Consider the following 72089-nt stretch of genomic DNA (forward strand, 5'->3'; position numbering starts at 1 on the left):
GCTGTACCGTCTTCCTGAAAAGCCTTTATCAGGTCAGACACTTTGAAATCTCAGTTTCTTTGGGTGAAAATGGGGATAATTCTGCCTATCTTAACCTGCCTCATTAGATTGCCTTTGAAAGCCATAAGAAATGTGTAAGAAATATATGTGTACATACATACATATTCACATGTAATTATTATACAGGATATTAGGACCAGGAAGGAGGCAGAACGGGACCTGTTGTTTACTGAAGTCAGCTCTGTACCCAGTAGCCTGCTTAGGTCCCTATGTGTGTGATATTACCTAAGCTGCACAGCTCTAGGAAACAGCATTATTACCCACAAGTGGGAAAATGAGATTTATCAAGGTTTAAGTTGCTTTCTTCAGTAAGAGCAGTGGGTTATGAACCCTAAGTTCAAACCCTAGTTTATCCAGTTCCGGCTCTCAGGATATCATGTGGTAGACGCTGTGCTGTGTATATTCACTTCAGTAAGAAAAAGTGAAGTTTTTCTTTTAAATATCGCTGTATGGCATTACCAAGTATTTAATAAAAGAAATTGAAGTCAGTTATTTTTAAAATAGCCCCCTTCAATGACTTAAAATATCTAAGAAATAGTCATCTTTTCAGTTTTGTTCTGTTCAATTTGGGAGCAGATTTAATTACTCTAGATGAGCTGTCTTTAGTTTCTCTATCGAGCCATCTCATATGGAATGTGTTTTCTAAATTGTCTTTTATTTTTCTCTCTGTTTTGTTGTAGGTGCTTTTAAGCCCTGTGAATATTTGCTGGGAAGTTGGATGATCCGTCTTACTGTGTGGTTCATTTTCTTGGTTGCACTGTTTTTCAACCTGCTTGTCATTTTAACGACATTTGCATCTTGTCCGTCACTGCCTTCCTCCAAATTGTTCATAGGCCTGATTTCTGTGTCTAACTTACTCATGGGAGCCTATACCGGCATCCTAACTTTTTTGGATGCCGTGTCCTGGGGCAGGTTTGCTGAATTTGGCATTTGGTGGGAGATTGGCAGTGGCTGCAAAATAGCTGGGTTTCTTGCTGTTTTCTCCTCAGAAAGTGCCATATTTTTATTAATGTTAGCAGCTGTCGAAAGAAGCTTATCTGCAAAAGATAGAGTGAAAAATGGGAAAAGCGATCATCTCAGACGGTTCCGGATTGCTGCCCTTTTTGCCTTTCTGGGTGCTGCTGTAGCAGGCTGTTTCCCACTTTTCCATAGAGGGGAATATTCCGCATCACCCCTGTGCCTGCCATTTCCCACAGGAGAAACACCATCATTAGGATTTACTGTAACGTTAGTGCTATTAAACTCACTAGCATTTTTATTAATGGCCATTATCTACACTAAGCTTTACTGCAACTTGGAAAAGGAGGACCTTTCAGAGAACTCACATTCTAGCACGATTAAGCATGTTGCTTGGCTAATCTTCACCAATTGCATCTTTTTCTGCCCTGTTGCATTTTTCTCGTTTGCGCCATTGATCACTGCAGTTTCCATCAGCCCTGAGATAATGAAGTCCGTTACTCTGATATTTTTCCCGTTGCCTGCTTGCCTGAATCCAGTCCTGTATGTTTTCTTCAACCCAAAGTTTAAAGAAGACTGGAAGTTACTGAGGCGACATATCACCAGGAAAGGTGGATCGGTTTCAGTTTCCATCAGCAGCCAGGCTGGGTGTGTGGAACAGGATTTCTACTACGACTGTGGCATGTACTCGCATCTGCACGGGAACCTGACTGTGTGTGACTGCTGCGAGTCGTTTCTCTTGACAAAGCCAGTGTCATGCAAACACTTAATAAAATCTCACAGCTGTCCCGCGTTGGCAGTGGCTTCTTGCCAAAGACCAGACGGCTACTGGTCGGACTGTGGCACACAATCAGCCCACTCCGATTATGCGGATGAAGAAGATTCCTTTGTCTCGGACAGTTCTGACCAGGTGCAGGCCTGTGGACGAGCCTGCTTCTACCAGAGTCGAGGATTCCCCTTGGTGCGCTACGCTTACAATCTACCCCGAGTTAAAGACTGAATTAATGTGTTTGTAACTCTTTTCCCCTTCAACCAAAATCACAGTGTTTGTAGAGTGAACCCTAGTCTGATCTTTCTTTCATCTGGGAAGCACTTCTGTAATCACTGCCTGGTATCACTTAGAAGAAGGAGAAGGTGGCAGTTTATTTCTTAAACCAGACATTTTCAAAGAACAAGTGCCTCAGCTATCAATTGGTGAACAATGCCATGTCCAAGCAGTGTGTGGTCTATTTGAAACAAATTTATAACTTGAAAAAGATTTTGTGTATGTCATAGCAATATACTGTTAGGTTTTTCGATCCATAAGAAGCAAATTTATACCTGTTTCTGAATTAAGCACAAATAAAGAACAGCTGTTAATATTTTTTTAAGGATATTTTAAAATGTGATTTTATATAACTGAAGAAAAAGTCGTGCTAATTTTACCTAATGTTTCATCATTAATCTCAGGACAACTTACTGCAGGGCCAAAAAAGGAATCGTCTCCCAGGTAGGACCGTGAGAGTGTATGTAGGTGTTACGTGACTGCATTTTCTATTTCCATCTTTGACATGATAGAATCATAAATTTTGGTTAAGTGATTTATAAATCTAAAACCTGAAGATGTTTTTAAAACAATATTAACAACTGTTAGATTTTAAAAGCCTAGCTGAACATTTGTCTCCAGTCATCATACGTTGCTTCAGTGCGATCACGGTACTTTTTCCTCAGTGTTTTCTGATCACAGTCCTGGGAAGAAGGAAAGGACTCATTGCTGTGTGCGTTTAGCAGATTTGGCTGAACTGCTAACTAACGTGGGATTTTATTAGTGTCTGAGGGATTCGATGGCTCTGTGAAATGTTCCCATTAATAAACACTTCTTAGTCTCATTGGCTCTACTGATATTTTCCAATTTTGTTAGTATGTTAGCTGTTTATAGCTTGAATTATACAGAAAGTAAACTGTGGCAAATAACTTCATTTAATTGGAAGAAATTGGGAGTAATTATGACACAAAGCACTTACATTTTATTTACTAGCGAGTTGGATTCTCCTGGACCTGTGCTCTTACATGGAAGCTGCCATGCGGTGTCCCCTGCCTATGACTTAAAAAAGAGCCTATGCAGCAGCTTAGATGCTGTGTTCTTGTGAGACAAGACAACTATGTCACGAAGAAAAAAAATTGAATAAAGCTTAGGCCTATGTCTTTAAAAATGAAAAATTTTACTTGATTCTCATCTATGGACTTTTGACATGTCACTATGTGGAGTCTTAAAGTTATAAATGTTCAATATGTGTTTTGAACAATATGCTAAATCAATAGCAGACCCACTGCCGTGTTATTCAGGATATACTAAAAAACATTAAGCTAGATTGCAGTTTAATAATTAAACTGTATATACTGTGCATATAATGAATTTTTATCTTATGTAAATTATTTTTAGAACACAAGTTGGGAAATGTGGCTTCTGTTCATTTCGTTTAATTAAAGCTACCTCCTAAACTGTAGTGGCTGCCAGTAGCAGAATGTTAAATTGTGGTTTATGTACTTTTCTGCATTGTAAATAGTCTTGGTTGTACATTGTCAGTGTAATAAAAACAGAATCTTTGTATATCAAAGTCATGTAGTTTGTATAAAATGTGGGAGGGATTTATTTACAGTGTGTTGTAATTTTGTAAGGCCAACTATTCACAAGTTTTAAAAATTGCTATCATGTTTGTATATTTACACATCTGATAAATATTAAATCATAACTTGGTAAAAATATCCTAGCTAAAAGTATTTTTTTCAAAATTCAAGTTATTGAAAACTTTTCATTGCATTCATTTAAAAAATAGCAGATGTATAAAATAGGTGGTATCCCATGCTATACATGTGGTAGGAAACACAGTATTGTACGCAGTGTTTTGAATTATTAGCTTGTAGAAAGCAATCTATTTTGCCTTAATTTATAACCAAGTATATTAAGGAACTTGCTTAGTGTTAAAGTAAGCAAATGAAAGTAAAATATTTTTTAAGTGAAGAGTGTTAGAAGAAATATGGGAAGAACACTTTGCTGAAATTTAGCAGTAAGCTTTTATTTTATCTTAGGTCTGAATCATACTCATGGAAAATAGTGAAATTTAAGAGAATACCTACTATCAATTAGATCTTTATTTAAAAGCAAATGATTAAAAAACCTGCATGATACCAAATGTAGTCAGTTGCCCAAATTCTTAGAAATAACTCAGTATTCATAATCATCAGGCCCTCATTTTACAGCTGAGAAAATGGAGGACTCAGTAATAAAATTTAAGTGGCCTGAGTCACACAGCAAATTAGGACCCAAACCATCACCCAGTTCCTCTTAATTTGAGACATAGTTTTTTGTTTTTGTTTCATTTCTTTTGAACTTCAGTACATGTTTGGAATTCCCTAACAAAATGTAGAGCGGCATAATTACTGGTACCTGCTCCCATCTCCTCAGCCCCCACTCCGGGTACCCATCACCCAACTTGGGTAGTTAGCAACAGAACATGGTAAGACTTGTTTCATCATCCCATTCACTAACCCCCTCCAAGTCCCCTGTCCCTTAGATTATTTTCAAGTAAATCTAAGACATCATATTGTTTCATCTGTAAATATTTCAGTGTGTCCAGGGATAAATTTTTAAAAAGTTGCGTAATGTATTGCCACAGGACCAACTGGTAATGGCATTATTGTTGTAACAAAATCAGAGATTTTTTAATCAAGAGTCACTCTGCTCTTACACAAGGGTACAAAGCCAGCAAAAAATAAAAATGATCTCAAATATACCATGAAACTGAAAATAAATGAGTAGTAAGAAGTTGCTAAGTCAATATCCTAAAACTTAAGAAGAGAGGCCCTATTTTGAGCTTATTTATACATTGATATATACTTCTACCAAACTTGATTATGGCTTCTCAGTCCCAGTAATGAAAAGGTGCTGTAAGAAAGGAGACCACAGGACCCTTGATGTTCAAGCTCCAGCACCAGCGCCGAGGGCTTCGCCTCATGGCTCGAGCGCTGCTCCAGCATAATGCAAGAGTTGGTCATAATGATGATTCTGAGGCCTCCAGGAAAGGGCATAATTTGTTTAGTAAAACATTTTAAGGAGGCAGAGAAGTGTATGACATTCTAGATTCCCCTGCCAAGATGTTGGTTAGAGTGGAAAAGTCTGGAGTTTAAATGACAGAGTCTACCATTTTCTGTCAGGTCCTGTGCTAGAAGCTTTGAGAATTAATGAGATAATATGACTGGGAGGTAGAGTATTTCCCTATTTTACTGAGGAGTAAGTCAGGATTTGGAAAGGCCAAACAGCTTGTTTAAGGAAACCCAGCGAGCAAGAGGAAAACCACTGACAAAGATCCAGGCCCCTTTCATACTAAAACTTGTGTTTTTTCCTACTATGCTTCAGTTATGCCTGTTGGGAATGGCTTAAGTTTACCTCTTTATAAGCCGTGAAGTGGCCCAGGGCCTTTTGATGCTGTTATTGATTGTAGAGTTGTTCTCATAAAAGGTTTTAACCAGATATGCCAATATTGAATAATACGGGTAGAGAATGAAAACTCCATTAAGCCAGTTTTATTCCTTGATCAATTTTATTACTCTTAAATTGCTCCAATTTTCTCCCATTTTATTTTTTTACCGAAAAATGTTAACAAAATTAACATTCTATTTAAATAGTTGTAACCATGTCATTTCATTAATTATAGCTTCTGCCTTCTGAATTGCTCTTGGCTGCTATTATTTCTACCATATCTAATTCTCCTGTGTCAAATTCTTTGCAGATCTGTTTCATCAAAGATTTGCATCATTCTTTGGTTAATGACAAATTTTGTGTGCTGTTAGCCATTGTTAGCTTTCACTTTGCGATATTTCTGCCAGGGAGATGCATTATGAGCTGGACAAAAGCCCTATTTACAGGTGTGCACACTTTTGTCAGGGTGAATAAAGCATCCAGCTTTATCCGCTCTTTCACCTCTCCCTTGCTCCCTTCATCCCCAGCCCCAATCCCGAAGAGGGGAGTGCTGCTTCGGAGATCCCACAAAATTTTTCTTTTCTCCTAAAATGCCTGTCACAGAGTATTTTAAGGGCATGATTCTTCACCACAGCAGAAGGAGAAGTGTAACGGCGGGGCTTTTATGTCACGCATCTCGAGGGTTTAGCACAGACCCTAGCACACCGGAGGCTCCAGCGAGGCCCCCGAATTCACAGCCATGGAAACTAGTTCCCTCGAGATGCCAGGCACACGAGGTGCTGCCCAAAACAGGGGAGGCCTGTCCTGGCGCGCACTCCTGAACACACGTGCAGACCCGGACAGAGTTCGCCCGGCCCCGCCTCCAATACGGCCGCGTGCCGAAAAATCACGGCTGGGCCTTAGAACCACGGCCTCGGGACGCTGTGGGGCGGCTGTGGCTCCCGCCTCCTCAGCGACAGCACACCGCCAGGACGCAGCAAACAGGGGGCGGGCCCTACAGGCCGTCCGCAGAGCAGGCCGAAGCGGAGGCGGGCCCGGCAGCGCCGGCCGGGGGGCGGGGGCACGCGCTCCGCAGGCCCCGAAACGCCCCGCGGCCTCCACGCGTCGCCACGGCAACGCGGTCTGCGCCTGCGCGGATTGGCCGGCCCGGCGCGCGCGCGGGGCCCGCTGGGAGGTCGCCGGCCGCCCCGCCGTTTGAACTAGGCGGCTCATGTGGGCGGTGGGCCGGCGGCGGGCGGGTTCGTGGGCACCCGGCGCCCGGGCCCCGGCCGACCTCAGGTCCTGGTCCCGGCCCTCTTCAGGCGCCTCCTCTGTGCTCGCGGGGCCGGACACGGTGACGCTGGGCCCGCCGTCGCCGAGCTGCAGCGAGTCCACCCTGTCGCTGTTGTCCCCCCTCGGCCACCAGAGCTTCCCGTCGGACGACGACGGGGACGGGGAGGAGGAGGACGACGTGGACGCAGATGTCCGCGGCTCGGGGGCCGCGGTGGCGAGCCCGGGAGGAGCGGAGGCGCGGGGGCGCGGCAGGTAAAGCCGAGGCCGGCGCCGCCGCCCCGGCCTGTCCGCGCGGGGCCGCCGGGGTCCTGTGGTCCCCGAGGCTGTGATGGTGGCCGCAGTCGCCGCCCCGGGAGGGCGCGCGTCGTCTCGAGCACGCGGAGTAGTGTCACCATGCCGGGAGTTTGCTGAGTACTCAGCGGTCAGCTCGTGGGCCCCGGGGCTCGTCCCGGCCCCTGCCCCCGAGCGCGGGCTGCTGCCCCTTCGCGGCTCCCGCAGCCGGCGTGGGGAAGCCTGAGGCCCCGTGGAGCGGGCGGTGGCAGGCGGCGTGCTGTCCGTGCCGTGAATGGGGCGCTGGGCACCGCGGCTGCACTGCCGACCTCAGCGTCCGCACACACACGCCGGGTCCCGTCCAAGCACGCGCTTGCCGTGCGATCCAAGTCACTGCATCAGAGAGTGGTGGAACCAAAGAGATGGCTGGAACCACCTTCATTCGCTTGTTTCTGCACTTAGTCATTCAGCAAACGTTTAGTGTGTGCCACCTACCAGTGTAGATCCTGGGCACCATAAGCAAGATAGACGTGGTCTACTCTCATGGAGTTGAAGCCTAGATAAGCCTCTCATTTTACAGATATCAAAATTGAGGCTCAGAATACAAATAAATAGTGATTCAAAGCATACACCTAGTTATTAGCAGAGCTGGGCCTGTACCAAGGTGTACTGGTGAGTTCTCTTCCGTATGCTGCATGCCTATTATGGGGTGTATAGAAATAGGAGCAAAGGACCTATTCCTGCAGAAATGTCTTTTTCTGAGACAGGCCTAGTAATGCAGGTCCATTCTGGGGTAGACTCATTTCGTCATCTTCAGAAAGCATTCAGAAGTTTCTAATTGTCGAGCTATATAAGGTGCAATACAGGAGATCTAAACACACATCAGCAGCAGGCCCGCCTCCTGCCTTGTAGGGTGTTCATAGCTGGACTGAGTGAGTGAGTGGAATATGGCGCCATAGGAAGTGACTCCTACACGGTTACAACAGCCAGTTTCTCAAGAATGAGAAGTAAAAGTAGGTACGTTGTTGGGAATGGAGATGAGTGAGAGTAACCAAGCAAGCCACTTGTCCAGACAGTTGTAGCAACAAGAAGCAAGCCTTCTCTGACGGAACTGATAGGAGAACTAGGATTTCAGGAGTCTGTTTTCATGTGGGCCTTTGTAGGGATTCTTCAGGACTGAGTTGGTCCCAAAGGTTTTTAAAATAAACATTAAGGCTTTGGGAAGCCTTAACAGAAGGTTTACCTTCTGACCTAATCCACAGGACTAAGCAATATAGACACAGTTTAGCCACCCAAGGAATGATGGCCATCAAAACTACAGCTCAGCTCCTGAGACCTTGCACTGGCTTCCCAGAGCCAAGGCCATGTGGAGCCCCCAGGGGAGGAGCCCCCAGGAGAGGAGCCCGATGTATTTGTGTCTCACCTTAGCCAGAGCCCGAATGAGCGGGGAGCATCCCAGCTCTCAGGCTGCTGTTCTTATCACAGCTCCTTTCCTGTGACTCAGAGGAAGCGATAGGATGTGGGACAGAAGGAACGCAGTTGTCAGACCTTGTGTGTGGCAAGTGTCAGAAGCTCATTAGGTGTTGAGTGAATGTGTGCTGAATGATGCCCATTTCCCGCTTCTGGAGGACTGATAGATGTGGCAATTGTTGTCAAATGCTTCAGAACACCTAGCAGTGCCTTTCAGGACAAGAAGTGGTGAGAAAGTTTCCTTGTTCCTCCTTCCTGCTTCTCACCTTTAGTTGGTGTCCCGGACAGTTTGAGGGTGATTGGTGAAGAGAGCAGGCAGCCTGAGTCGGAGTCCAGCCACAGTTCTGGGCGTTGAGTATTCTCTCTGGACCAGGGAGTAGACTAGAACCACCTGGGATTTCCTGCCTTTTTTCCATCCTTCACCTGGCACAGTGACCTGACTGTGGCAGAACTAAGAGGGTGTGGTTGTTTTGAGATAGACTCAGGTATTAGCTGCACAGGAGGGATTTGAGCGTGGGTATTTTAGGTGTAAACAGAGCCATGCTTAGCGAATGCATTGACCTTCAGATTTTTAGATCACTCTATCCACTAGGAACCCATCCCTTAATAAATGTCTTGGTCATAAACAGGTGCTTATCAAGCCTTTCCTCCTTATGGGTAGAGCTGTAGTGTATATACCACACGTTTTGAACACATTTGTTAAAAATGTTAAGGCAAGAAATTTAATATTTAAAGTGTCATTTTTTAAAAAACACTGATATGGGATAAAAGCGTTTGTTAAAAAACAACAAATATTTCTTCTTCTTTTTTTTTTTTTTTGGTGAGGAAGGTTGGTCCTGAGCTAACATCCATTGCCAATCTTCCTCTTTTTGCTTGAGGAAGATTGCCCCTAAGCTGACATCTGTGCCAGTCTTCTATTTTGTATGTGGGGCACCACCACAGCGTGGCTTGGTGAGCAGCTTGTAGGTCCGTGCCTGGGATGTGGACCCACGAACCTGAGCCGCCAAAGCGGAGCGTGCAAACTTAACCCCTACACCACCAGGCCGGCTCTTCAACGAGCATTTCTTAGGAGACTACTATATTCTAGGCCCTAAGCTAGACTCTTGAAATAAAAAATGACTTAGGACATGTCTTGTATCTGTAAGGAATTCATGGCCTATGGCAGAGAGGGACAAGAGACTGAAAGCCCAAGGCAGTTATTCGAATTGTTTGCAGAGTTTCACTGTGAGGCCGTAAAGATTCGTGCCTGAGCTGACTCTTGAAGGGAGAGTGGGAGGTAGCCATCCTCCTCCTCCTCCTCTGAAATGACAGGTAACAAATGCTTCCCAAGTGCCCGGAACTGGCCCAGGTGCTTTAGCGTGGATTCTCTCATGCCTGTGAGGTGCTGTGAGCTAGCCACTGCTGTTGTCTCCATGTTACAGATGAACAGTGGAGGCCCGAAGAGGATAAAAAGTGCCCGTAGCTAGGGAGACACAGACATTCACCCTGAATGTTCTGCCTCCAAGTCTAAGCTCTCACTTTGGCTGTGTGTAGAGGTGGAGGAAAGGAATTTCAGAGTTTTAGGCAAAGCTGCAGAGCACAAGGGTCTGGCACATTCATCAGTCTGCCCAATTAAACAAGACTGAAATGTCGAGTCTGGATCAGCCACTGGTCAAAGAAGGGGCTGAAAGATAGGCAGGGGCCAGCTCCTGGGTGCCAGGCCGCGGAGTTTGGATCTTAGCTTGTCGGCAAAAGAGGCACTGAAGAACTTTGGGATGGGGGGGTGACATGATAGATGGATGCATTTGAGGGGTGAATCTGGCAGCATTGTGAAGAATGGTTTGAAATGGACGGAGAAAGGCCGATTATGACCAGACAATGGTTGTAAGATTGGAGAAGAGGAGAATGGCTTGAGAAAATTGAAAGAAGTAGAATAGACCTGACTAGGTGATTATATGAGTGTGGGAGGTGGGGGACCAAGTGTGGACAGGGAACAGGAGGAGTCACAGTGTCTGCCCTGGCTAACGGGAGGGGAGGGGCTTTGGGACTCTTCACTGAGATAGGATTATCAGAGGAGAGTAGAAGTTTTCTTGGTGGGAAGGGCCATGGGTGGCTGGTAGAAGATGATTAGACGTGTGCTGGACTGAGTGTGATATTTCAGTAGAGCCATCAGGTGGTTGGGAATAGAAGTGTGAAGCTCAGGAGAAAGATCTGGCTTGGAATGACTGATCTGGGCGTCATTAGCACCTAGTGACAGTTGAAACTGTGGGAGCAGACGAGGTCGTTCTGCAACACGGAGAAGGAGAGATGCATCAGAAGTAAGCACAGCAACGTGTCTCCCACTAAAATACAGATTCCATGAGGTCGTGGATAAATGAAGAAATAGCAGAAAAAAACGAGTCAGCTAAAGCTGTGAGGTAGCAGAAGTTGTGCATAGCAGTGGGTGAGGCACTTGGCTGCCTCAGGCAGGAGTGTGTGTCAGAGACCAGAGAGGAGCCGAGTCTGTAATAAGCTCGTCTAGAGCTGCCTTGGGTCCTGAACCAACCCTTCTCTCCAGGGCTGCTGATGGTTCAGCTTTTCCTAAGTTTTATGAGGCTCGTGTATCTGGCCAAGGCCCTGTGTTCTTTGTGTATGGATGGACTTACAGTATTTCCCCTCCCTTCTCTCTGTAGCTTGAGTGAGTAGTTCCTTTTCCATGTACCCAGAAGAGACAGACTGACAGGTGCACAGTGGAGGTGGAGACCCTGCTAGGAGCTACCCAAACTGTGGAGAGTCGTGGACACCCTGAGAATTGGCAAAAGGGAGTCAACCAAAACATTAGAGTACAAGGGCCATATTTTTTTATAACTTTTTATTTCAAAACCATTTCAAACTTAGAAAAGTTGAGAGGATAAGAATTTCTGTTCACCCTTTACCCAGAATTAACACATTTGCTTTATTTTTCTGTGTATATGCATATTCTTTTTGTCCCTGAACTACTTAAGGGAGGAAAAGGGAAAAGTCTGCTTCAGGATCTGATTAGGGTCACGTGTTGTAATTAGTTGTCCAGATATAAGATTTTTAAGAATAAAAAATTGTTGTCACTAAGGCAAGTGGACTAGGTGTGGCTTATCCCATTGGGTTTTTAAATAATATGATTTTATTTTTTTATTTTTGTTTTTATTTTTTTTCAAAGATTGGCACCTGGGCTAACAACTGTTGCCAATCTTTTTTTCTGCTTTATCTCGCCAAACCCCGCCTGTACACAGTTGTATATCTTAGTTGCACGTCGTTCTAGTTGTGGGATGTGGGACGCCGCCTCAACATGGCCTGACGAGCGGTGCCATGTCCGCGCCAGGATCCGAACCCTGGGCCGCTGCAGCGGAGCGCGCGAACTTAACCACTCGGCCACGGAGGCGGCCCCAATATGATTTTAGAAGATGAAGGAATTCAAAGGCAGTTTAATGGATAAACATTCAAATATTGGACTTCCTGTTCATGATTTTTCAAGTATATATTTACGTATAATTAATTCATATATATTTATTTATAAAAATCACAGTATTGTAAATACATTATTAAATTCTGCTTTTACTGTTCAGTTAAGTAATTTGACACTTAAGCCTAAGAGTTTCAAATTCAAGTGCGGTTGTGTCCTCTCTTTTGTTATAGCACGGTTGAATCGGAAGATAACGAAGAACAGCAGAACCAGGTGTGCTCACCGGAATGCAGCCTGACACCATGGGAAGTGTGGTTTGTTGGCAAAGAAAAAGAAGAACGTGGCCGTCTGCAGCAGAAAGCTCTAGAGGTGATGCCAGCCGGTACCTTCTTCCTTTAATCCAGAGCTCACAGAGCAGAGCTACTGTCAAAATTAACAAGTTAATGTTATTATTCCCCCAAACAGTCTGCATTTGTTTGTGTCAGTTTGCTATATCAATTTTAGTAACTCTTATTGTAGAAATGATGTGTTTATTATAAGAACATTTGGAAGCTATAGCTAAGCATAATTAAGAAAATTAAAATCTCCTCTAGTCTCACCACCTGAAGGTAACCATCATTAATATTATGGTATATAGCCTTCCAGATTTTCTTCTATGTAAATTTTTAAAAAAATATGTGTATGTGTATAATACAGATACGTACAATAAAACTTCACCATATGTACATTTAATTAAATTCAACTGTGTATACTTGGTAGCATTTTTAAGAAAGGAGAGAAACAAAAATTGAAATAGAGACAGGCATCCATCCCCATATCACGTGGAGCACGTGCCCTGGGGTGACTCTCTGCTGGCAGATGGGCAGCTGCGGGGCTGCCAGGGGCTGCCAGTCTCTCCGTGCCTCCCCGCCTTGCTGTGGACTCTTCTGCGTTCATGCTTCTCTCTGAGCTCTTACTCTCCAAACTCACAGAGTAGTTTGAGATACATTCTCAAGTGAACCCCTCATTCTCTGAACTCTTAGTGTTGGCTACTTAGAACCTAACAGCCAAACAGACATGGATAATTTGATGTCCCCCAGGATCCAGACTCACTGTCTGAATTCTCTCTGTCCAGACACAGAAGCCAAGTAGATGTGAGTGGGGAGGGATGTGTCTTGTTTTTAATGAAACAGGATCAAACTCTTTTGTAACCTGCTTTTTTCTGCCTGTTACATTATTAACACATTTCTGTATCATTAAATATTTTTACATCATGTAAAAATCGCTAGCTAAGATTATTAAAATATATTTCAAATGTATTAAATATGTATTAGGATATAGTTAACTGATTTACTATTGTTGGATATTTAAGTTTATTCTAATCTGTTAGTAACTGTGTTGCTGTAAAAATCCTTGGAACTAAAGCTCTGCCCTCTGATCTTCCTTGGAATAAATTTTCCGTATCAGTTTTGAAACTAGCTGCTATTTCTGTGATGGGTTTCTAAAGGTAGGCAGTCACGTACTCAGGAGGCTTGGCAAGATTCAGATGATTGTAGAAACCAGTACCCTCTGCTGTTTCCCTGCTGCAGGATACTTTGTGTTCTAAGATGCAAATTTATTCCTGGAAAAGTGCACACTAGTACTTGTTTCCTCTTAGAAGGTCACAGGGCTTGAAAAAGACCTTATGGTTTGGTCTTTTATGCTTTATTTTAAGCTTTTCTGCTTTAATTTCCTCATGTACAGTAAGGAGAAATAATGCTTGTGTCACAGAATCTTTGTGAGGATCACGAACAAAGTGTAAAGATGGCTGGCAGTGTTTCACGGTGTTGTTGGTGTCACTGCCGCTCATAGCCTTCTTAAAGCATTTTGCTTATTTTCAGAGTTAGTGTGATTATTGAGACCCTAGACTCTTCTCTGACCTCAGCCTCAAGTTTTAACATTCCTAATTCCATTATTTCATGCAGTAGCTTTCAAAATATTTGTTCACTGTGAGAAATCTACTTTGCTTCATGTCACACACAAATGCATACTTATTTGTGTGTGTATACATGTGTACATGCATGTCTGAAACAATATCTTAATTTTGTGGAAAACCTGGTGTTCTTTTCTTTTTTTTAGCGCTTGTTCATAACTCATTCAGTTGGTCTTAGACTACAGTTTGGGAAACACTGACCTAGTGGGTCAGTGGTGTAGTGGAGGTCACTGTATGGTAGTCAGCTTGATCTCCAGCCTCACTAAAGGTCACTTGTTAATTAAGGAAAGGAGAGTCACACCGCATCACTTTTAGCGTCAGCATCCAATAAAAGAAGTTAATTAAACTACAGAAATTCATAAGGGAGCCTGGGCTTTGGAGTCGCCCAGAACAAGCCTGAAATTTTAGCCTTGCCGTTCTGTGACCTTGGAAAAGTGACATAACTTCTCTGAGCCTCAGTCTCTTCATCTATAAGCCAGATGTTACAGAGGCAATAGTAGGGTGGGTAAAAGCCAAGGTTCTGGAGCCATACTTCCTGGATTCAAAACTTAGATCTTGGGCAAATCCTTGGCCTCTCTGCCTCGATTTGTTTATCATAAGGGAGAGAAGAGTATTCACCTCCTAGTGTTGTTATGAGGACTGAGTGAACATCAGGATATGGCCTCGTCTAGGGGAAGCCTCAAAAATCCGGTGTTGTTATGAAAGCAGATGATGGTAACTACTGGAGATTTGTTTTGAGAAGAGACTAAAATAATGAGTATAAAGTCACTACCACAGTGATTGAGCAGGTATCAGGGTATGATGGGTTGAAAGATTAAACCTTTTCATGTGTTTAGTAGCTTGACATCTCTTACAGCTGTGTCTTTACTTAACTCTGAAGCAGTGGGAATACTTGCATGAATCTTACTGCATCCGTCCTACCAGGGACATTATAACCTGTAGGCCAGCTGCGCACTTTATTATAAGCTTGTTTTGAGCTATGTAGGTGTTCACATTCTTTTCATGCCTTCCCCTGTGTTTTGTTTTCTAAGTCATGCTTTCCTTATTTTTCTCCTTGTTTACTGTATCTTTAATCTGTTTACAAATCATATCATTAAAGCCTTGATTTTTAATCGTAAGGAACAATTCATCTGAGGTCCCTGTTAAAGCCTGAGGGCCAGAAAGTGACTTGTGAGGTTTCAGTCAGTGCAAAGGTGGCCTGGATCCTCATTCTTTTGACTTCGAATTTAGTAATTGTTTTCTCTCCAAGACCAAGATGTATTTTAGAAGTAGATGGGTCAGACTTAGTATTTAATTTTTTTCTCTTTTCCTTTTTTTTTGGTGAGGAGGACTGGCCCTGAGCTAACATCTGTTGCTGGTCTTCCTCTTTTTGCTGAGGAAGATTGTCCCTAAGCTAACATCTGTGCCAATCTTCCTCTATTTTGTATGTGGGACACTTCCACAGCGTGACTTGACAATGTGTGTGTAGGTGTGAACCTGTGAAACCCCTGCCGCCGAAGTGGAGCATGCGAACTTAACCACTATGCCACTGGGCCGGCCCCAATTAGTATTTAATTTTGAACTTACCCTGGCTTTATTTTCTTCCGTGAAAACTTAAAGGATAATTGGTCGTTAAAAAGATTGTTCCCTCTCATAAATTTGATTTCAGCGACAGATAGGTAGATTTGTTTTAGACATCTCTGTAAGATTGAGTTAAAAAATTATTTTAATCTGTCAAAGTTACCCACTTACAAAATTTTTTGCATTTGTAACTATGTTGAGATGATAAATATGGTAAATGTTTAACATTAGTATTATGAGAAACTGGCATATTGGTTTTGTAGGTCATATACATTTTATTTAAATTTTTATTATTTAAAAACTTCTTTAGCAGATTGCCCTAAATTCTCTGTAGGCTTTGACTAATTCTAATTTTTAATGTTTGCTTTAACATTTTAGTACAATCTGTTCTAAATTATAAAAATTATCTAGTTTGTGAATAATCCAGGTGCTTTTTTCCTTTTTTTTCGTCATCTTGCCTCTGGCCATTTCATTCATCAGCCCTTAATGAAGAAATAGGGCAGGATATAGAGTTGGTGAAACTCAAAACTGTCAGTTTTTCTCATTGTTACATTCACTGGTAAAAAGTTATTTGAAAGTTGGCAAAAGCTCTTAAAATAAAAATGCATGTTTAGGATCCTTTTTGGATTTTGGTTTTCCATGATCAAACATTGTCTCGGAGGGAAAAGAGCTATAGTCCTGTGAAGTTCAGTGGTGGCCAGAAGACGACCATGGGCCTGTGAGAGGAGAGCTCAGCTGGGTCTGGAGGAGCTTGCCGCGGTGGGTCACAGACAGAGGTGTTCAGGCTGGAGATGCTGAGAGGAGCCGGCCTCGGAGGGGAGGGCTGTGTCTCAATGTGCTGTCTGTTCTCGTGGCACGTCGCTCGAGCAGACGTCCTGAGATCAGAGCACTGCTTGGATCAGTGGTCACATTTTCCAGGTACTTTTGACCCTTCTTTCATCTTTAACTCTTTTGTCAACATTAGCTAAAATTTGTGAATCATCAAATTTGCGAACCAAACACAAAGTCTAATTTTTTTTCTCGATTTTTGAGTTTAATTATAGAAGGATTTTTAAAGGGTACATAAATATAATCAATCATATTTTTAGTTGTATATTTAAATAATTCCTTTCCTTGAAAATGAAATTTAGGACTGTTTGGGAGAATTTTAGATACGTGATTGTCAGACCTGTATCTAGCGTGTCACACGTGCGCACATGCACACACACACACTCTCTCTCTCTCTCTCTCCCCCTCCCTTCCACGCTCCCTCCCCCTTCTTGTTTCCTGACACAGGTCCAGACCTCCTTCCCCTTACAGCTCATGTACTGTCTGACTGCGTTATCAATGTCCCTCAGGATAGTTCTGATCCCTTCAAATGCAGTCTTCAGCCTTTATCATGAAGAGTTCTAAGTCGTGCCTTGTCATGTGTTCCTGCTTCATGGTATTTGGTGTACTCTGCCTGTCTCAAAGGACCCTTCTCCATCTAGTTGGTACCACACTCTGATTTCCTCGTTGCCCGCCCTCCCCCTTAATCTCACCTCGTCAGGCCGTCTCCTCGCTGTTCCTCATGTGGGGTCGTTTCTGACTACCCTGGTCTGACTGCATTTCTGACCACACTGTTTCTCCTCTCACCTTCCCTCCTCTTCCTTTCCCTTTTCTGAGCTCCTCTTACACAGTACCCCACAATGTAGCACTTAATTGTTCTGTGTGTTTAGAATCAGATTAGATCAGAGACCTCTGGAATTTCATCCCTGTGTCTCAGTTCTTGCTGTCTTTATAGTAGTGCTTCATAGAAATAGTATGAAGTGCATAATCAAGGAATAGCAGCTGCGGAGGTAATGAAGAATCCTTTTAAAACAGGATGGATATCTTACTTTTAGGGGGTAGGAGGAGTATAGTGTTTAAAAGTTGGAAGACTTTCTGAATGAGTGAGGGCAGCTATTCTCTGTGTAGCAGAATTTTAGGATGAGAGGTCAAAGAAGACAGGCACCCTTTGACCCGATGTTCTGAAGTGCAAAAGATGTGTTCTTGGTGTCAAGTTTTGTCTTCCTTTCATTTAACGCACTGGAATTGTCTGTGAGTTGAAAAATTGTACTTCCCACTGCCCAGGTACGGAGGTCTTTGGGAAAGTGGGGATGGAGAAGAGGAGTGGGGCCCAGTGGAATATGTATGAAAGTGTCTGATTATTAGTGTCTAAGGAGAGAGGAGAAAATAACTGGCAATTATGGTAGAGGAGTCCTAGGAGTCTAGTTTGAACAACATTCTCAACTAATGCAGTAGTTTAACTGATGAGTGACAGAGTGGTGGCATTCAGCTTGTAGTTTTATTTGGCCATACCTTCCACATTCTTTCTCCCGAGGAAATGCCCAAACGTGTAGAATCGAGTGACAGCAAGGCAGTTAAATAATCTGGGATATGAATGTGGTTTTGTTTTACAATCCAACAGCTATAAAATCAGTGAAGAAAAACCTGAATTCTTTTTTCCCTGAAGAAAATGGAATGGTTTCTTTACATTTCTTCTTTGGTATAACTCTGAATTAAATTTTTAATTTAGGGATTATTTAATTCCTATCCTTTGTCTTCATCAGGAATCTAGAAGCTTTTTATAGTTGTAAAGAAGGTTGGAATTCTCTTGAGCTTCTGCCAGTAGCGTGCAGTGGTGCCAAAATTTATGTGTGGGAAAGTTGATTTCAATGAGGGTAATTTAGCTGAAGTTTAGTCTAAGAAACTAGTGTTTTGCTGCCAAGCAATTATTTGCATTTCTAAAAAATGACTTATACTTTTTACCAATGCTTTCTTTTCATCATAGACTAGTTACTTTAGTAAGTTCTTGTCACTAATGGTATATTTTCTATAAAGGAAACTATATTCTTATTTAATTTGGTTAGCCTCAGTCTTTTTTGAAGTACATGGTTTGAGTACTCCTATTAAATGTTGCCTTTTGTTTGAATAAAACCCACAGGAATTAAATCAACAGCTAGAAAAAAGAAAAGAAATGGAAGAACGTGAGAAAAGAAAGATAATTGCTGAAGAAAAGCACAAGGAATGGGTTCAGAAAAAGAATGAACAGGTAGGGAGAAAAAAATTGCACACACGGTTACTGACATCTCTTTTGCAAAGTCTTCTTCCCATTACTCCTCATTACTTGGGTTTGTCTTCTTTTCTCTTAGATTCTTTCTTCTCCAAGCTGATTTTATTCTACCCTCAGGGACATGTGTCACGTCTCTGTCGTCTACCTCTGCCCTCTGCTTCTCTTCCGTTTCCTTCGTGCGGCTTCTACTTGTATGTGGCTGCAGGCAGTCACGAAGTCACAAAGACTGTGTCCCTAGACCTGACCTCCTTGAGTCAGAGGTCATCAGGTGCCTCTGAGCCTGCAAACCTAAAACAACCGTTATTGCCTATTCCCCTTTGATAGAACCATTCTCCTCACTCCTTGATTTCTGTTGTCAGTGCTCCTGTCATCTCAGTCACCTGGGCGTGATGAGAATTCTTCTGTTGTTGGCAGTCATCCCCTCCTTTCCTGTGCAGTCACCACTCCTGTTTGTGGCCTCTTCCTATCTGGTCTCATTTCATCTTTCAGCTGACTTGATGTTGATCTTCCCACACTGGAATGTAAGCTCCATGATGCAGGGGTTTTCACCTCTTTTGTTCAGTTCTCCAGCAACTGGATCAGTACCTGACACATAATAGATGCCCCAAAATATTTGTTGAATGAATGACTCCATTCTCTGTGTCTTTGCCAGACTAATCTTACTGAAAAAGTTGAATGGCGTTCCCCAATTCAAAAAATATTTTTCATCATTCCTCCGTCTTCTGCATAACGTTTGACAATTCTAGCCTGGCTGGTTAAAGACCTTCTGCTCTGCTCTCTGAGCTGCGTCTTCTTCCACCTGTGGCTCCCTTTGTTCTGTGCTGTTGCTTCTTACTGCCATTCTTTTGAGAGCACACACATGATAATCATGGTCTGTCTTCTTGGAGTATAGTTTTACTGGAAAATTGTGAGAGGAAAATGTTATTTTTATGTTAAGGCAAGCACTGATATTTAATGGAGTAGAACATGAATTTTATATTATTTTTAAGGTACACAATAGATTTCGAAGAAATCTTGAGCTTTGGGCTGTGCTCCCCACAGCGATATATGTTGATGAGAAATTTTGAGAACACTTCCGTTCTCTTTCTCACTTCCTTATTTGTTTTTCTCCTCAAAGCACCAGCACATAGTTATATATTCTAGTTGTAGGTCCCTCTAATTCTTCCATGTGGGACGCCACCTCAGCATGGCTTGAGGAGTGGTGCTAGGTCTGTGCTCAGGATCTGAACCGTCGAACCCCAGGCTGCTGAATCGGAGTGTGCAAACTTAACCACTATGCCACGGGGCCAGCACCCCCTTATTTTTCTTTATATGGTATTTCATCAGCATGCAATCTCATATCCTCCACCCCACCCTTCCCTTCATCATCCAACTCAGAGCATTTCCTACATGAAGCATTCGCTGATCACATGCTAGAAACGCTTTCCTTCTTCAATTGTTTTGTAATTTATACACTTTGTCATGTACTGCCTTGTGTTATGTATATATTTTGTTGCTATTTTGTATTATGCATATGTCTTCACTTCTCTTGTAATTTTAAGACTCTTAAGGATAGGAATTATGTTTTTATATTACTTTTTATCCATTACAAGATCTAGCGTAATGCTTTGTAATATAGTAAACATTTGTTATTGGAATGAATAAATGAATGAATAAATGTATTATCTTCCTTTCAATTTTAATACATTCTTGTATTGAATCACAAGTTAGAAATTTTAAAAGTACTTATCTGGTCAGTTTGTTTTCTGTTGTGATTTTTACATATTTAGAATGATACTGTTTTTTGTTATTACCTAGTTTTATGAATTTAGTCAATGTTTAATTGGTAGGACAAAGTTTTAAATTTTTAATTCTAATTTTTTTCCTTAACTATTGTTGGATCTAATGCCCAGTGGTATTAATAAGCATATCTAGTAATAATTTCAGTAAATTGAAGATGACATAGCTTTCTTCATCCAGGGATTGTAAGAAGGAAACTGGCTAGACATGTGTGTTATAACATAAATGTATTTGTTCTTTACTTCATAAGTAAAGTATTATTATTATTATTTTCATGTTTGCCTCATCCCATAATACAAGAAGAAAGAATTCTTTGTGAATTAATGCCAAAATCAAAATATGTCTGTGTCACCAAGCTTTGGGTGATACTTTTTTTAAGTTTATAACTATAAAAGAAAATAGTTTTACATGTACAGCATAGTGGGCTTTCTCCTCTAAAAGCTTCTCTTATCTTCTAACTCCATTAAGCTTGTTTTACCCTGCCAGTCAAACATAGTTGTTGTTTGTCTAAGAATGTAAGATATGGCTGAGAGATGATATATTCTCTCTTTTAATTAGTGGCAATAGATCTAATCCAATTATTTGAGGAAAAATTTCTCTCTTTTGGAGGGAAATGGCTTGCCCTGACATAAATCACTAATTATTGAAAGAAAAATGCCATAAAGTTGAGAATAGTTCAAAAATGAACGCTGAGAAATTAAATTTACTTATTCTGCAGAACTCTTGTGCATGTTAAGGAATAATTGATTACTGTGTTTTTTGTTCTTTAAGACCTATCAGATTTCTTATTTCAGTCTTAGTTACATTTACCTCTATTTGTAAAGACTGCTCTCCTGGTTCTTCTCTTCCTGTCTGGCATCTAGCGTTTTTCTCCTCTGTTTACATTTCATGGTGTGTGGTCCACTGCTGCCTCCAGCTTCATTCACATTTTAGCTGTATCTGTGGCGTTATTTTCTCTAAGTCATTTTCACTGCGTTCTATCAAAAAATCAGACAAAAAGAATTTATGTATCCATTAGCAAAGTTAGTTTCTAATAATATGACTGTAAATTGTTAAATCCTTTTCAAATAAATGGCTTATCTCATCTGGTACTCTTAGATTTGTGTTGCCATACTAATTCATTTTTTTGATTTGTTTTTTACGATGTGTTATCACATATTTTCTGAAAGGGACCTTACCTTCATTGTTTTAAAAAATTATTTAAAAGTGAAATTATTTTTAATCCTCAAAACATGGAACTGAGTTTTTTTAATATAAAAAATTAGTTCAGATCAACAAAGCATATGGTTGATAGCACTGTTATCAGTGCATCATTCATGCATTCAACATTTTTACTCTGTAGCAGGTACTAGTGAAGGAGCTAAAATAGAAATTCAGAAACTTTAGCCAGTTGTTTTGTTAGTTTCCTTTAGTTGCGAGAAACAAAGGTTTTCTCAGGGCACCATGTTAAAGAAAGGAAGATTTATTGTTGTGCTCTGTGTGGTATAGAACTGGCGTGCCAGAAAATCTGAAGCCACTTAGTGGCTGGCTGCTCTCTCTCGGTGCTTCTCTCCAAGTGCCTGCTCTGTTCTCCTTTTGCTAACTAAAGGCTTTCCATTCTCTCGTCTCTAGTTTAAATCCTACAGAGAGCCTGTCTGATGTTTTAAAGTCAACTTCATTGAGCTATAATTTACTTACAGGAAAATGCACTTATTTTAAGTTTGGTGCGGCTTGACAAACCTATGTACCTGTGTAGCCAGCCCCACAGTCAAGACATAGAACATTCCTGTCACTCGGAAAGGTTTCCTAGTGCCCCTTTGCACTCCGCCCTGCTCCCCAGCCCACCTAGCCCCTGCTCCAAGGAAACCGTTAGTCTGCGTACTGGCCCTGTAAATTAGAGGTGCCTTTTCTAGAATTCCTATAAATGGAATCATAGAATATGTATCCTTTTGTGTTGGGCTTCGTTTGTTTTTAAAATTTCCTGATATTTCTTGTATTAAGATTGTTCCTTTTTATTGCTGAGTAGTATTCTGTTCTATGGAATCCTACAAATTGTTTATCCATTCACTAGTTGATGGACTGTTGGGTTGTTTCCAGTTTTGGGGTATTATGAATGAAATTTATGACACTTATGTACAAGTCTTTTTGTGTACACCTGTTTTCATTTCTCTTTGGTAAATGCCTAGGAACTGCATTGCTGGGTTGTATGGTACCTATGTGTGTAACTTTATAAGGAAATGCCAAGCTTTTTGTTTTTTTTTTCAGTGAGAAAGATTCACTCTGAGCTAACATCCTTTGCCAATCTTCCTCTATTTTTCCTTGAGCAAGATTAGCCCTGAGCTAACAGCTGTACCAGTCTTCCCTTACTTTGTGTGTGGGATGCCTCCACAGCATGGCTGATGAGTGGAGTAGGTCCACACCCAGGATCCACACCCGCAAACCTGGGCTGTCGAAGCAGAGTACATGGAACTTTAACCACCTGGACATGGGACCAGCCCCCCAAAGTGTTTTTAAAGTGCTTGTACCATTTTATGTCCCCACCACTATTGTATGAAAGTTCTGATTGTACCACATCCTTGCTAAAGTTGGCGTTGTCAGTCTCTTTTCATTTCAAGTCATTCGAGTGAGTGTGTAGTGGTATGTCATTTGTTGTTCTAATTTTCATTTCTCTGAGATCTAATGATATTTAGCATCTTTTAATGAGCTTATTGTATTAGTCAGCTTGCACTACCATAACAAAATACCACAGACTGGGTAGTTTAAACAACAGAAATTTATTTCCTTACAGTTCTGGAGGCTGGAGGTCCAAAGTGGAAGTCCGAAGGCCAACCCAAACCTAGCAGGGTTGGTCTCTCATGAGGTCTCTCTCCTTGGCTTGCAATTGGAGCCTTCTCTCCATGCCCTCACATGACCCTTTTTTTGTGCATGCACATCCCTGATGTCTCTTCCTCTTATAAGGACAATAGTACTATTGGATTAGGGCCCTACCTTATGACCTTGATTACCTACTTACCTCTTTAAAGACTCCTTCTCCAAATGCAGCCACAATGAGGGTTAGAGCATCAACACAGGAATTTCAGGGGTATGCAAGACAGTCTCTAGCACTATCAACCATTTTCTACATCTGTTTTTTTTTTGCTTGAGAAAGATTAGCCCTGGGCCAACACCTGTGCCAGTCTTCCTCCACTTTTTATGTGGGTCGCTGCCACAGTATGGCTGATGAGTGGTGTAGGTTCACACCCAGGATCCAAACCTGTGAACTAGGCCAGTGAAGCAGAGTGTACCAAACTTAACCACTCTTTCATGAGGCCAGCCCCTCTACGTCTTTTTTCTTATCTTTTTTGTTTTGCTTTGTGTTTAACTTTTTGCCCATTTTGAAGAAGGATTGTGTGTCTTATTAATAAGTTGTGAGAGTGGTTTATGTATTCTTTTAAGTCCTGTCACATATATGTATTGCAAATATTTCCTCCCATTAAATTTTTCTTAATGGTATTTTTTAAAGAGCAGAAGTTTTAAATTTTGATAAAGCTCCGTGTTTCAACTTTTTCTTTTATAGTTTCTGGGTTTTGTGTCCTATTTAAGAAACATTTGCCTACACCAAGGGTGTAAAACCTTCTCCATTCTTTTCTTCTAGGAGTTTTATAACTTTAGCTTTTACCTGTATGAATATTTTGAGTTAATTTTAATGTATGGTGTGAGTTAAGGGTCAAAGTTTATTTTGTTTACATATGGATATCCAATTGTTCCAACACTATTTGTTGAAAAGAGAATCTTTTCCCTATTTAGTTACCTTGGCACTTTCGTTTAAAATCAATTGACCATATTTGTATGGGTGTATTTCTAGACTCTATTCTATTCCATTTATCTGTATCCTATGCCAGTTCCACACTAGCCTGTTATTATAATTTTATAATTCTTGAATTTATAATTCTTCCAATCAGATAGTGTAAATCCTCCATCTTATTTTTTCTTTTTCGAAACTGTTTGAATTTGAATCACTTTATCAATTTATTTAATCATGCTTGCTTGAATAGTACCTGACACTATTGGGATTAAATATATAGATCAGTTTGGAGAAAATTGTCATCTTAATAATATCAAATTTTTTGTTGTTGTTGTTATTGTTTGTTTTTTGGTGAGAAAGATTCACCCTGAGCTAACATCCATTGCCAATCTTCTTTTTTTTTTTTGGCTTGAGGAAGATTAGCCCTGAACTAACATCTATGCCGGTCTTCCTCCATTTTGTATGTGGGACACTGCCACAGCATGGCGAGTGAGTGGAGTAGGTCCGCGCTGGGATCCGAACCTGCAAACTCAGGCCACCAAAGTGGAGCACATAGAACTTTAACCACTCAGCCATGGCGCCAGCCCCAATAATATCAAAGTTTAAATCTATAAGCATGGTTTTTCTATTTAGATCATCTGTAATTTTTCTCAGTAATAGTTTTTGGTGTACAGGAGTATCATACATTTTCTGTTAAATGTATCCTTAAGTATTTCATGGTTTTGGGGATGAGAGCACTCATCTTGCCTTATTCCTGATATTATGCTATAATGTCCATGCCTAGTTTTGATATTAAAGTAATACTGGGCTCTTAAAATGAGCTTGAATATGTTCCCTTTTTCTCTATTTTCTAAAATAATTTTTGGGGCAATTGGTATTATTTCTTCTGTAAATGTGTGATAGAATCCACCAGCAAAGCTATCTGAGGCTGGAGTTTTCTTTGTGGGAAAGTTTTTAATCCTGAATTGTTTTTACAGGTAGGGGGTTATTCAGATACTGTTTCTTCTTGAATCAGTTTTGTAAAGTGGTATATTTTAAAGAATTTTGACATTTCATTTAAATTGAATTTATTGGCATAAAATTCTTTTTAACATTCTCTCATTTTGGTGTCTTTGTGATCTTAGGCAAGTTACTTAACCTCTTTATGCATCAGTTTCCTCATTTGTAAGGTGAGATCATAATAGTGTCTACCTCATATTGCAGTTATAAGACTTACTGGGCATAATACTTAAATGCATACTTCACTTTATTGTAGTTCGCAGATATTGCATTTTTTATGGATTGAAGGTTTGTGGCAACCCTGCATTTGAACAAGGACGTCAGTGCCATTTTTCCAACAGCATTTGCTCACTTCATGTCTCTGTGTCACATTTTGGTAATTCTTGCAATATTTCAAACTTTTTCATTAATATTATATTTATTGTAGTGGTTTGTGATCAGTGATCTTTGATGTCACTATTGTAATTGTTTTGGGACATCAGGAACCACGCCCACATAAGATAGTGAACTTAATTGATGAGCATTGTGTATGTTCTGACTGCTCCACTGACTGGCCGTTCCCCCATCTCTCTCCCTCTCCTCGGGCCTCCCTGTTTCCTGAGACACAGCAATATTGAAATTAGGCCAGTTAATAACCCTGCAGTGGCCTCTAAGTGTTCCAGTGAAAGGAAGAGTCTCATGTCTCTCACTCTGAATCAAAAGCTGGAAATGATTGAGCTTAGTGAGGAAGGCATGTCAAAAGCCAGGACAGGCTGAAAGCTAGGCCTCTTGTGCCAAACAGTTAGCCGAGTTGTGAATGCAAAAGAAAAGTTCTTAAAGGAAATTAAAAATGCTACTCCAGTGAACACACAAATGATAAGAAAGTGAAACAGCCTTATTGCTGATACGGAGAAAGTCTTAGTGGTCTGGAGAGAAGATCAAACCAGCCACAACATTCCCTTAAGCCAAAGCCTGATCCAGAGCGAGGCCCTAACTCTCTTCAGTTGTGTGAAGGCTGAGAGAGGTGAGGAAGCTGCAGGAGAGTTGGAAGCTAGCAGAGGCTGGTTCATGAGGTCTAAGGAAAGAAGCCGTCTCCATAACATAAATGTGCAGGGGGAGCAGCAGGTGCTGATGCAGAAGCTGCGGCAAGTTCTCCAGAAGGCAATTCATGAAGGTGGCTGCACTAAACAGATTTTCAATGTAGATGAAATAGCTTTATATTGGAAGAAGATGCCATCCAGGACTTTAGTAGCTAGAGAGGAGAAGTCAGAGCCTGGCTTGAAAGCATCAAAGGACAGGCGGACTCTCTTGTTAGGGGCTAATGCAGCTGGTGACTTTAAGTTGAAGCCAGTGCTCATTTACCACTCTGAAAATCCTAGAACCCTTAAGAAGTATGCTAAACCTACTCTGCCTGTGCTCTATAAATGGAACAAAGCCTGGATGACAGCGCATCTGTTTACAACATGGTTTACCGAATATTTTAAGCCCGCTGTTGAGACCTACTGCTCAGAAAAAAAATTCCTTTCAAAATATTACTGCTCACTGACAATACACCTGGTCACCCAAGAGCTCTGATGGAGATGTACAGTGAGATTGATGTTGTTTTCATGCCTGCTAACACAGCATCCATTCTGCAGCCCATGGATCAAGGAGTAATTTTGACTTTCAAGTCTTACTGTTCAAGAAATAAACATTTCATAAGGCTATAGCTGCCATAGCTGGCGATTCCTCTGATGGATCTGGGCAAAGTCAATTGAAAACTTTCTGGAAAGGATTCATCATTCTAGATGCCATTAAGAACATTCACGATTCATAGGAACAGGTCAAAATATCCACATTAACCGGAGTTTGGAAGAAGTTGATTCCAACCCTCACAGATGACTTGAGTGGAGGAAGTAACTGCAGCTGTGGTGGAAACAGCACGAGAACTAGAATTCTAAGTGGAGCCTGAAGATGTGACTGAATTGCTGCAATCTCATGATAAAACTTGGTCTATGTAAGACTTAAAAGAATTACATAGCCAGAAATTTGTCTCTGTGTGCCTTTATAGCAATATGTAATGTGCCAAAATGTTATTTATTTGTCCTCTGTAACTCACTGATGGTGAAGATTTATCCAAGTATTTGTATTGGCAAACCATCCAGGAAATGTGTACGTATGTGGCTCCTATTTTAGAGTGAGTGTAAATACTGATTAAAAAACACTAAGATTCAGGACAATCTAACAGGTTGTAATTTCTGTTCACTAATTTATTCAACAAATCCTTATTGAAGCACCTACTTCAGTTATTCAACACTGTCCCAGGCTCTGAATATACCTTGGTGAGCAGGATCTTTGTAACTGCCATCATGAAACTTATAGCCAAGCTTGTAGACTAAAATTAACCAGGTAATTGCAGGTATGTTATATATTTTCCTAAGTCACATTGTGTCAGCTATGCAGTTACCACCTATTTTAAGAAACAGGTAAAGTTTGGAAAATTACTGTATATAACACTTTTTCATCATATGAGGATAATTACAGATATTCCAGTTAAAAATTTTTTATTTTTATTTAAGAAAAGGAAAGAAAAGGAACAAAAAATTAATAAGGAAATGGAGGAAAAAGCAGCAAAGGAACTGAAGAAAGAACATTTGCAAGAAAAAGCAAAAGAAAAGTATGAAGAATGGTTAAAGAAAAAAAATGCTGAAGAATGTGAGAAGAAGAAGAAAGAAAAGGTATTTTTATTAAAGTGACCAGTCAGAATACATGGCTCTCGTGTTCATATGTGCCAGCTATATTGTATAAAACGTTTCTATTGGAAATTGGCCCTGTCTTAGCATAAAGTAAATACGTGAAGCCATCCCTACTTATTGTACTCTGTTTACACTTCAGAGGTCAGTGTGCATTTGTAGTTTTCCCAGGGTGAGAAATATTAATAAGCCTGTTGATATTGTTTCCGTCAGGTTCAAACATTTTATTGTTGCTAATGCTTTTAATTATTTTTTGATGCACTTGTATGAAAAACCTTATTACATTATTACAAATTACTGTTCTATTTTAAAACAGAAAATTGCTGTTTTCTTCTTGGGTTTGATGTCTTATTGTTGTTTAGAGGCAGCCGCCTTGATAGCACATCCCTGATCTTGTTAAAGTCTGATTTCAACTTATAGAGTATGATGCAGTATTTATGATCAGTAAGCCTGTGGGGGGGACGCTCTGGGGAAACAAGTCAGTAGAATGTGAATAGAATTTTTAGCTGCAGAATATGCCTGGAGTTTCTTTGGTCTTGTCATTTTAAGGAAAAAGAAAAACAACGGCAAGCTGAATTACAGGAAAAAAAGGAAATAGCAGAAAAAAAGTTTAAGGAATGGTTGGAAAAGGCAAAAAATAAACCTCGTCCAGCTGCAAAGAGCTATGGTTATGCCAATGGAAAACTTACAGGTTGGTTTTTATGTTGTGTGGCTTACATAAATATGGCTTGCAGGAGCAAATATTATACATTATGTTTCCTTTTGACAGAAATAGAAATGTATAAAAATCATTTTTCTTTCAAATTACTATTTTCTGGAAGATTTTATTATGCTGTGTTCCTGTGGAGATGCTACAGATTTATTGTCACTCTCTGTAAGTCAGATATATTTTAAAGGCAATAGTTGTAAAACTGCAAGTCATGATTTCTAACATTAAGAAACAAGTGAAATTTTCCTGCAGTTCTTGGATTTTAAAGTTTCATCAGGATGTATTCAAGAGGTCATTTTTCCTCCCCCTTTTCTAACCCTCTTTAAGGCAGAGCTTCCATTGTCTTTGGCACATTCTTTCTGCAGGACGGAGTACTAGACAGCACGTGAACGAGACCCAAACCGGCTGGCCTTCAGGCTGGTCTTGCTGGAAGCGGCAATGCGTGCTTTCCTTTGTGCTCCGTGCTGGGAACGCATACCTTGCTGACAGCTGCCTTCACTTGTTTAAGTGATTTATTATTCAAAGACTCCCATTCTGTTTTGTTCACACAATAGAACATATTCCAGACTTTGTTTTGACCGTCTTGGTGAAGTGTGTGTTGACATATCTGTGCAGTCAGAGTGGGTTGCCGCTGTCTGAATGGCACATCCCTGCGTCTCCCACGTGTCCCAGAGGTCCTCTGTTGCGGCTCCTGAGCGTGAGCTGCTCCTCTTTGTCTTTCTTGTTTCAAGAGAGAGTAATAAGCAGTGGTTTTAACCAAACGATTGGATAGTGAAGTTAAAACTTTTGGTGGGAATATACATAGTAATGACTAGAAGTTAATTGCTAAAATAATGGATTATTAAATTTTTTGCATTTTTAATTAGCTTTGTTCTAATAAATGTCTATCTGCATTGTTCTACTGCTCTTAATTAATAATCAAAATGACAGTGATAATAGGAAATCTGATTAATTTGTGTGACAGTAATTTAGAATTTCAGTGATTCTAAACAAGAATCTTGATTTGCTTTAGCTACATTTGCAACAGAAATTTTTTTCTGTAAACTCTGACTAGGGGAAACTAGAACACAATCTGTGGTTTCCCAGACTGAGGTAAGACAATGAAGATTTTGTTCAGTTTAAGGGTTCTAGAATTAATTTTTATGTGAGTTTTTATTTGTGTAGATTTCCACGCTAACATTCTTTGGACTTTTAGAAATATTTATATTTTAATTTTTACTGCAACATTTTCTGTATTTGAAAAGTGTTACTTGCTTGAAAATATTTGAGAGTTCAAGTTTTAAATGAATCAAATTGGTTTATCAATGATATTTTTGCCTTCTTGATATTTTAACATTTCTCTAGCAATTTAAAAGTAAGTAGTTTCTTTGATGCCAAGAAGTGTTTTTCTCATTTTGCTTCGTTCTGATTTTTTAATAACTTTAGGTTTTTACAGTGGAAATTCTTATCCAGAACCAGCCTTCTATAATCCGATTCCGTGGAAACCAATTCCTGTGCCTCCTCCCAAGGAAGCTAAGGATCTCTCCAGCAAGAAGACCGCAAGGCCTGTGCCCAGGCAGCCACACAGGCCATCGTCCCTGGTGGGTCATAAAGCCAGAAGCCATCCCTGCCTTGGAACTCTGTGCAGAATACAAAGATAGTAGATGTGGGAAATTGCATGCTTTTACCTGGAGCTATTTAATTTCAAAATCAGAACTTGTTTTTTACTGCTCAGTCCGTAGCTCAACATTTGATGTGATTATTGACAACCTGAAAGTTTTGCATTTGTATATGGAGTCCTTAGAGTTAATTGTGGAAAATATGTTACACACTTTCCTTTTTCTAAATGCTTCATGGTTGATCTCAGAAGATTGGTTCACAGGATAAGTGACTGAATATCTAACAATTGTGTTTGTATTTAGCTTGTATTAAAACTACACTGTAATACCAATAAAACCAACAGTTTTTCTTGCGTTCTTTCATACTCTGTGTTGTTTTTTTGTGTTTATGTTTGTGAATGTAATAAGATTAAAATTAAGTTGTTCAAACAAGCATTTCTACACTGCATGCTCAAGATAACTCTTAGAAGAATCTAAATGGGTTAGAATCCTAGAGTAAGCAAAAACAGTCTTTTTGATGGCCATTGGTGTATTTTTCCCTATGTAAGTATTTTTAAGTAAGTAACTGGTGGCATATATTGTAACAAAGAAATGAAAGTTGAATTTTTGAAAGGAAAATTTAAAAACATTGTTTTGTGCTCTGGATCCTAGATAAATATATAGTAATCTTGAGACACTAATAATATTTTGCTATACTTTGTACAAAACTTGTACATTAATTATAATTAGGTTGTTAATTTTGAAATTGTGATTATCATGCGTTTTTTAATGTTAAGTGTTAAGAGAGATTTTGCTAAAGTTGGGGTCACAGATCTCATTGATAAATACATGTTAAGGATAGTAGTTCAAAGAATTATTAAAATACCACTCAGCACTTTTTCTTACATTTTAAAAGTCTGTATATTTTTAGGGGACCATCAAGAAATGAGAATTTGTTGTGGCAATGAAAAGTTCAGTAAGTTCATTGAAAAGTGATTCCTATTTAGAATGTATTCCATGTTTCTGCTAGGTTAGTCCTGTGCAAGTTGCTGGTGATCGATCTGCAGTGGTGTTGATCAACGCAGGAAACAGCAATAGGAACTTTGAAGTGTATTCATGTCATCAGAAATCTGGGCAAGTTCACTTCTAAGCAAAGAACAGTTTGGGAGGACTCAGTAGGGTTTGTTGGGTCAAAGTATTGGTGAGGTTTAGGGGCCTCACCGTCCTTCTCAGAACCTCTTAGATACAGTGAAACTTCCAGACAATCATTCTACTTGAGCAAAATCACCTATATAGAGAGAATGTAGGGTTTGCCAGGGTAGCAATAAACTTGAGTGTAAAAAACATAGTGTACTTAAGCCTGAATTCCTGGGGTTTTTAGATATAGCTTAGAAACCTTCAATTTCACTCAGTAGAGTAAGTCTTTAAGCAACTTTTAACTGTAACCATAATCCTAATAAGACTTTTCATTCAATCAGTAATTAGTTTGACCAATATTAATTGAATATTTACTCTGTGAGAGATGTTTTGCATGTTGATTTAGGAATTTAAATGATCTATTTCTTTAATTCAGGAAACATTTACAGCCTAGCCAGGAAAATATGTAACAGAGGAGTGCTATAATACACTGTGCTTAACATCGTGTCCGGAGCTCATCTTGGAACAGAGGTAAGAGAGAGTTCAGCCTGTGAAGGGATTAAGAAAGGCTACAAAGAGGAGGTGACATTTCAGCTGGTAAAAGGTAAGCAGGAATTTTCTAGATGGTCATGAGGCTGACCACGCACATGGACATGTGCTGAGAAGTAGCTGGGAGAGGAGCAGAGGTCAGAGGGAGAGGCCCTGTCTGCTGCAGAGTTGGGGCTTGATCCTGCATGCTTGTCATGTCCTGTTTTACTACCCAATGATAGGTTTTAACAGGATTTTGACTACCAAACTCATTTATTATTGAAATTTCATTTTTATTAATCAAAGACTGCTTCAAACCGGTCAGCACACTTCATTACCAGGAGATTAGTGTTTTCAACCTGAATCAATTTTTTTAAAGTCAAGATACTTGATATTTTAGGCACTCAAGCTATATTGCAATATTTGAAATTTCTGTTGAGTCTTTAAAAATATCTCTTTGACTCTACTATCACTTTGATTGGAACTGCGCTGAAAGATCTCCGTAACCTAGAATGCCGACAAATCCATGATCTGATAAAAGGCCACGGGCGGTGCGGGCCTCAGCCTGCCTTTGAGTCCTGACTCTCCGTCTGCTTATCTGGAAGACGTCTCATACCTAATTTAGAAACTGGTGGGTATAAAGTAATAGTGAAAGTACCTAAAATACAAGTTGTTTCTTTTTTATATGATTATAATTCTGATAAGATGTACCAATATTTTTTTTAAATATGGGCAGTATGCTCTTTTTTTTTTTTTAATTTTTAATTTTTCCTCCTTCTCCCCAAAGCCCCCCAGTACATAGTTGTATATTTTAGTTGTGGGTCCTTCTAGTTGTGGCATGTGGGACACCACCTTAGCATGGCCTGATGAGCGGTGCAAGGTCCATCCCCAGGATCCTAACTGGCAAAACCTTGGGCCACCAAAGCAGGGTGCGCGAACTTAGCCACTCAGCCATAGAACCAGCCCCAATATTTTTTTCCCTTAGTGATAACTGCTTTACTTAATGACTGACTTTGGTTAACATACCCTTCTAGACTGATGGTATACCAAAAATAAGTCAACTTGTCAGTGCTTGGGGTGGACTTTCATTTACCCCTGTGCTAAAAGCAAAAAGTGAATGCTGTTGTTTTCATTTTCTTCAAGTTGATTCAAATATTTCTTGGATACTTCCTGTGTGCTGGTTAGTCTTCTAGATGCTGGAGGTTCATCTTGAGTAAGAGAGGGTCCTTGCTGCCCTCGTGGAGTATATATGACCTTGATAGGAAGCAGATACTAAACAGCTTAACAAGGAACAGTTTATTTGGCTCTAGGTGCTGTAAAGAGAATCAAACAGGGTCTTGGGATAAATACTGACTGGGTGGAGGAAAGGGTCCACTGCTTTAGATGGACGGGCTTCACTGAGGTAGGAACTGGCAGCTGAGCTGGCCTTGCTAGGGCTGGAGAGAGATAGCCAGGCAGAGGGAACTGCCAGTACAGAGGCCCTAAGGTGGAAATGAATTCGGTGTCTTTGAAAAAGGCCAGTGTGGCTTGAGTGGAGAGAAAGATGGGAAAATAGTGAGAGTTAAGGTTAGAGTCAGGCAGGGCCAGATCATATGTAATCCTGAGTTCAGTAGTTCAGATTTTATTCCAGTTGTATTGGGAAGCCTCTGGGAAGTTGTAAGCCAGGAACTGATACAATCTGGTTTATACTCTGAGATTACTCTGGCTGCTGTGAGGAAGTTGGCTTTTTGGGGACAAAGAATCAAAGCAGGGAGACTCATTGGGAGCATTTTGCAGTATCCATGAAAGAAAGCGTGATAGCCTGGATTAAGGTGGCAACAGTGAATGATAAGAAGAGAGGGAGTTGGGATAGACTTTGGAGGTGGAGCAAACAGGACCGCTAGCATTTGGATGTCAGGTTGAGGGAAAGAGGAAAAATCAAATATGCCTTCTGGTTTTTAGGCCTGACAACTGGGTGAATAACTATAACAATGCAGAAGATGTGATAGGAGCAGGTGTATGGGCAGAGATGGGGAGAGGGGAGTCCTTAAGAATTCTGTCTGAGATCTGTGAGGTTTGCAGTGCCAACATAATATCCTGATAAAGATGACAGCTAGATATTTGTACCCGATGCTCAAGGGAGAGCCAGGAGTGGAAATATAAATTTAAGCAACATCAGTACATAGGTGGTATTTAAAAGCATGGGACTGGATCAGGTTACTAGGAGGAGTTGAGATAGTAAAAAGAGCGGCCTGAGTATTCCAATATTTAGAAATTGAGCAGCCAGAAAAGATCCTTAGAAGGAACAGCCAGTGAAGTAGCAGGAAACCCGGTAGTATATGATGTCGCAGGAGCCACAAGTAGCAGCGTTAGAAGCAGGGCGTTGTGAACTCTGTCTGGTGCTCCTTGAGGACAAGTCAGAGCAGGAGAGAGCCTGCATCAGTGGATGCGGTATGATGAAGGAGGGTCCCTGCGGACCTCAGCAGCAAACGCGAACTGAATACTTTCTATGTGCCCGTGGTATCCTATGTGCTTTTATATGTGCTAACTCTTAGTGCTCACAGCAACCCCATGAGATGGTACTTTAATTATCCCCATTTTAGCTGAGGAAACTGACACCCAGAGGAGTTATGCTGCTTTTCTACCTAGTAAGTCACAGAACAGGGATTAGAACACAAGAGGTCAAAGTCCAAGCTTAACAACCATATTCTATTTCCCTCCTATATAATATATATGATAAGAAAAGCTGGTATGGAACTATAATCAAAGTAGGTTGAAGAGAGAATGGAAGGTGAAAAAGTGGAGACAGCTGGAGACAACTCTTGGGAGAAGGTTTATAGCAAAGAGGAGAAGGTAAATGGGATGGGAGCTGGAAAAGGACATAAGGTCAAGGACATTTTCTGTTTCTTTTGCTTAAGATGGGTGATATTAAAACATGTTTCTCTGGTGATGTTGATGACCCAGGTGAACTAGGAAATCTCTTCCATTTTAACAGGAGAGAACACGTAGCACGTAGGTGCAGATGTAGCTGGATTAATAGCATTGGTGGTAGGAGGATGTTATAGGTAGTTCTTGTCTGATAGCTTCTGGTTTCTCAATGAGGCCTGAAAGGGAGGCCAGGTCACCAGCAGAGGGATAGAATAAGTTGTTGCAAGTAGGAGGGAAAAGGAAAAGGTAATAGAGAAATGAGCATCTTTGAGGGGGAAAACAAATTTACCAGAGAAATTAGTGGGACTGACTGATGGGCAGTGATATTTGCCATTTGATATTTTTGGTCCAAAATAGGACCAATTAGCAGAATTCTATCATGTTTTTCTCCATTTCTGGAGAAAATATTAGCTGCTTAGGTTTAGGAGCAGAGTAAGGCTTAATAAGGGTTGGGCAAGTAGAATGGAGGGAGAAAGGAACAAAGCATTTAAAGAATGTTTTCAAGGGAGTGATTATAGCCCTGAATCACAGTACAGCCACACATCACTTAATGACCGGGACACATTCTGGGAAATGCGTTGTTAGGTGATTTTGTCATTGTGGGAACACCATAGAGTGTACTTACACGAACCTAGATGGTATAGCCTACTACACACCTAGGATCTGTGGTACAAACTTATGGGACCTCTATCGTATATGCAGTCCAGCATTGATCAACCGTCGTTATGTGGCACATGACTGTATTTAACAAGGGTTGGGTGATGGATGGGTGAGGAAGAGGACTTCAGTTGATGAGCATTTCCAGTGCTGTTGCACAATGTTGGGATGAGGGTACTTGAGGGAAGCTGGAGAGGTAGGAGCTCATAGTCAGAGGGTGATGATGACAAGATCCAGCGGATGACCATGGCAGTGGGTGACCTGGATGGAGTATAGTCATGTGCTGCATAACGACGTTTTGGTCAACAACAGACTGCATAAATGACAGTGGTCCCATGAGATTAGAACCATATAGCCAGGTATATAGGAGGCTATACCATCTAGGTTTGCATAAGTGCTTTAGGGGAGGAGGAAATTTTCCTCTACCCTCCTAGGTTCTTCTGGCTGGTCTAAAAATTAAATTGATGTGAGACAGATTAACAGAAGAAAAACAAAAATGTCAAAGCCCTCACCTTAAATACCATCCTCAGGTAAAGACAAAAGAAGGTGTTGAGGGTGGGGAGAGTCAGAGACTTCAAAGGGAAGGAAGGCAATTCACAGGTAGATGAAAAGGGGAAAATGATTAGAAAACAAGTGTTTGGCCACAGAAACAGAAGAACACAGAGGGGGGCCCAACAAACAGATTCCTCCCTGTCTACCACCTAGTTTATGTGATGCTAAGGTGATAGCTCACTTCCTGAGACAAGTTTTTTAATCTGACTTCTTTTAGACAGTTAAGGGTGAGGTAACAAAAAGTTTCTGAATCTTTTGTTTCTTAAAAATAATCAGCCTTAAATAATCCTTATTTTAAAGAGGCAGCTTTTGGAGTGGCAAATTTTGTCCCCCTTCAGTACACTGTGATGTCCGCACAATGACAAAATCACCTGACGACACATTTCTCAGAACACAACCCCATCGTTAAGGGATGCATAACTAGATACTGTTGAAGTTGAGGAAATTAGGAAACTAAGAGGCCAGCGTATTGGAAGGATTTTTTCACATGGATGTTGAAATTGCCAAGCATTACGACAGAAGTAGTCGTGGAAAGAAAGACAAGGAGCTGGGTGCTGGAATTCAGTGACCAGGGTAACTTATTAGCCAGACCACACTCGGAAGGAGCAGTCTCGGTTGGGATGGTCAGAAGGATTGTTCTTCAGAGGGGCTGGGAGTTTGGAAGGGGGTGGGAGATAAAGCAGATTGGAAGTGACAGTGAGGAACAGGGAAGGTGGGGGAGACGCTGACCTACCCACTCCGGGGCTGAGGTTTATCCTGGAGGTGGGGGCACCAAGGAAGAGCGTTGTCAGGAGTCCCCTGCAGGCGTGGGGAGCTTTTAAAAGCAGGGCAATAACAGAGTGGTTTGGGGGTAAGAGACCAAAGACAGAGCCTCCAGTCATGATCTTGTGGAACCTTCCAGGGAGTGGTGAGGGGATAGATGAGGACAGTGGGGAAGGAGGAGAGGGGAAGTGTGGAACCCATCCGAAGTGGACCTGGGAAAGGGTGTTGTGGAGCTCACAGGCGATGCTAATGTTAGCTGAGGAGGGCAGGTTTGGGGTAAGAAGCTGAGGGGTTCCCTTTCAAATTGTTTATGAAAGTGGTGTATGCACGTGGTTTGAAAATCAAATAGGACTAATAGTCTTTTGATGGAAAACCATTTTGCCTCACTTCTCATTACCCCACAGGCCTGCTCCCAGAGAATATTTACTTGTATTATTTCTTTGATAATTTCCTCCCCACAATATTCTCTGTTTTCTTTTTCTGGAATTCGTTTAGTCAATTATTAGTCTTCCTGAATCAATTCTCTTAATTATTTTAAAGTGTTTTTTTCCCCTCCAGTCTTTCTTTTTGTTTTTGTTTTTTTGCTGAGGAAGATTCACCCTGAGCTAACATCTATTGCCAGTTTTCCTCTTTTTGTGTGTGGGCCTGTGCAACAGCATGGGCACTGACAGACGAGTGGTGTAGGTCCACGCCTGGGAACTGGGGCTGGGCTGCTGAGGTGGAGCACACGGAACTTAACCCCCTGGCCACCAGGACTGACCCTCCTCCAATCTCTTTTAACCCCTGATGAGAGGGACTGCTTTCTGAGATTTCTTTGATGTTATCTTCTAATTCTTGAATAATTTTTTATGGCTACCTTATTTTATATTCCAAGCACACTTTCTTTTTTTCTGTTTATTCCTTTTTCATAGCATCTTATATTTATTTTATGGATATAGTATCTTTTCTCATCTCTGAGGACATGAATTTTTTTTCCTCTTAATTGGCTCTCTTTCCTCCACGTTCCTTTTTTCTCTTCATTTTCTCTTTTTCAGTCCTCAAATGTTTGTTAATTCCTATCCGACATTTATGTTCATAAATTGGATCCTCATCTGTTCGCATTTGAGAATAGGGCATTAAGAAGCTAAATGGAAGCCCTGTGGGCACAGGTAGGGCCTGTTGATGGTAGATTTTGTTGAGGGGAGCTCAGAATACATGGAAATCTTCCCTTTAGCCTCCTCAGTCTCTTGGAGAAGAATCTTCTCACCTTCCTGGGAGACATAAGCCAGCTGCCAGTTTTCCTGAGGAGAGTCTGAAAGTGGCTGTGTGTCTCAGAGTTCATTATGTAAACTGTTACTTCACCTGCGATCCAGCCCAGCTAGTGCCTGAGCTCCACTCTCCTTGGTACCTGCTGTCTCCATATGCTGAGCCCTCCAGGTTCTACAGGCTGAATCGGTTGTGTTTTCTTTTTTTTTTTTCCAGTATCTATTTCAGTAGACAATGAAGACATTGAAATTATTAAAGATTGTGTTAACCTTGGTTCAGTCATCAGTGTAAATGGAGATTGCAGCCAAGAAACCAAGAGAAGACTGAGACTTGGAAGGGCAGCAATAAAGAATTAGGAAAGATTGGCAAGTGCAGGAAGTGTCATTAGAGACCAAGGCCAAGGTTATCCACACCCTCGTATTCCCAACTACTATGCACGGATGAGAAAGCTGCACAGTGAAGAAGGCTGACAGGAAAAAAAGGGACTCACTTGAAATACAGTGTTGGAGGAGAGCTCTGCAGACACCTGGACCGCCAGAAAGATGAACGAGTGGGCGCAAGAGCAAATGAAGCCTGAACTATCGCTGGAGGCAAAAATGATACTGAGGCTGTCCTACTTTGGACACATCATGAGAAGGCAGGACTCTCTGGAAAGAACAATAACGCCGGGAAAAGTAGAAGGCAGCAGGAAAAGGAAGACTAAATGTAAGGTGGATTGACTCCATCGAGGCAGCCATAGGCATCAGTCTACAGGAGCTGAGGGGGGCTGCTGAGGATGGGACATTGCGGACATCACTCATTCATAGCGTTACCAGGAGTCAGAGCCAACTTTACAGCACATAACAACAACAATCTATTTCAATGTTTAAAACCTTTAAATGGTAAAAGAGAAAAGGAAGGAAAAAGGCACCTGGAGGAAACACAGCCGATTAAAATAGAAGAAAATAATTACAGCTATCATTAATATTCTTAGAGATGAGGAAAAACGTACTCCATCCGTACTCTCCTAACTACGGTGCTCTCCTCCCTCAGTTATCACACCACCATCCACTTCCTGTCCTCCAGCAGTTTGTTGAAATCTTTAGTTAGCTATTGTATTCTCTTTGCCCTTGTGGATTCGTACCTTTTTTCCTTTGCCATCATTTTAACAAGGTTGGGGAGGAAAGGTAGATCATTGTGTGTCGCCCGTCTGCTGTGTTGAATTGGAAATCCTAAGCTTAGCTGTGAACGTGTTGCCATCAGGGTGCTCGTGGAGATACGAGTTTGTTGCCCAGTTGAGAAATTCAGTTAAAGGATGGCTATTTAGACCTCATCAGTTTAACATAATTATTGAGGCTGTGGAGATGGATAACTTTTCCTAAGGGGAGTTTGAAGCATGACGTTCTTTCATTCAACACGTTTATCAAGTGCCTACTGTGGGCTGGCAGGGAGAAGACGGACGGGGCTGGAGTGTAGGGAAAGAGCGTGACGATCAGGCAGAGGGAAAGAAGCCTCTGGAAGGGCAATGAGAAAGGTGGGCAGAGGACAAGAGGACGGTGAAGAGTGCTCCCACTGTGAGAGGGCAGTTTTGAGGGAGAGTGAACTGTTTTCTATAATATCAAGTGCTGCCTAAGGGTTCAGATGAAGGAGTGAAGCCTTCTATTTGATTACTCCACTAGTATTTATTGTGCTGGATTCTGGGGCTATAGTGGTCAACAAGACGGACCTAATCTTGAACCTGTTAGTGCGTACCTTCTAGTAGAGATGACAGTTAGGCCAGTTTTCACCTTAAAGCACAAGCCATGAGGGCATGTCAGGAGGAAGCTCACCTTTGCTGGGGTCGAGCTTCCGGGGGGAAGGGATGAAGTTGAGACTTGGCTTTGAGTCACTCGAATAAATAAAACTTAGCATTTATTCTTTTTGGAGGCTGGCGAGTAAGAATGAGCGTAGAACAGCGGTGATTCCACGTGTAACATTTCTTTCTTTCAAAGACCCAGGGTAGGTGATCTGACAGCTTGTGAAAGTCAAAGCGATTTTCGGACGGCTTATAAACATTGACACGCTACAGCAGTACAAGGGAAATTTCTAAAATTTTGGTCATTTCTAAAGAAAATCTTTAGAATTCCATGGGAAAGTAAGCCTTTGAAGTTTCAGAATAAAAATAGACCATCTGTGGCCTCAGGGTCTGAAGTAATAAAGATGGGGCTATTTATTTAAAAATGAATTGGTAGTGATTTAATTACAATTCAAAGTTTGGACTTTCACAGACTTTCTTATTAAGCTACCCACGGGCCAGGTGACTGACAAAGTATGGACTAGTTTACGTTACACTAACAAATTACACTTACGACTTAAACTAAAAACTGATTTTTCTTTATTAAAAAAACAACAAATAATATTCAAGTGTTTACTATGCCCATTAGCCTTCTAAATTAAATTCACATGTTGGCTTGAGAAAAAATAAAACACACAGTTACTTTACAGTGAATATTTACCTACTACTGTTGATAATGGCAAGCTGCCTCAGAGAGAAAATTTTTCAGAGAGGGCAGTGGAATCTTGAATTTTGTCTGAAAATTGGAAGAGGGTGGGAACACTCAAGAAGGGAAAATACTCACTTATCTGTCAGTAGGGAGAAAGCTGTACCTTAGTGCCGGAGAAAAAAGTGGGGAGGCACATGGCCCTCTTCTTCCTAGAAACCACAGAGCCGCCTCCTTTCCCTTTCTCACTCAGATGCTCTAAGCTGGCGTAACAAGCAGTGAGCTTGGAAAAGGAGGAGCCGCTCGCTTCCCATCAGCTGCCCGGTCCTGGGAACCACCTGAGGCCACAGGGGGATGCAGGCCATCTTTGTTTCTCTGAGGTGGCCCCAGCCCAGTGGGATGTGGGAGCAGAATGATTTCTTAGTTTGAATGAATTTACCAGAATAACGGTCCAACGCCTACCTGTCTACCACTCCCACTCCTTGGCCAATGCCTCCCTCTCAGTGTAGGCTGAGATGCAAACTGTGCCCAAGCAGGTAGCTCTAAAAAGTAAATCCGAAAAGGTGTCAGTCTCTCAATACGATGGCGGGGATTCTCACCCATTTCCTTAGCTGTCCAATGAAGACATCAGATTGGATGGCCCCTTTCTGCTCTGTCTCTGTGATTCCACATGGTTCACTTTCGTATTTGTAGAATGTGGACTTAGCTCACGGCTTATCCCTAGTACAGACGGCGAGGGCAACTTCATCTCCCTCTTAGAATGTGACACGAAAACAACTGGCTTCAGTGTCCTTCCTCCAGGCTATGCCCCGCTTCTGCCAGGAGGCAGCCTGGCTCAGGGGAGCAATAGAGACTCACCTGAGTTTGAATGTGTGCTCCACTGCCGATGCTGTGGGAACTAGACAGGGCTCCACCTCTCTCAGCCTGTGTTTTTTCTTCTAAAAGATGGATTTAGTGATATTTTCTCCATAGGGTGGTTGCAAAGATTAACCCACCATGTAAAGTACCTAGTACCATGTTTGACACATGGAAGATGCTTAATATGTCATTTTGCGTACCTATTGATAATGGAAGTCACAGTACCCCTCGTGGCAGTAGAATATATGAGTGTACACATTTTCCAACAGGTTGTACAATTCAGGGGAATTCCTCATGGATGCTACTGTGATGTTTTCTTCATTGTGGTGCCATTTTTGCAAATGTCGTTTGAACATTTGGTCTTTGAAAGCTGCAGAAGCATCTTCAGATAGGTGTATGCTTTATGGGATGCCAGTCTTTTCAAGATGTGGAGCCTTTAATATACTCAGTTTCTTTGTTAAGCTTCCGCATAAATCCTCTGTATGAGTTTGGTGGGGCAAATCCAGGCGTATTTTGGCTTTTCTTTGGCTAGGTCGGTTTGCTTAATTAAATTGGAAGCCCTGCTAATATGCCTCTTGGAAACTCATTTAAGTTGTCTTTGGCTGAAATTATGGAGAGTTGTTTCCATATTTCATAAGAATCAAATAGAAAAATTAATTTTTAAAAAAGTTAAAACCCTTTTATGTTAGTTTGGATCCTCTGAGAAACAGACACCAAGACGGGATTAGTCATGCAAGAGATTATTTGAGTAACAGAGTGTGAGGGAAAATGTGGAGGGAGTTGGAGGAGGCCAGGAGGTCTGACCCCTGAGCAGGAGAGAGCGAAGGAGGGAAGGTTGGGTAGGAGGAGTCTCAGGTTGCAGTGCAGTTGTAAGGAAAGTTCAGCAAGGCTGATGAGTCTCCCAATGCCCATCAGAGGAGTCCACATCTTGCAGTTATGGCCCTGCCTCAGAGCCCTGCTGTGCTCAGTCTCTGGCCGGGAGCTGTGTGTGGGAAGAGTGAGCTCGACTAGAACACAGCATCTGGGGCCTGTGGTCACTCACGCTTCTGACAGTACATCCGACAGGCGCATTTCCATGGCCTCCACACTATATACGCTTCCATAGCCTATGTTACAAAATCTCATATCCTACGTAGTTAATGTTTTCCTCAAGTTTAAGTGTCACAAAATAACTGACAAGGAACATGTGACGCTGCATTGAGGTATGCTTGACAGTATTCTAAAAGCAGTTTCAACTGCAAACTGAGGTTAGAGGAGAGATTGGGCCTCTGTTCTGTTCTCCCAGCTCTGCCAAGTGCCCAGCGCTGGAAACCTGGGCTTCGTCCATCCTTGACATCACTCTCCCACATTCTCAGGTCCGTCTAATCAGTAATCGATTTCCGCTGACTTTATTCCCTCCACATGTCTGCACATTAGAATCACCTGGGGAGCTTTTAAACATTCCAAAGACCAGGTCACATCTCAGATCAATTAAATCACAAGGTTTTTGAAGCTACCCAAATGATTCCAACGTGCAGACAAGTTTGGAAACCACTGTCTTAGATACTTTTCAAGTCTGACGTCTCTCCATCCCTTCTACCGCGGCTCATGGCCCACGTCATTTCTCCTTGGACGACTGGACCAGCTTCCTATTTGGTCACTGTGCTTCTAATCTCATCCTGCTCATTTTATCCTGTTGGCAGCAACCAGCTGACCTCCCCAAAATGCAAGTCTGACCATGTCACTGCTCTGCTCCCAGCTCCCCACGGCCCCGCATCTGTAGCATTGCTGCTCACCCTGTTTTCCGGCCTCCACTGCATGCACCAGCATGACCCGTGTCCTATAGGGAGTATGGTACCTGGTGATTTTCAACCTATTGGACATGTTCCCCTGGGGAAGAGTATCAGGATTTTGGAGAAGGACTCAGCCCAGGCTACTTGAAAAGTACTTTCTCCCCACCACCGTTTCCTCCCTGTCCCCCAATCTGATGTGCGCTGCTCAAACCTGAATATGGAGTACAGGACCACCTTTTGATCTGGCCTGTCTCCCTAATCTCATCTGTCACCTTGTTACTTTTTCTCCTTAAACTCCCAATTTCCGAAAGTTCCCAGTATAAACCAGATTGCTCCCATCTTTGATGACTTCACTTTTCTCTGTCCCCTCTTTCTGGAATGCCACACCTTCTACTTTCTCTTGCAATGCTGTCTCTTAACCTAACGAAGTTTTGAAAGCAATCCTTAAGGCTCACCTCTGGGGTCCCTCTGCAAAGCCTCCTCTGCTCACTACTCCTGCCAGATTGGGCCCTTCTTTCATCATCAAGGGCCCTGTGTACTTGGCTCATTAATCTGGCAATGTGGTACTGTCATCAGATGTTTTCAGGGGTCTGGATTTGCCGTTCTCTAAGTTTTCTAGATTTAAAATTTGTGTAATGCTTTGATTTCATTCACTCTAAGATGTTGAACCCAAGTAATGTGGAGTAGGGTGTTATGACTGAGAGAAGCTAGAATCATAAAGTATCAGTATTGGAAGGGACTTTTAAAGGTAATTTTGTTCAATCACAGAAGTTTTTTTGTCTTACATTTAGTGAATTCGAGGAGGGTGCTATCTACCCAAATGGAAACATCCCCGTGTGTTTTGGAAATACGTGATCATAGTACATGCTGGAGAAATGAACAGAAAAGGGAGGTGAGGCCCCCAAGGGAAAGAGTGTGCGGAGAAAGCGAAGGGCAGACGAGCCGTCATGGACCGCGCCCCCCCCCCCCCCCCGCCCCCGTCCTCAGGAAACAGGTGTGGTGCAGACACGCAGTTGAGGAGACAGAAGGTTGGCGGAAGGAGAACCAGTGCAGTGTTGGAAAAACCAGAGACAGGAGTGCTTTAAGAGGTAGGGAGTGACCGTGGGACCAGTGCGCCTGTAAAGTTCCTCTTGGATGTGACATCTGCTCCCAGGAAGCAGCATCCACTGAGGAGGAATCTGAACCGCCAGGAAATCGGCCTGGACAAGTTTATGGAGACCCCAACCCCTCCAGCCAGAAGCTAAACCCAAGTAGTTCTTGACCTTTTTTAGGGACTCCAAAACTTTTGAAAATCTGGTGACATCCATTGATTTTGTCCTCAGAAAAATGCGTATGGGCACACATACACGTACAATTTCTGAGTTTGCTCTTCCACCCAGCAAACAATCCCCTCTCAAGCCTCTACATGGACCCCGAGATTAGCAGACATCGCCCCACTGCTAGGTAGCAAGGCTTACTCGGGTGAAGAGGACAGTGATAAACTTGAGGGCTGAGAATGACTTCCCCTGCTCAAATCTTAGCTAAACCTGTGGAGGCCTCAGAAATCCTCTAATTTGGTTTACCCTTCTAAGGAGCAATAAGCTGAGCAGAGGTGCTACTTGGTTCTCCAAGACTGCCTAATCTGCAGACTGAACGTTTTCTGGATTCTTGTCTGCTGACTGACTAGTCACTAACTTGGGCCTGCTGGCCACTGTGCTGCTCTGTGCCTTGGCTTCTGAAAGGCCTCCTTCAGAGTTTTAACCAGCAGCCACAACTTACCTCATTTCCACCTGTCTGGCCTCTGACTTCCACTTCTTTTAAATGACTCACCCTCATTTATTCCCTTTTCCAATTAAGGAATTTAGGAAAGCAATGAAAACATTCTGGCTTGCAGAAATAGAGAAATGGTTGTTTAATTTTTTATGGGAAAAGGAAGCAGAGTTACAGTCAACTTTTGCCAATCTCAGCCCAAGAGAGGAGCAGCAACATGGGAAATTCAAAGCACTGGACAATTTAAAAAAATATTATATTTGTGATTTGTATTATGAAGCTATTTTTGTACCTATTTTTCTGATTTTCTTTGGATTATCGTAGACATACTTTTGGAATGACTATATGGAGAATGGAAATGGACATGTTGGGAAATTGACTTGGGATGCGAAATATAGTTTGGTGGATCCATGTGTCATTAGTAACTGAGGCTTGATATGTCTTCAGGAGAGAATTTTAGAGTTTGATAAATAATGGAGATTTCTTAAAGTGGAACATGAACTTTGGGTGAAAAAAAGTAAAAATAGTGCGTGTGAAACAACATTAGACCAGAAATGATTATTTTGGTCAATTGTATATTTGATTTTTAAAAGGGTATGAGTCTGGAAAAAGAATTTCAAATGCTGGCCCCACTGCACAATGGGATTTTTAGGGTGATGGGCCTGGTCTGTCTGATACTGTGGTGTTGGATTATATAACTCTGCGCATTTTTCAAAACTCATAGAATTGTACACCACAAGAATAACTTTTAGTGCATGCAAAAAAAACCCAAAAAACAAAAAACCCAGGATGTCAGCGGAATCCAGGGTGGAATGCAGACTGTGACAAATGAATGTAACTATATTACAAATATAGGGCATAGTTTCTCTGAAGGGAGTGGGGAAGAAAGGAGTTGGTCTAAACAACTACGGAAAACAGTGTTTTGCCTAGATGCTATAGGGATGAAGACAAAAAGAACCATATAAAAGCGCCGGTAAATTTGTTTCAGGGGGCACAGTTCAGCAATTCTGACACCACTTTACATGTTTTCTAGGGTTGGACAAATAAGGAAATATATTGTAGATAATGGGAGCCAGGTGCCAGGCTTTTCACTGTCAGAGAAAGGAGTGACAAATAAGTGGGATGAGGGTGGGGGTTAGAGTTTACTATACAAATAGGTAGGCACAGATATAAACATAGACATGTGTGTTTACAATGGTTACTATAATATGTACATTTCCCAGCTCTGTTCCCTGATGGGCTGGGAAGCAACGGTACCCAGCAGCCACGAGCACACCCAAGATCTTGGTTTCTAAATGCTTGTCCTCAATAAAAGGAGCCAAGATTCCTTGAAGAAATGGCCGATTGATTCTAGGGCTGGGGCAGGAAAAAGCCAAGGTGAGCCTGGAGCATCTTATAGCAGCAGAAAGTACGGGAGGGAGGTGGAGATGAGGACGTGTCACAAGGACACAGGGGCCAACCTGGAAGGCCAAAGCTGGGAACAGTTTGAGTAACTAAGTAAAGATCACACTGGATCATAGTCTAAAGAATAAAATAAATATCCATCGATCCATATCCATAACAGATTGAATAGATAAGTAAATAAATGTGCAGGGTGGGGAGGAGAAAATCTTCCCTACAGAAGAATGCCGTTTAGTAACTGCGGAAGGCCTGAGGGGAATGGAAAATTCCCATTAGACCGCGGTCGTAATGGCTGCTGGCAGGACGCACTCACGGGTGCAGTCCGCAGCGAAGCGTCAAGGAGAAGCAGGATACTTGCATAGTTTCAGACTACCTCCCCCAAGATGGTCAGTCAGTACTGCAGTGTTTTTCACATGGTCGTAGATGTTTCCATACTCCTCCCTCACTTCTCAGGAGGTGAATGTAGAGAAATCTGGCAGACACCACCTTAACCAAGTGATCAAGGTCACCATCACCAGTAATAACAGGTTGATATCATGGACTCCCTGAAACGATGCTGCTAGAAGGGCACTTCCCCTCTGTGGGATCCTTCCGCCCAATCCATAACCTCAGTCTAACCCTGAGAAAACCTCAGACAAACCTGAATGAGGGTCACGGTTCGCAGACCCAACCACTGCTCTTCAACATGGTGACAGTCATGAAGGAAAAAGAAGGACTGAGAAACCACCGCAGAGTGAAGGAGACTACAGAGACAACTAAATGTGCCTTGGGTTGCATCCTGGAAGGGAAATCAGACTAAAGTCTATAGTTAACAGTATTGTATCAATGTTAATTTCTTAGTTTGATAAAGGTACCATGGTTATATTAATGTTTGTAATTGGTTGCGTAAATATACTGTGGTTATATCCAAGGGAAAGATGGGTGAAGGGTATATGGAAACTCTCAAGACTATGTTTTTGACTCTTTTTGTAAATCCAAAATTATTTTCATATAAGAAGTTAAAAAATATGCTGCCTCTGAAATTGATACTTACAAATTCAGAGCTTTGGGGGGGCTTGTTGATTGTTTGTTCTTCTATTTTAACGTGATAACTTCTCATTTGGTAGGAGAACATTTAAACATAGTCAGAAATACCTGGCATTTATCTAAGGTGAGGGCTTTACTCCACTTTGAGTCTTAAAGAGAACTAAAGTAAAACTGAGTAAGGATCAAGCCTAAGGCGAGTTAGGTTATGGATGTGCACGGACCTTGTTTCCTTCAACGTAATGCTCTTGCCGAGCAGAGAAGAACTTGTATTTGGCGTGTTTCCAACAGAATATCGTCCATACAGAAAAATGCATAACTTCAGGTTAAATACGTGAAAGAGAACGGCAATTTCATGGTGTCATTGGGGGGAAAAATAACCTATTTTTTTAATATCCTAGTATCTTCTATTAAAAAATACATATCCATATATTTATATATATAATATATGTATTCAGGTAAAACTAATTTTTTAAATTATTCCATCTCCAAGAATTTGAAATTATGAAACAATATAGTGAGTTTATAGAATATTAAAATATTCCGATTTAAGTTGGGATGGGCTATGCCAGAATTTACAAATTTGTGGCCTATGGGCTGCATTTAGCCCTGGGGCATGTTTTCACTGGCTGGCATTGTTTAAATTTTTTGAATTAGTTGCCAGTATTTAAAATAGTGAGTTTTTATATAAAAACCCGAGTTTCCATGCTGTCCCGGACAGAGAGAGCTCTCAGCACTGAGGTCCGTTCCGACGTGGCAGAACGTGGCGAGGCCTGGGTGGTGGGTGCCCATTACCAGGGGGTGAGATGCCCTTGCAGTTTGCCACAGTTCCTTTGTTGTTGTTGTTGTTGTATATAGATTTTTTAGAAATTGAGGTGAAATTCACATAACAAAATTCACATAACATAAAATTACAAAGTGAACAATTCAGTGGCATTTAGTACATTCATAGTGTTGTGCAAACACCACTTCTTTCTAGTTCCGAAACTTTTCATCCCCCCAAAGTAGAACTCCCTTTCAATTAAGCAGCCACTCCCCCTTCTCCCTTCCCCCAGCCGCTGGCAGCCGCCCATCTGCTTTCTGTCTCTTTGGATTTACTTACTCTGGATATTTCATGTAAATGGCCTCATACAATATGTGAATTTTTGTGTCTGGCTTCTTTCATTCAGCCTCATGTGTTCAAGCTTCGTCAATGTCAAAGCACGTGCCAGTACTTCTGTCCTTTTTATGGCTGAATAATCTTCCATCGTGTGAATAGACCAGGTTTTGTGTATCCATTCCTGGGTTGCAGACATCTGATTGTTTCTACCTGTGACTCTTATGGATAGTGCTGCCATGACCACTCGTGTACAAGATTTTGTTTGAATGAATGTTATATTTTTGGTGTTTTCTATGGACATTAGGGTTGCTTCAGCCACAGTTCCCAACATCGCCTGTTGCCTCCTACGCTGGCCTGCTTTACTTGCCTGCCTTCTCATCCTGTCCCCATTGGCTTTGTGTTGACATTTTCGGGCGGGCGTATCCATATCCCCTCCATCCCTGCACTTTCTTCCAGCACAAAACTTGAACTAATTAATGAAAATGTGTCTTTTTTTTCCTTAAAAACACACCGCTACGCTAGATTTGTTTGTCTTTTCTCCCTCGATTTTGGTCACTGTCTGATAAATATTGACTATGGATGAGAGTTGTTTTCTTTTCTTCTATTTTTGACATTAAAAAATTGCACGTTTTGAAAAGATCTAAAATTGGGGCTAAAGCTTTGCCCCCTTTACAGTAAGCAGTGACTTTATGTCTGCGTCTGGGTTTAATTAGAGTTGGCAACTCTAAACTCTGAGGCAGGATACGCGGTGCTGAGATGGCATGTGTTTCTGGCGGTCCAGGAGTATAACCACCCAAATGGACAGCCGCTCCCCGGCTCCCTGACCAGGCTCCAGGTCTGTGTCTCTGGCTCCTGCCCTCACAGCCCTGGGGAGGCCTCTTCCCCTCCATCCATATCAGCGCCCCCTCTGATTTCCCCTCATTTGCCATTTAATCACTCGCTCTAATGGGATTTAACTTCTTTATGGTTGGATCTTGCCTCACTAACTAGATTATAAAGCCTGTTCAACAGAATCTAGTTTTTTGTTTATTTTTGATCTGCTTCAGTGCAGAGCATATGCAGCATGCGTGGAATAAATATGTGAATTAGTGACTCACCAAACCAAAAAAATGCCCCTTTAAGTATACTGAACTTCTCAGTATCATTCAGTTGAACAAGTTTAAAAGTGTTCAAGTTTGTTTTTTAGTATAATACTTATCACTAGGATTAATAGCAAGGTGAAAAGAAATGTTTTGTGTTATAGTTATGGCAACTGAATTCCTTTTCAAATCTAATCAATGTATTAGCATAAGTTGGTGATTCTAAAAATGTGCATTGCAAACCAGCTGCACCAGAATTGCCTGTGGTGTTGGTTAAAGACGAAGATCCTTGAACCCTACCCCTGAATTTACACACGGATGCAGTCTGAGCGTTGAGCCCAGGAATCTGCATTTTTAAAAAAGCCTCCTTGAGTCTTATGGACTCTAAATTTTGGGAACCGTTGGGATTGTTTGAGAAGAAGTTAATATCTTTATCTGCAATAATTCAGGTAGATTGGAAGTTCCACTTAAGTTGGATACAGGGACAATAAACAGTGAAATTATTTAATGAATGATAATTTCAGCTCAATATTTGGGGAGTTAGTTTTTCTGCATGAGTCTACAAATGAATGTTACTGATGTATTAAAATCCTAAAAACTTAACAAATCCCAACTAACCTGAGAATTACTGTGGTGAAACCGAATAAAATCATTGCAAAACATCATTTTATGTGATTAACACTTAAGTTACTCCTAGGATGTAATTAGATAACGAAATGCTACTCCCTCTTCCAAAAGCTGAAAATGCGGCTGAAGAGCAATGACTACACCCCAGTTACAGCTGGCATTTACCCATATTTTAAAATCCTACCTCATTCATTGCTGTTGTGAGGAAGTGCTGGAATGGGGTGAGCAGAGGCTTTTCAAGGTCCTGCATTCAGGTAATGCAGACTTTTGTGTCCTAGGAGTTAAATAAACAAACCATTAATAAGTAATCCAGCAGTGCAAGGAAACCATCGCCAAGCAAAAGTGAGACCATACATTGGGTGCTGGTAGCAAGTAATTGAAATGGAACAAGTTTGTTGTATTTTGGATGCTATAAGGGAATAATTGCAAGCAATTGAGCAAGGACTCTTTGTTAGAAAAATCAGTTTTCTGGCTGCATTTTTCATCCCCATTACAATGCTTTCCTCCCTCTTGACCTTTTGACATCTTACCTTTCTTAAATATATTACTTTAGGAAGGCCCTGCTTGGGTAGTGGAGCAGTGGTGTTTTTCATATATTCTGAAAGATGTTTGCAATGTGTTTTCCGTGTGGGATTATCTTTACTTCTTCTCTATAGATTGAAAATTCACCATGTGATTTGGTAGAAGCAGAGCTGCCTTCAACCGCAAGCTAATAAAATGGAGTTGTCATTTATACAGAACTAAACATGCGCCAAGGACGAGTTTGGATGCTGTGTCCCAGCACGGCATCTAACCCTCACGGGGGCCAGCTGGCGAGGAAAGGAAAACGAGGGTATGCAGTGCAGTGCTGTGCTGTGCCCTATTGAAGACCATCCAATATCTATTTTTTTCTTATTTCATACATTGTGGGGCCCCAGTGGCACTAGAAAGGGGGGCTTTTCCACTCCCACACAATTTTCTCCCTCACTTAACGGAAGGTACAAGCCACAAACATTGCAGGTGGAAGAGGGCAAGGTCTGTGCATGTTGAGTCTGGCAAAGGAAGCCTGAACTCCTGGTAGAGCTGAGAGCACATGCAGCTGGAGACAAACTCAAGGGTGAGCATCTGCGCTGCTGTTCCCGGCTCCTTGAGTCAAACAGTGTGACCTCATTATTTTGTTTCCATTTCCAATCCCAAGGCTCCAGATATACATACCCCGCGTCAAGTGTAAATACCAAAACACATTCCAGAATCAAATACATGATTTTTGGATTATCTGGGTCACTGGTCCCCTCCACTAATGTATATAATCAAGAGCTGATGATGCCCATGTGATAAGCAATCCTTTGATGAAAGACTTGGCGCTTAATTCCTTGTAGGAGTTCAGTTTTTGTTTTCACAAGTTTTAGTTTTGACAAGCTTGTTTGTGAAGACTGCCCTGTTCGGTCCTCTGGATTTTAGAATGTCGTTTGAAATACTTAGCTATTTAAGAAAAGGAAGGCGAAGTCATGTTTCATAAAAAAAAGGGTCCAACTGGGAGTAACAACTTCAGCCAGACCAAACCACATAAAATACTAACTCTGGCTGTCGAAAGGACAAGTGAGCAATCATAAAGTAGACTCCCGTCCAAACGGAGTGGCCTCTTAATCCTTTTCTCTGACATACGACTTCTATAAGGCACTCGTCAGGCCAGTTGTTAAATTCATATTTGTATGCTGACCATGAGGACTGTTTTGGCTTCCAAATTGGTCAAGTCGAACTGCTTTGAAGCTAGTAATCTGCTGAATTAGCTAACTTCTTTCATGGCATTCCAGAACAAACAGATCCCCTTTAAAAAATCCCCACTTTTGTTATTTCAGGTGGTTTGAGTCTGTTATTCTTACATAAAGATGTTAGGGTTCTTCCAAGAGAGGTTCAAAGAGAAATTTAGAAATAAAATGTTCAGCAGATTAAAGGACCTTTCGTATAATGATCATGTCACTGGGTGAAAGACGAGGTTAAAGCTGGTCGTCACTTTATTGTGTAGCCAGTCATGGTTTTTTTCTTAACTTTCATGGAAAGTCTCAAGGTAGGCCTAAGTTTAAGGAAGGGATGTCATCACTGGACAAACATCAGAATAATAATATTTATTGAATGCTTATTTTAACAACCCTGGGAAGCAGGCATTACTATTATCCCCATTTTACAGATGAGGAAACTGAGGCACAGAGGGGTTAAGATCATGTGCCTAAGGAAGACGGACAAGCTCTCAGCCTGAGGAGGCAGTGTGCCTGACGCGGAACGTGGCTGCAAGGGCATGCAGCCATGGGGTCGATGTCCAGCCGCAGTGCTCATCAGCTGAGCAACTTTCAGCACATTTCTTAGCCTCTGAGCTTCAACGTCCTTGTCTGTAAAATGGGATTATAACATCTTCAAAGGGTGGTTCTAAGGAGTAATTTTAAAAATAGTAAATAATAATAAGAATACTGAGCATTTATTGAGTGTTTACTGTGCACCAGGCATTATTCTAAGCACTTTCTTAATTTGCATTTCACCACAACTCCAGTACATAGGCACTTTTAATATTTCCATTTTTATGCTCAAGAAAACATTAGTGTAGAGAAGCTAACTTGCTAGTTAATGGTAGAACTCGGTTTCAAAATACCTAGCATCACAGCTGACAATAGGCGTTGATAATAGTAATTATGTCATTGGTACCTAGAGAAAGGGAAATGTTTGCAGGATGTCAGAGTAACAGTAATTCTTCCCTTTTCTCATGATGCCTTTACTAATAAATATTGGAGAAGGACAAGAGTAAAACAAATGCCATGTTCATGGGGCCTAAACCTATGCATCAGAGTGAAATCCAAAAAGAGGAAACTAATTTTAGCAAATTTGATTTCAACTCCATTGTGTATGATACATTAGAACCATTCTGCTTTTTTTCTCTCCTGGGGCCAGTCAAGCGGATGTGCTGAGACAAAGCATGAAGAACGAGAGGCAATCATATCTAGAAATGTAGCCACATGTTTGTGTGTAACTAGGTTTTGTCGTCACCTAAATGAATTTAGTCAGTAAGAATCTTAAAATTATGTTTTGGGATGGTTTTCTTTTGCCCAATTTTATCTTTCTGGGACAGTTTTTCTTTTGCATAATTTTATCTATCATTTTTGACTATGAATAGTTGCCATGTGAGTTTACTTTTAAAATATAGTGAGTCCTCCGAGCCCCATTTCCCTTTTGCTCGCCTGTCCATGGCCCCAACACACAGACATCCCCCGCTCCACCCCCCCACAGAGTTGTACAAAGTTTAACTTTTAAAACTCCATCATTAAGCATAAAAAGGCCAAGGAATGTTTGGAACTGGTATACTGGAGCCAAAACGGTTTATCACATTCTAAAAAAGAATCTTTGGCATCAACGGAGAAAGCAGAACCGATTGTAAAGCATAATTACTGCACAAACACGCAGTATGTGTGAAGCCACGATCATCCCTTTAATCTCTCAGAGCAGAGAAAACCCAGACAATGTGTCCGTTGTTTAATTCCCACGCACGCTGCTCCCATATCCTGCTGAAACACTGCTGTGTTTATACATACATTTATATAAAATGCAAGAAACACTGAAGCTCAACTTCTTGGAAATACGGTTTGAGTTCTTGAAGGAGATTCAGAGTCTTGGCTACTCACGCAGGTTAAAAGAAAGGTGAGTCACATAACTGGCTTTATGGCTCCAATTTCAACAACCAAATGGTCTCATGCAAATAAATGACTCCCTTCCACTCCCAAGCACTAACTCCCACTTCAGGAAGCCGACTCATTTTCAGGAAGGAAACCCCCTGTTTTTCACATTTGTGAAATGAATTTCCCTGCAGACTCTTAAGGCTGTCTTAGGTGTTTCCTTACCACACGAAGATTTCTGTAACACTCATAACCTTGTTTTTGGGACTCTATGACACAGTTACGCATTAATGATAATCATAACCGTGGTAGCTAAAACTAGTGGGGCCGACTATGTTCTAGGCACCTCGCAGAGCCCTTTATGAGCATAGCTCCCAGAATTTGCTCAACACCACAGCCAAGTAGATACTTTTGTTATACTCATTTTACTTGTAATTTTTTTGTCTGTATCAAATTCATTAAAACACCATTGCCCATGTCTTCAGTTTTTAGAGAAAACTTTCTTTCTTGAGAGTCATCAAAATTATTATGCTTCACATTTATTTCTGCTTAATTTTCATAAAACATTTTCATTTATTCAGTATATAGTTTTAGACTTATGTTAAGAGCTAGGAATTTCACTATACTATTTGCTGGGCCTACAGAGATCAGCGTTTTTTCCCATCCTCAAAGGTCATTGTATAGGAGGGAGGGCAAGAATGTAAACAAAAAATTATTGCATAATAAATTCAGTGATAGAAATATGCACAAGATATAGAGACGATAGAGAGAAGGAAGTGTGGGGAGGGATGGAGAACATCAGAGAAGATGAGTGAATGAGCTAATATATGAACTGGAAATTAAAGGACAGAAAGAGTTAGTCAGATGAACTCAAGGGGAAGGGCACCCTGCAGAAAAGCCACATGTCAGAAGGCAGAGGGCCTGGAGCCACCTGGTGTGTTTGATAAATAAGGACGCATCGTATAAGATGTTTCATTGGCAGTAAAGTCTGAAGTGGGAGGGAAGGAAAGCAGGCAGGTATCTGATTGTGAAGGGCCAATGAAACGATGCTCAGGGCTTTCGACTTTATTCCATAGATAATGAGCTTGTGTGGGGTTAAGCGGGTGAGAGACACGACAGGCTTATGTTTTAGAAAACTTACTTCAGTAGTCACTGTGTTAGCCTAAGCAAAAAACATTGAGCCCTTGAAGTTAGACTCCCCTGGTTTGAAATGAGAGGTAAGGGGAGATTTGAGAGATACTTAGGGGTCAAAATCAGCAAGGTTTGTTTGATGTGGGAGGCACGGGAGCGAAAAGATCCGGATGACTGAGGTTTCACAGTTGGCAGAGGCACTACTGAGGCCTACACTTGCTGTTTGTAACACTGCCCCTGTCCTCCAGAATAACAAAGGCTTAAACTCAGAGGATTACTTCTCTCCCATAAGGGAAGTCCAGAGGCAGATGATTTGGCTCCATGGGGTCAGCAGGAAGCTATGCTCCTATCTTTCTGCTTTAGCCTCTTACTGCATAGCTTCCAACCTCAAAATTACCTCTTGTTCCAAGATGGATTCTGGAGCTCCAGTCATCTCTATGTCCACGTTGTAGGACAGAAGGTGCAGGAAAGACAGAAGCACAGAGATGGGCCCCTCCCAGCTGAATCACTTTCCTTAAAGTAGTCTTCCTGGAAATCCCATACCACATTTCTATGTCATTAGCCATAACTTTGTCACATGGCTCTATTTAACTGCTAGTAAGGCTGGGAAATAAGTCATTCTGGGCAGCAATGTGCCAGATAAAAATGAGATTTTTACTTAGGAGGGAGGAAGAGAGGAAGAAGTGTTCTGGGGTTGGCACCTAGTAGTATGTGGTTCATGAGACTTGGTGAAGGGTGATGCAACAAAGAGAAAATCAGGGAAGAACCTTTGCAGAGCACTGAAAAGAAACGAACAGAGGAAGGGGACCCAGAGAAGAAACGATTGCGGAGGCAGAAGCAGAATTAGAAAGAACGACGCAAAAGAAGCCAACGAGGATAGAATGAGCAAAAGTGCCCCATATTACAGATTAGTTAAGTAAGAAATTAAAAAATGCCTATTGGATTTGGAAGGTGGAGGTCATCAGTGGTGGTTTTCTAAAGATCAGTTTTATCGGAGATGGACCCATTAAAGATTCGAATCAAAGGTTAGAAAACAGAGACTTCTGTAGACAACACCTTTTAAAAACTTGGCAAGTGTGAGACAGGGCTGCAGCCGAGGAGAGGCTCCGCGGGGAGCCAGTGCTCTGGAAGGTGATGGATCCCTGAACGTGTTACTGGCTGAGGAGGAGCAGCCGGTGGAGAGGCAGAGGCTGAGAAGGCGTGAGCGTTCTGATGCGGGAGCGCGTCAGAGCAGACGGTCTGGAACGGAAACTGCGAAAATTCAGGAGGGACATTTTAAACAGAAATGGCTGAACTGACATGAAATTAAGGAATGTCCTGATGCCTACAGTGACATGGAAGAAGGAACCCTGGGCAATAAACCAGCCCTGAAGCTGGCTTTCGTTCTGAGGTTTTCAGAACCCTGCAGATGCTAAGTCTTCCTTTTGATGGCTGCATGGAGTGTGGGGTCCAGGACGTAGCACCCAGGTCCTGCCCGTGCAGCGTTTCCAGGAGGAGAAACACATGGAAAGTCGGGGCTCAAAGAATGAAGACCATGGAAAAGTGGACAAGGAGGGAGGTAACAGTGGTGGAAGCGGGCAATACCGCCTGAGAATTTGTAAGACTCACTTGTTTGCACAACTCAAATAATTTAATTTTAAAGTGATCCTTGACTGATAGTGTCTTCAAGTCACTGACAAAAGCAAATATAAATCCTTTCTGAGGGAAATCAGCTCTAAATCAAGCCTCTAAGAACTACCCCAAAGTTCTAAGGGAAATTTGCAGCTCACAGTTCAAAGTCACATAACACACGAGGCCACCGTTCCAGACTTTTGCTTCCAGCCAAGATGGTGTAACAGGGACCTGATGTATCCTCCCACCTGAAATAACTAAAAAAAAAAAGGAAAAAAATACATGAAACCAGTTTTTCAGACTTTGGGCATTAGGCAAGGAAAGACAGTGATCGCAAAAGGGTGGGAAACAAGCCAGGTGGGCCCTACAATTGCTCAGTTTCCACCTGGAAACTGGGAAGTGGGACCCAGGCTGAGAGCAGCAGCGGACTCGGGCGAGGAGGTGGAGCTGGACGTGCAAGGTGACGGGGGTCACAGGGCAGTGTACCGGAGAGGGCAGAGCTGCACAGAAAGAGCACTCTGGAGATCTGCACAGTGTCTCTCTCAAGTTTTTAGCTAAGCACTGATCAGGCATACCTGTGAGAAAACTACCTGAGGTGGGGAAAGAACAACCTAAAAGGATTACAGGATCCAATCCCCAAGGCTCACCCCAGCCAGAGACGGAGACCTCAGAATCATACCATCAACAGAGCACTCAGGAGAGCTTTGCCTCAGGAGTGGACAAGACCGGTCCGTGAATAAATACTTCTGTGGTCTCACAGAGCAAAGCTTAAAAGCAAGACCAACAGAATCAAATAGTTTCCAAGTTACTGAACTGCACCCCAGAAGTTTCAAGGATATTTAATAGCCAAAACCTGAAAATAACTCAATGTCCATCATTGTACGATAAACCAATTGTTGTGTCTCACACAATGGAATACTACTCAGCAATAAAAAAGAATATACTACAGGCAGACAACATAGATGAACCTCAGCATAACTGTACTTTGTAAAAGGAGCCAGACTAAAAAGAACACGTACTGCATGATTGCATTTATGTGAAATTCTAGGAACTGCAAGCTAATCTACACTGACAGAAAGCAGTGGTCACTTGGGGACGGGGTGTTGGGACTAGCAGGGAAGTTCTTGAGGGATGATTTATAAAGAGTAGGAGAAAATTTTGGGGGTAATGGTTATGTCCATTATCCTGATTGTGGTGGTGTTTCACAGATATATGCATATGTCAAAATTTATCAAATTCTACATCTTAAATATGTGAAGTTTATTGTGTCTGAACTACACCGCAATAGTCTTAAGAAATTTTTAAAAAAATAGACAAAGAAAGAAGGAGCCACAAGTAAGAATTATCAAAACTGATAGCTGAAATAATAAAAACGCTTACTATAGAAAGGAACTTCCTTAATTTGATAAGGGCAACTACAAAAACATACAGCAAATACGTTTTATGGAAAAATGTTGAAAGTATTTATTTTGAGATCAGGAGGAAGACAGAGAGGTTAGCTAGCACCTGAATCCACTGCATCTCCAGGCCGGTGAGTAAGATAAGAAAAAGAAATAAAGATCATTACTGATGCTGAAAAATTCTAAAAGGTTCTACAGAGAAATCATTCTACTTATGACAGAGCTAGGCAAAGTGGCTGGATATGGGATTAATAGAGAAAAGTCAGATGCACTTCTAGTCACTGGCAGCAGGTAGCTGCCTTTTTACAATATCAAAACAAAGTATAACATTCCAAGGAATATAAAGCCCTTAATGGAGAAATTATAAAACATTATTGAATATCATTAAAAACAACGTAAATGAAGAGAGATAGACCATAACCTAGAACAAAAAACCTCAACGTTGTAAAAATGCCAAGTATCTGCAGATCTATCCTTTCAGGTTGCTTTCAAACAAAATCCACACGGGTTTTGAGAGCAACTTGAAAAGGTGATTCTAAAATTTATGTGGAAGAGAAAAAGGTCAAAAATAGAACAGAAACTTGTAAAGAAGAACCAGGTGTGGAGCGGCTTGCCTTCCCAAGATTCAGGACTCATCAGAAAGCTATAATGAATAAGATATTGTATTGACCCAGAGGTAGACAAATAGATCCACGGATCAGAATAGAGAGCCTAGAAACAAACCCACTCCCGCGTGCAAGCTTGATTCACGGGAGAGTCATTGCAGATCACTGAAGAAAAGATCAGCTCTTCAATAAATGGTGCTGGCATGATGTACGTAGACTTAAAAAATAAAACTGGATTCTGACCCTGTACCATATAGGAAAATCCATTTTCAGTGGATGAAAGACTTAACTGTGAAAGCATAAGCACAGAGCTTTTAGAAGACTGTGATTTAACACAATCTCTTGATACAGAAGGAGTTCTTAAAACACGAAACAACAAACAAAAAAAGATGCAAATGTGTTTATAGAGGAAAAGATTGATAAATTCAACTATGTTACATAACTTCAGTTCATCAAAAATACAACAAAGTTAAAAACAAATCTTAAGTGGGAGATGGTATTTGCAACTCATTTCCAACAAACGATTAGCACCTAGGAAATATAAAGGACATTTCTGCATATATACGATGTGGAGATCCTAGTAGAAAATGGCCAAAATATATAAACAGACATTTCATGGAAGAGGAAACACAAATGACTCATAAACTTGGGAAAGTATGCTCTGTTTCATTAGTAACCGTGGAAATGTAAGTTAAAACCACAATGAGCTACCATGTAATATCAACAAATTGGAAAAAATTTTAAAAGTTCATTTGTCACCAAGTTAGCAAGGCCATGGAGCAATGTAACTGACATGTCCTGTTGGTGGAAGTATAAATTGAGGGCGTCCCATTGAAACACGGTTTATCATTACCTGGGAAAGCTAAAACGGGCACGTGCTTTGCAAGCCAGCAATGTTACTCCTGGGTATATGTCTGAATGCAGTTTTGATTTTTCCTGATTGGAGTCAGATCACACTGGTGGGTGAACCAGCGTTTTTTAAAAAACAAACAAACAAAAAACCTAGAGCAGGATATGAGGAAATTAAACAGAACAGAATAGAAACAGAAAACCTCAGAACACATTGCTGATAGTAAGGTTATGTGTATTTCTTTTGTTAATTTTTTGGGATTGTTAATAGTAAGCTTTTGTGTTCTGTTAATCATTTGGGGTTATGTCGTAAAATGTATTTCTTATCATAAGTTGTGTTCAAAAACTTTTGAAAGCCACTGCCCAAAGGAAATTCTTAACACGCAACTACAGGAGTGTCTAAATAGTATTGCTTATAATAAGAAGAAGCTGAAAACAGCTCAGCTATCCAACAACAGTAATACGATAAATTAATTGTGGATTAGTCACGTCAGGAAATATTCTACGGAAATAAAAAGGAAGGAAGCTTGTGGGTTCGTCAAGAAATGAAACACTCAACGGAAGGGAAAACAAAGGAACTCTGGCTGCACACACCAAAAGGGGTAAATCGCCAAATGTGTAATAGTGAATAAAAGAAGTGAGTCAGAGCATATAAATCAGTATGATTATATTTACATAAAACTTAAAACTAAGCAAAGCTAAATAAGACGTTGCTTAAGTCTACATACATTGGTGTTGAAACTATAAAGGCCACAGATTTCTCTTCAGTGGCAGGGGGTACGATGGAGAGGTACGAAAGCAGGGCGATAGGCACACATGCGCCTGTATTTTTATTACTGTTTATCTGAACAGATATATTTATATGCTTTTGTATGCATGATATATTTCACAATTTAAAATAATTAAGATACATACAAGCAAGGGGGAACTCAACTGGCGGAGTAAGATCCTTGCGCCGCAAAGGGATGGGCTTCGTGACACGAGCGAGCAGCCAGTTCTGGAGCAGAATGGAGGGCGCCTGCTCTTCTGAGAAGCAGGGCCCTAAGAGGGGAGGAGGAGGCAGAAGCGGGGATGCCCCCAGGGCTGTGTATGGAGCGGGAAGGTGCCGTGAGAAGCTTGAGGGAATTCCAGTCTGGGGGACTCTCTGTTCAAGACTGCAGGAGATGAGGGGGTCTGCCCTGAATGAAGGGGCCAGTTTGGTAGAGACCTGGGGAGGGTGGCGGAGGCTGGGAAAGAAGTCACCTTTGAGGGGAGCAGGCATGCCGCTGTCGATACCCCGGAGGCGGTTCTGGGTGCATAGGCGAGGTGGTTTTTAAAATTTTGATAGTTATGAGTTTATTTTAATGCAAACTTTTTTTTATTTTAATAGTTTTGTTTTTATTTGACTGGATATTAGGAAAAAACAATTAGCACAACCTAATTAGTATAACCTAATATTTCGTGGATGTTACTTAAAAAGCAAAAGAGCTGTTTAAAAATTGAGTTAATTTGAAGAAAAGTTGTCAGTAAATATTAGCTCAGGTGCTACTTTGATATGGCAAAACCCTCAAAGGTGGTGCTCAACAATTAAGATAGCCGGCAGGGAGCTTGGGAAAAGAGCGCTGTGCGTGGAGAGGCCAGCGAGCCGAGCCGAGCCCCAGCCCCGACTGGAAGCACAGTGTTGCCTGGCTTGGACCCCATCCTCACCGGGAGGCCCCTGGCCTTTCACCAGAGGTTGCTTGTAGCGGCTGAAAAAATTGGATTTGCCAGAATCAAGATAAGCCCAACAAACTGGAGAATGAACCAATTCATTCCTGAATTTAGCAACTCCTGCACCCCTCATGGGGCCTCCTGCACGTGGTGGTGGTGGGGGGGGGGCCTGCAGCAACATGCGTAATTCTGAGAGTCCCATTGCATAGGCCTAACGCAGTGAACTCTGCTCCCAACAGGTGAGAGCTGCCAGCCAGGACAGCTGGAGAAGACCCCCCTGAGGTGACACTCCCCGGGCAGGCAGGGTTGATGAGAAGTCAGCGGAGGTCACAGGACCAAAGCTCAGAGGTGTGGAAGGGCCTGCTGCGTAGAAGGTGTGAGATGACCCGAGAAAGCCTTCCCAGCTCAGGTGGATTCTGAAGAGTCTGCCTTGATGGCTGAATGTTCTAGTCACTCGAGTGCTGCATTTTTAGTCAAATTTTAATATATACCTTTTAAAGTGTGCTGTCCTTTCTGGGAGGGCTGAGGCAGGGAGCTGTTGTCATTGCTTAGGTTTGCTCGCCACCCAGTCCAGACTGTGGGTGTGGGTCACAGAATAGAGAACAGAACTTTCTTAAGAGCAGCCAAGTATCCCGACCCTGAGGCTGCCTGTGTGGGGCCTGCTAGGGGAATGTCCCGGGCAACTGGAGGCCACGGATTAATCAGGGAGGGAAAAGAGCAGGTTCCCAGAGGAGCTGACTCAGCGACAACCGTTCACCTACTCATCCATCAAACACCTGATAGTGTGCAGTAGTCCCAGAGTCCAAGTAGGATGTTGGGAATACGACTGAGGGATGCAGACATGGTCCCCCCTCAGGGAGCTTCCGTGGAAGAGACTTGCGTGAACCAGCAAACCATCACCGTTCGTTGAGGCTTTTCCACAGCTCTGGGAAGTGCCAGGACGAAAAGGGCTGAGAGGTCAGCGGCAGTGCTGGTGTTCGTTACCGGAACGTCCTTTCTCTGTTCACCGTGTCGCTTCTTCAGAGTCTCCACAGAGCCTGTGAGACTGTGATAGCTTTCACATTTGAAAAAGGGCCTCCGCAAATTGCTGCTTTCCTAGAAACATCTCAGTTTGTCCCTAATCCTGGGCGTGCCTGTGGGAATGCTAGAATGCCTTGATGGCAACATCCACAGGCTTGTCTTTAAATGTTAGCAAATATATACTAATTTGTTCAATCCATTTAAATACTCTGAACAACAGGCTGAAGAGATAACTGGATAAGTATGGAAAACATCGTAATTAAGGGAAGAGCAAAGGACTTCAGAGTTCATACTCTGTGAGTTCCTGACATCTCAGGGTTACATCCAGTGGAGCCGATGGCTTCCTAACCCGGAGTGGTCGAGTCCTAGAGGGGGTCGGGAGGGACCCTACCAGGTGGTGTGTGGACCTTCTGATGTTGTGCAGAAAAATGGGGACGTCTGGACCCTTAACTCTCATACGATTCTTGAGGGAGCCCCTGAAAGTCAAGAATCACTTGCATAAACCCTGTGAGAATGCTCCCCTGGGTGCTTTCTGTGAGAATAGTCATGGGCGACTACACCATTGTCGCAGAGCAGGAGGCAGTGCGGTGCAAAGACACGGGAGGCCTGGTCTCCAGTTCCCTTGTTACCAGCCACGTGACCTTGTACAAGGCTTGGCCCATTCGAGCCTCAGTTTACTTACCTGTGAAATGGGGGGGAAAGGTACTTTTACTTTTAGATTTTGCGTTAAATGATCAGATGTAGGTGGCAAGGCTATAGAAACTTCAAGGTGCTATGCAAAGTCAAGACGCCTTAGAAGACGTTTTTTTCTGTCCCTCCGGCCTTGTTAGGTTCTTGGTCACTAGAGGGAGCTTTAGGATTCAGGGGAAAGAGAAACCAGTGACCATGTCTGTCCTTGAAAGCTTGAGGCCTCTCTGTGGAATTCCTCAAAAAACTTTCGTAATTTATACATATCCAACTGGATTTTTCTGTGTTTTTTAATTCAGACAAAGGTCTATGAAAGCAAATATGATTACAGTTCCTTGCGACACAGACTTTTCCACCCATTAACCTACAGGATTCTTCCTTCTGACTTTCTCTGTGGTAAATTTAGGTTGTGGAAAATCCTAGTATTTATATAATTTTACACTTAAAATTATTATATAATTTTATACAATTTAAAAGCAAAAAAACACAGAAAACAACTTTCCAGAAGGCCATAGAAGAAAGTACTTCTCTATGAGCCAACATGATTCACTGTGAATTCGGGGACAGGCGGCGATGGCTGGCTGAGGAGTTTGTGCCCAGGCAGGACGGGGCCGCGGTGTCTGAATTGGGCAGGCTCCAGGTCTCTCACCTGGGATTTCCTGGTGGCACTGGCTGCAGCGCCTAATTGGTGTGCTCTTCTCATGTCAGGGCTGGCAGCAGAGGAGGTTGCTCATGAGAAAGAGCTTGACTGTTACTCCAGAGGGCCGCGAATGGTCGGAGGAGGGGGTGTGGTAGAGAGGAAGGCACTGCCCTTGCCTGTTCTGGAGTCAGAATTTCACTCACTCCCTACGTGTTTGGGGGACAACTTCTGGCCCCCGTTTAGGACTTCAGTTTCTCTCTCTGCTTCTGTCCAACGCCCCACCCCTGTTCCCCACACATACGCACCCAGGGTGTACGGCCTTTCCTCATCAAGTCTGGATCGTGAGGTGATCAGACTCAGGAAAAGCCAAGTTTTGCAGGAACACAGAGCTCTTAGATTTATCAGATTTTCAGTCTGAATTTATTTGGAGAGGGTGGAGTCTTGATATTTCTCTTCCTTGTAGCCCTGCAGATTGTATTTCAGTCCTGCAGCAAAACAGATGCCTGTGGAAAAGAGCTAACATCCTTTTTCCCGTGCATTTTCAGGGAGCAACGTAAAGACTTGATGGCTAACATCCGTTAGCAAAACTGGCCAATGACATTGTTACACACCGGTTTGCCAAGTTTTCTTAATTTTAAGATACAAGGCCACAAACCCTGCCCTCCACAATGTCCCTTTTTAAAATGGGGACATGTCTGTGACTTACATAAAGAAGTGTTGATCACTTCTCCTGGAAAGCTGTAATTAAATCTGGGAGGTTTCTGCAATCAATGGCCTTCTTGAATGGAGGAAGTATTCTAGGAAATAATTGATTTTAGTTTTTTATATTTCTCACCCTGCCGCCACCCCCCGACCACCACATTCACGCCCTCCTGCGGGTACTGGTGCCTCAGGAGTCACCCCAGCAGGAGAGGATTTCTCTCTGCCGACAGGGAGGCGAGAGGTTGCAGGTGATGAAGGATACGGCCCTGCCCGGCTCCTTCATTGCAGTTTATGAGAAACAGCCGCCTTTCCTTGTAGGGACACTAGTTGAAGGCTTTTCTCTCCTTTCCCTGAAGTCTGGTAATGAACCAAGACTCATCAGCTGATTTGGGTCAGAACAAGTACAGGCTCTCCCAGCTCGTTTTAAGCATGGCTGTTACCATGTCAGCACTAGGAAATTTTCTAAAACCGTGCAAACGCTTGATCGCTGATTCCATTAGGGATGACAGTCTGAGCAATTTTCTCCCCTTTTTGTTTTCCAGAGGCTGCTGTTTCTTCTGAAATCTTCCAGGGGGTGAAGGTCAGAAGGTGAGCCACAGAACCGCTGTTCCCTCGTTTCGGACTTCTCCAATTTTAAGGAACGTAAGAATTACGGAGGATCTTGTTAAAAAGCAGATTCGGATTCAGCAGACCTGGGGGTGCGGGGGGAGGAGCTGTGACTCTGCCTTGCCAAAGAGCTCCCAGGTGGTCGCAGTGCTGCTGGGCTTTGGACCACCCGGAGGAGCGAGGCTCTGGTTAATTTGTATCTCTATTTCCCGTTTCAAGCTGATGCATGTTAGTATGATGAAGAGTACCTTTTCTAATCTGCTCGTCAGACGCCGTTGGAAATGAAGAATGAATAAGTAATGTTTTCAAAGCCCGTGGGAAATCATGAGGCTACAGATTCTATCTTCTGAACTAACAGTCTGGTAAGCCATGCCTTCGAATTCTGATTTATCGCCAAGCAAACTATGGAGAATAGACGTGCAGTGCGCACTAGTGCAGAGGGCAGTGTTCCAGCAGGTCGGATTTTTCTCATGAGATGGCAAAGCAACTGTTTGTTTGAGGTTATTATTGTTTTTTTCTTGGAAAGCATCGTGTTCTGTACTTCATTTAAGTAGGAATCGGGGGGGACTGCATGCAAGTTTGGGTACCAATTCCTCTGGCTCTAAACCATCTGTGTACATCCTCTTCATCATCCTACCACGAGCCCAGCCTAATTATTGCTTATGCAAAGGGATGAATCTTCTGCAGGTGTGAAGAAATTGCAAGTTTTTCTGGAATATTCTCAGGAGAGCTGCGTTTTGGAATTTCTGTGCTGAGTTTTCAGGCCTTTAATCTGGTTTATTGTATGTTGCTTTGGATCTGCTATTTCCACAATTTTGGTTTTCTATGTTAAACTGGAGCTTGGTTATAATTGGAGGTCGTGCCTTCTGATTTCACAGGACTGGAAAACTGGAAGTGAATTTTAAGCTCATCGAGTCCAACTTCCTCTTTAATATCTGAATTTCTGCAAGCCCACCTGTGCTTGAAACCCCCTCGGTGATGGGGGTCTTACCACCTTACACTCTGTCCTTGAACAGCCCGGACTGTGAGGAAGCCTTTCCTAACACTGGATCAACAGCTGTCTCCCTGGGGCTTTAGCTCACTCACCCGGGGCAGTTCCCTTGTCCTGAATAGAAAACAGACACAGTACCTATTGTTGGGCAGCTGCTTTGCTCAGGCCCAGGACTGGGAGGTTCTTGGGGCCTCTGGCAGGTCCTCCTGCAGCAGAGTGGCCTTCACCTTCTGACCTGAGGCACACGCCTGGGGCGAGGCCCAGGGCTGCAGTGCAGGATGGCGTCAGCGGGGTGAACGGGGCCGTGGCTGCCCGTGAGGCCTTCCCTGCTCCGTCGCAGGGGCTTACGATTTCCTGCTCGTCTTTCTTATATTCAGCCCAACTTAAGCCTTAAATGAAATGCAGGATGAGGATTCATGCTTACTCATGAATTTTCACACAACCAGATCATGCACTAGGAATCTTAGAAATGGCTCCAATTTCCAAAATATTTATCTTTTCTTTAGTTCTCACCTAAAGCAAAAGTTTAAAGCTGGCAACGTTGGACTCCCCTCATCCCCTCCTCCCCATTTGGAGGGCCGTTGCCCCTTCCTGTTCCATGGTCGCTGGGCGCCTGTCTCCCAGGCTGCCCCTGCAGGATGGCTCTGTGCCATGGACATTCCCCACCTCATGCTGCCCTCCCCTCCTCCAAACCTACCTGTCCTCTGTCTGAGTCTCTCAGCAGCTGGTTTATCAGATGTGACCCTGGCTGCCAATGTGTTTTGGTCCCCTTAGCAAATCCTGGGTAATTCGTGAGATAGCTCCTGCCTTATCCCCCATCCTTAGCACCAGGATTCCCTGAGGAGGTCGAACACAGGTCACCGGAGGGCCCGTAGGTGGTGGCTTTTTAGTGGGGAAGGAAAGACATCATGATAAGATCAAGGATGAGAAACTGTTTTGGTCTGCAAGCCCCTCAGCACAACTTCATACCTTGCATCTCCTTGTTACACGGTGCTAGTTCTGTTCTCCACAAACAATAACAATAGCTCTTACTGCGTGTGATTATTAATTATAGCTACTTACTGTGTTCCAGGTACAGTGCCTAGGGCTTAACGCGTTTCTCATTTTACATTCATAACAACTCTTTGATGTAGGAAGAATTATTCTTGTTTTGTGATGAGCAAACTGAAGTTCAGAGACGTTAAGCAACTTGCCTAGCATCACACAGCTACTGCATTGCAGAGAGAGGGAACAAACCAAGGTCTGTGTCACTGAGGCCCATGCGCTTAACCACACAGCCTTCTTTTCTCTGAGCAACCAATACAGCAGAAGCCTAAGGTCAGTGAGCTTTCTCGGACAAGCCCTGCTGTGTCCACCTTGAACACAGCCTTCCTGCTTCACCTCAGCATGACAAAACAACCACCTCGCTCACCCCCATCCTCTCAGCTCTCACCTCTCACTTTCTATGCTGAGAAAAGCCTCTTCTAACTTCTGCATGAATGAAGATAAAAAAAAATCCTTGTTATTTAATTACAAGGATTTATTAAGGGATGGGAGGAAGGACAGTAACGCATTCCATCTGGGGCCCATTCTAAGAACTGTGCTTCTGAATATGCGTGGTTTTGTGTTCCTGAGTGTGCGTGGTTTTTCTTTTCACAGGAGAGGAATAGTTCCAGCAAACTCTTTGGTGCACGAAGCGCGGCCTGTTTAACAGGAGCCAGGAGACATCTTGGTGCTGTTTCTGAGAAAGCAGGGTGGGTCCCCACCTTTAATGGAAGGGAAACGAAGTTGCCTACAGTGTCAGCCTTGGGCAGGAGGATTTACAGTGTGCCTGGATTTGTTACATTTTTTTCTTTTAAAACGACATCCCCATGAAAGTCTCCTTTTGGGAGTTTGGGAGTTGCGCCTGGTGGATGCAACTACTCTGATAAATAGATTTTAAGACAAAATGCATTAGTAGGCATAAAGAAGGTCATTTCATAACCTACCACAGACAATTCACCATGTGCGTGTACGGAATAATATGGCCTCAAATATATTTAAAGCAGAAATCGATTGATTTATAAAGAGAAATTTGAAAATCCGTATGTACAGATTTTTTTTTTTTTTAAGATTTTATTTTTTCCTTTTTCTCCCCAAAGCCCCCCGGTACATAGTTGTATATTCTTCGTTGTGGGTTCTTCTAGTTGTGGCACGTGGGACGCTGCCTCAGCGTGGTCTGATGAGCAGTGCCATGTCCGCGCCCAGGATTCGAACCAACGAAACACTGGGCCGCCTGCAGCGGAGCGCGCGAACTTAATCACTCGGCCACGGGGCCAGCCCCTGTATGTACAGATTTTTACAAACATATCTCTTAGTAATCGATAGAGTAAAAGGTCAAAAATTAGTAAAAATATTGAAGGTTTGAACAATCCAATTAACTAGCTTGATCTAGTCTACAGATATATAACCCAACAGCTGATCGCTTGCTGGACCACGAAGGAAATCTCCTCCACAATAGCAAAGACTCAGCAACACACAGAATGTGTTCTCTGACCAGAGGCTAATAAAATATGAACTTGAAAAGAAAAAGATACTTGAAATTATATTTTGGGAAATTAGACGGAAAGACACTTCTAAAGACTGTTTGGACAACGCAACAGTCAAAATAGAATAAGTTATGCTGCCGTAATGCACAGACCTGAAATCCCTCAATATCTTAAAACAATGGAGGTTTATTTCCCACTCAGGGTACATTTCCAGTGTAATCAGCTGGGAGCTCGGTCCCACATTTTCCTCACTCTGGGACCTGATGGAGCTTCCACCACTGGGCATTACCAGATAGTACGTAGCTCTTAAAGTTTTCTGCCCCAAAATGACAGACATCGTTTCCACTCATACGATGTTGTCCAGAGCACGTCTATTGCCATGGCTGACTTCAAGAAGGAGGGGCCCTGACCAGAAAGAGGAGAACTGGACACGTCAGTGACCAGCACCAAAGATGATCACGAAGAGGAAATAATCAAGAAAGCGGGGAAACATTTACACTTAAAGAATAATGAAAATGTAACATTAAAACTTGTAGGATGTAGCTAAAGCGGTAGAGTAAAATTTACAACCCTAAATGATTATATTAGAAAGAGGAGACGGACAATTACAGACCTAACCGTTTATTCAAGAAAGTAAAGCATCCTAAAAATAGCGGAGAAAAGAAAATAATTAAGAGATACATTGATGAAACAGTCACAGAAACCAAAACACAATATAGAGAAATGGAAAAAAATAAAACTGCTGACTGGTCGGGCTCCTTAGAAGCAGACTCTGAGATGAGGAGAAGTGTGTCCCAGACCTATTAATCTACCCTTGATTAAAAAGTCTGTTCTCTCTCCTCACCCTGGAGGGGCAGTGAAAGCCAGTCAGGGAAAAGGAAGCCAAGCAGAGGTACAGCTTCAGACCAGCTCCCACGGTGGGCTTCTGAAGTATGAACTACACTTTCGAGCCGTCCCACCGAGGGTGGGGCTTCCACGCTGCCACAGCTGTCGGTTATTGGCCAAGGGTGAACTGGAGTGGGTGTGAATTCCCAGACACTTGGCTCTCTCTTGGGCAAAGTGGCTCCAGTAGCCTGAGGACAGTCCTCTGAAGAAGAGTTTTAGATGCTGGACACTGGAAGCAGAAGCACCCTGAATCTGGAAGAGGGGTAGAAGGACCCTAGGGAATCTGGGTGGGGCACAGGTGCACTCCAGTGGATTCTTTGGGGGAAAAAAAACCTAATAAAATCGACAAACATTTAGTAAAGCTTTTCTTAAAAAAAGACTCAGCATTCACAAACAGAAATGAAAAAAGAGTCATAGTTACAGATATAATAAAGATAAACAAGAAGATAGTATTATGCCAATACATTTTAAAAAACAGAAATGATCAATATCCTAAAAAAAATATGACTTATCAAAACTATCCCAAGGAATGGGAACAAGAGTGCAAACTTCGCCATTAAAGAAATGGAATCAGTTGTTGAAAGTTTACAGCCTGGTCCTCCATAGGACTAGATGAGTTTGGCTAAACATTCAAGGAATAGATAATTGCATGCTGATGCCAATTTTATCGAAGAGTAGAAGATAGAGGAACATTTTTCAACTCACATGAGGAGAGTGTAAGAAAGGAAGATTACACACCAGTCACATTGATGAATATATGTGCATAAATAGACAAAATACTGGAAAATTCATGAATGTATTAAAGTAAAATTGGATTTTTCATAGGAATATAAAGATAGTTTGACATTAAAACTATTAAAGGAGAAAAACCATTTGATAAAATACCATTGATAAAATTCCGTTATAATACCATTTGATAAAATTGAATACCTATTCACAATTAAAAACTCTCTCAGCCAACTCTTAGCAAATAGGAATAGAAGGAACCTTGCTTAGTTACTAAAGGGTGTATACTAAAAATCTACGGCAAACTTTTTTTTTTTTTTTTTTTTGGCTGGGAAAGATTCACCCTGAGCTAACATCTGTTGCCAATCTTCCTGTCTGTTTCTTCTTTTTCTTTTTTCCTCCCCAAAGCCTCAGTACACAGCTGCATGTTCTAGTTGTAAGTCCTTCTAGTTCTTCTGTGAGAGCTGCTGCACAGCACGGCTACTGACCGACGAGTGGTGTGGTTCTGCGCCTGGGAACCGAACCCGGGCCACCAAAGCAGAGCATGCTGAACTTAAACCACTAGGCCGTTGCTCTACAGCAAACGTTTTTAAGAATGACTGTTAAAATGTTTTTCTTTAAAGTCAGGAACAAGACAAAGACTCTTGGGGGGAAAGTAAAGGTTAAAGAAATAGAGAAATACATTATGTTCATTGACGTGATGACTCAGTATCAAGAAGAGACTCAATTCCCCCAAATTAACTTGCAAATTATGACAAAAATCTCAATAGAGTTTTTCCTGGAACTTAATCAGGTTATCCTAAAAGTGATATGAAAGGGCAAAGGTCAATATCAAAAAAGAAGAGAGACAAGATAGGCGGGGAAGGGTGTGGAATCGTTCTACCAGATATAAACTTATTGTAAAGCTGGAGTAATTAAGATTGTGCGGTGCTGTGACAGGAATAGACAGAATAGAGCCCTGGAGCCAACCCACACCGATATGGAAACATGACACATGAGGAATGTGACATGACCAGTGTGGAAAGGTTGGTGGTATTGGGAACAAGTGACACTAGGAAAACTGGTTATGTGTTTAGAAAAAAATATATTCCTACTTCACTTCTTAATCCAAAATAAATTCCAGGGGCCAGCTCGGTGGCGCAGAGGTTAAGTTCAAACGTTCCGCTTCTCGGTGGCCCGGGGTTCGCTGGTTCGGATCCCAGGTGCGGACATGGCACCGCTTGGCACGCCATGCTGTGGTAGGCGTCCCACATATAAAGTAGAGGAAGATGGGCATGGATGTTAGCTCAGGGCCAGGCTTCCTCAGCAAAAAGAGGAGGACTGGAAGTAGTTAGCTGAGGGCTAATCTCCCTCAAAAAAAAAAAAAACAAAAAAACAACAAAAAAATAAATTCCAGAGAAATTATACACCCAAATATGCAAATTGAATATTTAAGCCTTGTAGAAGAAAATACAGGAGAAATATTTTTACAATTTGAGGGATTCTTATAATTTTTAAATAATGTTTTGATTTTTTGATTTCTAAACAAGAGAAAGAACAAATGAAAAGATTGATAAATATAACTCCATTAAAATAAAAATAAAACTTCTGGACGCTAATAGCCATTACTGTTTGTGAGGATTAAATATCTGAATACGTGGAAAGCAGTGAAGCTGTACCACGTGTCTGAGCACCCAGCAAGCACTACTTTGTATTTGCTATTCTCTCTTCTTTTATAGGGTATTCTCCCCCACGATAAGTACAGTAAAGCTGCTTTCACCATGTATTTTTTCTGCTTAAGACACACGTTTTCTAGATATCTGGCAAATGATTAACCAAAGGAAGAGAATATTATCTGAAAAACAATACGAAAATGAGTATTTCATTCTTGGGCAAACCTGGCAATTGTTTTAATACGGGAATCTCTGCCATGGGAACTAGTCTTCCTTTGTACGAACTCTGGAGCTTGTGGTCTTTTCTTGGTGATGTTCACGTGGAGCAGATGCCTTCTGGTGACTTGCTTCGTGTGCCCAAGAATGCAGCTACTGGCATCTCATAGCATTGTAACTGCTGGCGGCCCCCAGCGGGTCTGAGACTCTGCTCCTGCTGGGGACTGAATTGGTTAGTGTGGAAACCAGGGGCCGTCTCCCCCACTCACTCCTAACCCTGGCTCGTCATTTCACTTCTCCATCTGGGTCCTTCCACATTCATCTCTTAAGGCTGCTGAAATAAACAAGCGAACTTGTGTTCTTGCTTCTGTGTTAGACCGCACCCAGATATTGGCGTCATCAGAAGAGAAACATCTGCAGAAGCTCTGGAGGTCTTACATATTCATCATTTGACAGATAAAAATCGGAAGATTCTGGCTTATGTTGATCATGAAGGTGAATGGTGGTCTTTTTTTTCTTGTATAAGTCATTCCTCAAAATGGTATTATTTCTGGCCCCTTGTCTGAGTGTCTGCAGTTCCAAAAGGCCTCTCTCTAAAGCCAATCGCCCTGCATTACAAATAACCCATTGCCACGCACCCTTCAGCAGCAGCTAGAGCTGTTTCTGCTTCAA

General features: G+C 42.0%; 2 protein-coding genes across 3 annotated transcripts in view; both read left to right on the forward strand.

Moving 5' to 3' along the window:
- The window catches only part of LGR4 (leucine rich repeat containing G protein-coupled receptor 4), a gene marked incomplete at its 5' end in the record, with an annotated part of 94006 nt that extends 90244 nt beyond the window's left edge, over positions 1-3762 (forward strand). Inside the window, one exon of the mRNA XM_046685454.1 lies at positions 741-3762. Within this exon, the coding sequence (XP_046541410.1) occupies positions 741-2017 (1277 nt within the window). The remainder of the gene's footprint in view (positions 1-740) is intronic.
- Positions 3763-6636: 2874 nt separating this feature from the next.
- CCDC34 (coiled-coil domain containing 34) lies at positions 6637-30391 on the forward strand. 2 transcript variants are annotated; one of them, XM_046638418.1, is made up of 6 exons: positions 6637-7000; positions 12119-12254; positions 18341-18448; positions 27548-27706; positions 28271-28412; positions 29856-30391. In XM_046638418.1, exons 1-6 carry the CDS (start codon positions 6687-6689, stop codon positions 30068-30070), a joined length of 1074 nt encoding a protein of 357 aa, XP_046494374.1. In that variant the 5' UTR covers positions 6637-6686; the 3' UTR covers positions 30071-30391. The 2 variants fall into 2 exon arrangements, with proteins under 2 accessions (XP_046494374.1, XP_046494373.1); XM_046638417.1 differs by lacking the exon at positions 18341-18448.
- Positions 30392-72089: the final 41698 nt, after the last annotated feature.

This window comes from Equus quagga, chromosome 14 (genome assembly GCF_021613505.1).
Source record: "Equus quagga isolate Etosha38 chromosome 14, UCLA_HA_Equagga_1.0, whole genome shotgun sequence".
In the NCBI taxonomy this organism is placed as follows: Eukaryota; Metazoa; Chordata; class Mammalia; order Perissodactyla; family Equidae; genus Equus; species Equus quagga.

Excerpts from the sequence above, each read along its gene's own strand:
- CCDC34 (XM_046638418.1), top strand. The coding sequence starts at position 6,687 with ATGTGGGCGGTGGGCCGGCGGCGGGCGGGTTCGTGGGCACCCGGCGCC. Across the intron at positions 12,255-18,340 it reads TGCAGCAGAAAGCTCTAGAG|GAATTAAATCAACAGCTAGA; the intron begins GTGATGCCAGCC and ends TAAAACCCACAG. Across the intron at positions 28,413-29,855 it reads TGCCAATGGAAAACTTACAG|GTTTTTACAGTGGAAATTCT; the intron begins GTTGGTTTTTAT and ends TAATAACTTTAG.